General features: G+C 38.7%; 3 protein-coding genes, 1 long non-coding RNA gene and 1 pseudogene across 4 annotated transcripts; 3 read left to right on the forward strand and 2 right to left on the reverse strand.

The window, feature by feature from the left end:
* The first annotated feature begins 5,628 nt into the window (after positions 1-5,628).
* LOC149836210 (uncharacterized) lies at positions 5,629-15,537 on the forward strand. Its single transcript, XM_090009724.1, has 6 exons — positions 5,629-5,842; positions 10,430-10,511; positions 10,588-10,717; positions 10,797-10,926; positions 11,011-11,136; positions 15,469-15,537. The coding sequence occupies exons 2-6, from the start codon at positions 10,433-10,435 to the stop codon at positions 15,535-15,537; spliced, it is 534 nt and encodes a 177-aa protein (XP_089865850.1). The 5' UTR covers positions 5,629-5,842; positions 10,430-10,432.
* Positions 15,538-21,517: 5,980 nt separating this feature from the next.
* On the reverse strand, positions 21,518-38,138 carry LOC149836211 (3-oxo-5-alpha-steroid 4-dehydrogenase (DUF1295)). Its single transcript, XM_090009064.1, has 3 exons — positions 37,879-38,138; positions 37,513-37,776; positions 21,518-22,212 (listed from the first exon to the last, which is right to left on the reverse strand). Exons 1-3 carry the CDS (start codon positions 38,089-38,091, stop codon positions 21,736-21,738), a joined length of 954 nt encoding a protein of 317 aa, XP_089865190.1. The 5' UTR covers positions 38,092-38,138; the 3' UTR covers positions 21,518-21,735.
* Positions 32,178-33,259, forward strand: LOC149836212 (uncharacterized). The gene is made up of 2 exons (XR_016432407.1): positions 32,178-32,745; positions 32,832-33,259. It is a non-coding gene; the product is annotated as an uncharacterized LOC149836212 (long non-coding RNA).
* A 17,707-nt stretch (positions 38,139-55,845) lies between the features above and the next one.
* LOC149836213 (translocase of chloroplast 34, chloroplastic-like) lies at positions 55,846-68,195 on the forward strand. Its single transcript, XM_090009066.1, has 8 exons — positions 55,846-55,949; positions 56,172-56,309; positions 56,446-56,553; positions 56,676-56,794; positions 56,955-57,219; positions 67,439-67,507; positions 67,601-67,762; positions 67,846-68,195. The coding sequence occupies exons 2-8, from the start codon at positions 56,211-56,213 to the stop codon at positions 67,954-67,956; spliced, it is 933 nt and encodes a 310-aa protein (XP_089865192.1). The 5' UTR covers positions 55,846-55,949; positions 56,172-56,210; the 3' UTR covers positions 67,957-68,195.
* Positions 68,196-70,361: 2,166 nt separating this feature from the next.
* The window catches only part of LOC149836214 (UNC93-like protein 1 pseudogene), a 2,075-nt pseudogene continuing 347 nt past the window's right edge, over positions 70,362-72,089 (reverse strand).

Below are 72,089 nucleotides of genomic sequence, written 5' to 3' on the forward strand. Positions count from 1 at the left end.
TCCATTCTGTGATAACTTTCTGTGCTTGTGGGTGCAGATTTCTAATGGAAGGGTAATGTACCTTTATAACTGAGCTGTGACAGAGACTAACTGCAACTGGGCATATAGATTATGTACGAACTAGTGTTAACGTGTCTGTTGGAACTTTAGAAGATAAACTAATGATTACTGGTTGACATACCGTTGCTGACATCTATTGCAACTGCTGTCATCAACTCTTGGGGTGGAAATACGTAAAGTCTTTTACCGTTTCAAGTGGTATAGTTTAGTTTCATTAGTTGGTGCATGCATGACAATGGTTCTTGTTTCAGGAGAAAGCGTACTCGAAGGGACAAATGCACAAGGAAAGTTTATACTTGAACGGTGAGTCTTTTGAGATTTAACAGTTTTTATTAAGGACCAGACAGTTTATTTTGTTGACGTGCTTTGTCCCAATGTGATTTTTATAGTTGCAAGATTGTACATGGAGATGGATCAGAGTCCCCAGAGCACTCAGATGAAGCATAATTAATTCCAATTAGTAAGACTGGATCAAATCACAATGTAAATTCACTGTCTGTCATTAAACTGAAAGTTGATTTAACATGATCAGACCGCAAATTATAACTGGGAATGGAAACCCACTCTTTCTAGCAAGAATCTGGCCAGCTTCTAAAAAAACTTTCCTACCGGTTTGGTTCTTCATGTTATCTTTTCTGACATGTTTTGCTTCTAAAGAACACAAAAAAATGCAGCAAATGTAATACTTTTCCACATGGCCTGAGATTCCGTGTGTCATCCTGCTTAATGTCCGTGTGTCACCATTGCCAGGATTGCATATCAAGAGCAATAATAAAGTAGTTGGAAGGTCATTCCCCAGGGCTGGGGCTGGATCCACTATGATAGTTTTACTAGCACGGGAAGCCATTTTTCTTTTCCTAGATTAAAATTATTTCTTTGGGATATTTATGAGATCAATGTGAATATGCAGCCTTCTAATATTGGGAACATGTTTATCATGTTAGAGGAATTGCTTTTCTTCTTAAATTTATTTCTCTAAAACCTGTCTAGTGGGTATCTTGTGGCCTTAATGTCCACTTTATTGCTAGTATATGTGTCATTTAGCCATGTTAGTGCAAGAAGCTTTGATTCAACAAGTCAATGCTCTTGGATAATTTTTCTTCATCCTTACTTTCCCATCTATAAGTCAATATATCAATTAGATAGCAAATGCATATTGAAGATTGAAATGCTTATGTGCATTGCATATAGTTTATTTCAATATATTTTGTTTATCAATACTAGCATTTCGGTTCTCTCGTAGGATGATCAGCCTAGAGGAGTTGATGAAGGCATAGATGGAGGGGCAGATCGAGACTATGAGGAGGAGGATGCTCCTAATCTTGGCGAGGAGTAGCTTGATCATGTGTTAAATTTGTTTCACATGTTTGAAACGAAACCTTTTGCATATATTCTTTGTTAAAATTGTTTCACTTATAACTTGTTTGGTTAAATTTGTTTTGCTTATTTTGTATACATTTTTTTATGTGTTCTTTGTCTATACACAAATTATAAAATTTTTACAACGAGAAATTTTTTTCTCGATTTTATATTTCAAACAATTTTTTTTTTAATTTTGCGACAGATTAGCGACAAATATATATCCGTCGCTAAAATTCAATAAAAATTCAGGCACAAAATAGTGACGCAATTTAGTGATGAATATTATCCGTCGATAAATTTTAGCGACGGATTTATATTTGTCGCAAAAAAATCAAACGTTATTTAACAATGAATTGTGGCATTCGCTAATCCCTCACAATTCAGCGACAGAAATAGCGACGGATCTTTTCTGTCGCTAATTAACGATCAGAGAATTGTGACGGACGCTATCCATCGCTAACAATTTTAGCGGCGGACTAACGATGGATAACGTCCGTCGCTAATCAACATAATTCTTGTAGTGTCATAAACTTTATTTAAAATAAGCTAAGTAGAATATATTTATATATAGATTTACGTATGGCAAAAGGGTAAAATACACATAGTTCCCCACCCTAGAGAGGACTAGGGAGACATCCTACTAGAGGCTGGGAGAGTCCTAGTTGATCAAACCTAAAGTAGAAAAATGTCTGTAACAATCCACCCCTATCAAACTCATCTCTTTCTTAAGGCGTGAACTTTAGAAACTAAGCTACGAATTATCATCTTCCTTATATCCAAGATCAAACACCAAAATAAGATATTCATCCTTCACTATGAATCAACCATCTAAGCGGCAACTCAGATGGTGCTTAAGTAATTGTCTGTCAATTGTGTCAAAGACTGCCTTGAACATATAGCGTGCATAAGATTCTTGTAGCTTCACCAGCGACTTGCTTCAGTGATGACCCGCAACTACAATAAGTTGAGAATTGGTGACAAGGGACGCATGAGTACAGAGCATAGTGGCAATGCAAGGATGTGCATGCCACTACGCATTGCTACAATGCAGAAGTGCATGAGCGCAAGATGCTATGACAATGCAGGGGCATGTTGGCTGTGTAGTTGCTCTATGAAGACACTGAAACACGATCGCCTCCACCTGCTTGCAAGTGGTGGTGCATGAGAACAATAATAGGGTAGGGTTGTGCAAGTCGAATGTCGAATGGGTAATGCCCTTCATTAACTGATCTTGATGCTTGATAGATGCAACAATCAACAAGGTCAAATCAACACTCATTTTTTCCACAACTAAATCAAGTGCTTGTTGTGTTTCAGTGCATCAGCACCAAGCATTGGGGGTTGTGCTTTAGTTGTGCCTTCTTCCATACCATTGTTACACAAATCTCCATCGGACGTGACTGTCCTCGCCATGACTGACTTTTTAAGGCGGCTTAGGCATAGAATCACTTGTAGCAACTTTTTAAAGCGGCTTAGGCATTTCGTCGAACATTGGGCAAGTGACATTTTTTAGACCGTGCATAAAATCTTCACCCAATTTTAGGTGTGCACAATACTCCACTTGATTTTTAAGGTCGTAAAACTTCAAAATCCGCTCTGGTGCACTCGGCGGGCATTTCTCGCACACGTCATTGAACACCTTGTGGGCAGTCAATTTCAGTTCAATCCCTACAATATTCAACAGAGATTTGGAATTCACAAGCTTGCATTCAATAATGTCTATCTTCATGTGCCTTGGTGTCATCTCAACAAACTCTTTCTTGAATAGTTTTTTACACTCTTTTATGTAATCAATGAGTTCGAGTAATTTGGCATCGATGCTCAGAGGTCTAGTTTGAATATTTTTTATTTTGTTGGCTTCGTATGACCATCCTTTGTGGGATTTTGGGTCCTAACAATGGTATCAAAGCATCATTCTCGAAAGCCATGCCATCCAGTCGATTGTCTTGGAAAATGCAGTAAGATCCCATGGCCTTTATGATTTTTGTTTAGGTTTGATTCAACACTCATATTCATTTTTTGAAACATATTCTACTCAATTGCATCAGATTTTTATTGTAAGTGGAGTTAGATTAGACTCAATGTTGATCTACCCTGAATTCAAAGCATTCATATTGATTCACGTCCTCCTAGACATTTTTTTTGTCACCAAGAGCTAGAGGATAGTTATGGTGGCTTGGTAGTCATGTGACTGATTTTTTTTCTTAGGTCTGCATTCTAGTTTTATTTTCTAAAACCTCATTTTGGCCCTTTTATGGTTCCAAAAAATCTCAAAAAATTACCGTAGTTAGCTCTGTCTGTCCTAAACCAAACTCAATTTACAGATCAAAAAAATCAAATCATGATATGTAGATACACTACAAGAAAATTGTTAATTAGCGACGGAAATTAGCGACGGATTTTTCCCGTCGCTACTTAGCGACAGATTAGCTAGAGATAGAATCTGACGCTAATTCGCGACGGATTAGCGAGGAAACGACTTTTATCGCTAATCTGTCGCTACTTAGCGACGGATTAGCGACTGCATGTTTTTGTCGCTACTTTTTATTACAAGAACACCATTTTAGCGACGGATTTAGAGAGGGAACTCTGTCGTCGCTAATTCGTCGCTAATTAGCGACGGAGTAGCGACAGAATATATTCCGTCGCTTTTTTGGTATTTTGGTTTCGCGACGGCTTAGCGACGGAATTTTTCCGTCGCTAAGCCGTCGCTAAATGTCGCGTAAATCCCTAATCCCATCCCTCTTTCTCTTTTCCCTGTTTCGCTGTATTGCTCCCTCCCGCCGCCCGTCGGCTCTCGCCACCGTCCGGCCGCCGCCGCTCGCCAGCCGCCGCTCCCCGCCCACCGCTCGCCAGCCGGCGCTCGCCACCTGCCGCTCCCCGTCAACCTTCCGCCACCGTCCGGCGACGCGCAGGTAATATTCTTCTTCTTCTTCTTATTCTTCTTATTCTTCTTCTTCTTCTTCTTCTTCTTCTTCTTCTTCTTCTAAACGCAGGGGGTACGCCCCTTCCCTGCCGGAAACGCAGGGGGTTTAACCCCCTGCCGTGCTTTCTGGCAGGGGGGGTCGACCCCCTGCGTTTCCGACAGGGGGGGTCGACCCCCTGCCGGAAAGGCATGGGGGGTCGACCCCCTGCCGGAAACGCAGGGGGTCGACCCCCCTGCCGTAAAGGCACGGCAGGGGGTCAACCCCCCATGCCGGAACTGCCTTTCCGGCAGGGGGTTTAACCCCCTTCCCTGCCGGAAAGGCAGGGGGTTTAACCCCCTGCCGTGCTTTCCGGCAGGGGGGGGTCGACCCCCTGCGTTATGCTGCCTAAGTGACTTGTCAAAAAAAAAATCTGTTTTTGAATGCCTATGCTGCCTATATGAATCGTTTGAAAAATAAAATCTGTAGTAGGAATAACATGCTGCCGATGTGTATTGCTTTTGAAAAAAACAATCTGTTATGAGATATATTATGTTGTCTATGTGAATTGGTTTAAAAAAAATCTGTTTTTTAATGCATATGCTGCCTATGTAAATCAGTTTGAAAAAAAAAATCTTTAGTAGGAATACTATGTTCCCTATGTGTTTGTTTGAAGAAAAAAAAATTGTTATGAGATACCTACGTTGCCTATGTGATCTGTTTTGAAAAGAATTTTTGTTATGGATACCTATGCTGCCCATGTGATCTCTTTTTAAAAAAAAAAAAAGTTATTATGTGATCCCTATGTTGTCCATGTGATTAGCTTGAAAAAAATTTGTAATATGTGTATATAAGATGTCCATATGGTTTTAGGTGTAGTTTGCATATATGTTGTCCATATGGATTTTAAGTTGAAATTTTTTTTGTAATGTATATATACAAGTTGTCCATGTTGTTCAATTTGTTAGTTTGTTAATGTCTACTGGTAGTTAGTTTTACTTCAATTTGTTTTCTTGAAATCTGGTTAGTTAGAGTATTTCAATCTATTAGTCTTTTATAATTATATTTTTCTTAGATAGATTGGTATTTAATGTTCTCACAATCAGTTAGTTAGATTAGAGCTATTTGAATTCTTTATGATAGTGGTGGTTAAACGGAGTTCACATCTTTTCTAGTAAACTAATTGATTGATTTACTATTCCTTTGCTAAGTAGTTCAGATTAGAAATTGTCTATGACTTTATGTTAGTCGACTGGTTCAACATATTATAGCTGGTTTGTTAAATTAGCATCTTCTAGTTAGATTTGGCTTAACATATATACTATTTTTCTTTTCTCTTCTTTCAATTAGTTAGAGTTGTTTTAATTTGTTTTAATTTTTTTAGTTAGTGTTTCATCTTGTTTCATGATTAGTTAGTTTGTTACTTAATTTGTTTTGTTTTTGTGCAGATTTTTCAACGGAACCAACTCGTGCTCGGCCACCTGTGGTAAGTAAATGACAAAAACAATGCAAATCGGGTAAATACCCGTGGTGAGTAAGTGATGCAAACGTATCACATGTTATTTAATTTATTGAATGCAGCACTTTATTGTTCACACACTCACTTAGTTGTTGATATCTAGGACTGCTTTGTTGGAGTTCGGAGATCATGCTGAGCATGATTTTAATGTAGAAATATGGAAGTGTTCTTATTTTTGGAGTACGGAGTCCATGCTAAGCATAGTAGTAGTTAGTGAGATATTGAAGTGTGTTTGCTGCAGGTACATGTTTGCCATTTATTTGATATGAATGATTATGATGTATTGCAATGTTTGATGTAATTGTATCCATGCTTGCATGTAGTTACTTTCAATTTGATTTTGACTTCCATGTGAAATTTTATAATAAAAGCATGCTTCAAATGATTGTATCATGTCATTAATAGTTTGCACATGAAAATATTAAGTTATCAATGCATGCATCAAAATTCTTGTTATTGTTTGACATAGTATATTGCATGATAAATTTGATATTTTCTTCATCGTAGCATTCTGATTGTTTTTTTCTTAATTCGTTAGGATACTATTCGTAACATCATACGACAGAATGACTGCAAACCGTGAATGGATGTACCGTAGGATAGTGGATAATGAGTTATCGCATGAATATATGGATGGTGTCGATAGTTTTATTGAATTTGCAACGGCGAGTGTCAGTACGGTAGATCCCACAGGTCGGATTAGGTGTCCCTGCAAGATTTGTAAGAATAATCGATTTGTAGAACCTCATGGCGTTAGACATCACCTATACAGGAAGGGTTTTGTGAGTGATTATCAGAACTGGATGTTTTATGAAGAAGAATTTAGAAACGATTTTGATGCACGGGTGAATGTGGTGCACGATAATCCATATACGAATTTGATATTTGATGCTGCAGGAACAGAACTGGGTTCTGCTATGAGTTCTAGTGATGTAAGAACTGCCGTAGATGAAGAATCACCAAACGATGCAGCTAGTAGATTTTATGATTTACTTAAAGATGCTGATGAGCCACTTTGGAACGGTTGTGAGAGTCACACTATCTTGTCTGCAGTTCTTCAACTAATGAATTTGAAGTCCGAGTATAATTTGAGTCAATCATGTTTTGACCGTTTGTGCATGATTGTGAAGAGTATGTTGCCTAAAGATGAGAAATTGCCACAAAATTTCTATCGTGCGAAAGTTATGGTCAACGCTCTAGGTATGGGTTACAAAAAGATTGATGCTTGTCCAAATCACTGCATGTTGTATTTCAAGGAGCAGGAAAATGACATATCATGCCCGTCATGTGGGCATCCTCGGTTCAAGCCAAAGAGAAGAGGCAATGGTAGCACGAGATCAAAGGAAGTTTCATACAAGTCGCTCCGCTACTTTCCTATCACTCCTAGATTGCAGCGATTGTATATGTCTTCAAAGACAGCTAAACACATGAGATGGCATGCAAATAAAGTTCGACACGATGAAAACAAGATCACGCATCCTGTTGACGCTGAAGCTTGGAAGCACTTTGATCGTACTCATCAGAACTTTGCAATGGAAGTACGAAATGTTAGACTCGGTCTATGTACAGATGGATTTAATCCATTTGGGGGTAGATCAACTCCATACTCATGCTGGCCAGTATTTGTAACTCCATACAACCTTCCACCAAGCTTGTGTATGAAACGTCCGAATCTTTTCTTGTCTCTGTTGATCCCTGGTCCAACCTCACCTGGCCAAAATCTTGATGTATATCTAAGGCCATTGATTGATGAATTAAAAGTACTGTGGGATGACGGTGTTACCACGTATGATGCCCACAAAAAATAAATTTCAACATGAAGGCCGTTGTTCTATGGACAATCAGCGACTTCCCTGCATATGGTATGTTATCTGGTTAGAGCACACATGGGAGGTTGGTTTGTCCGTACTGCATGGAGGATTCCAAAGCTTTTAGATTGAGGCATGGAAGGAAGCATTGCTGGTTTGATTGCCATCGTCGATTTCTACCCAGCGATCATCCGTTCCGACGTCAAAAGAATGCATTTACAGCAGGCACAACTGAAATGGAAGGTCCATCCTCAAGATTGTCTGGCATAGAGATTTTAAGAAGATTGCGATACTTTCCAGATGTATTAACAGATGCCCGCAGTCCTACACCCTTCCGTGGATTTGGGAAGGAACACAATTGGACGAAAAAATCTATTTTTTGGGAACTACCGTATTGGCCGACCCTATTGATACGACATAATTTGGATGTGATGCATGTAGAGAAAAATGTGTTTGATAATGTGTTCAATACAGTAATGAATATTAAAGGAAAAACGAAGGATAATCCGAAGGCCCGTATGGATTTAAAATTAATATGTAAAAGACCAGAATTGGAACTCAAAGAGTATAATGGCAAAGTACTGAAACCAAAGGCGAAGTACGTGCTCGGACCTGATCAAATAAAACATGTATGTCAATGGTTGAGACAACTGAGATTTCCAGATGGATATGTCTCTAACATTGCTCGGGCTGTGAAGATTGACGATGGACAGTTATATGGGTTGAAGAGCCATGATTGTCATATCTTTATGCAACGATTGATACCCCTAGCATTCCATGATATGTTAGACAAACCTATATGGGGGGTATTGTCTGAGTTGAGCGGATTTTTCAGAACATTGTGCGCATCGGAAGTCATTGTATCAGATGTAAAGAATCTCGAGGACTTTGTCATCACCACTGTTTGTCTGTTAGAAAAGATATTTACGCCAGCATTTTTCGATGTTATGGAACATTTGATTATACATTTGCCATATGAACTAAGGGTTGGTGGCCCTGTGCAATATCGATGGATGTACCCATTTGAAAGGTATATGTTTTTTTATATGTCTCTTTAATGACAGATATTTAAAATTTGAAATGTATATTCTTGTCAGATGCATGTTCGACCTAAAAAAAAAGGTTCGTAATAAAGCAAGAGTAGAAGGCTCTATTTGTGAGGCGTACACTTTAGAAGAGATTTCAAATTTCTCATCTATGTACTTCGAACCTCATATTTCAACACGTTACACATGCCCGCCCCGTAACGATGATGGAGAACAAGTAACTGTAGCTGACAAGCTGTCGATATTTCAACCACTTGGGCATGCATTTGGTAGTTGTCGATCAAGGCTATTGACAGATCGAGAGCAAGATGCAGCACACATCTATATTCTTTTTAATTGCTCAGCGATCGACCCATACATCGAGTAAGTATATGTATATGCAACTCAATTATAAATCCTTTTATGTTCTATATGTGGATACATGACTCGGTAATATAAGTATTTGTGGTTTGCAGACGATTTGATCTAGAGTTGCGAAACGAAGTTTCATATCTCACTGATGCAGAAGTACAAAAAGAACGTGAAACTAAGTTTGTGGAGTGGTTGAAACAGTTGGTAAAGAAGCTAACATAAATTTTGTACTTATAAACAACACTAAGTTACTTAATTGATCGTGATCACAATCATTGTTTATGTTTGTGCGTAGGTTCGCAATGGTGATGTTAAAGATCAAGGAATATGTGACTTAGAAAATGGTCCGACCAAAGTTGTGCAATGCTACAACAAGTATATCGTAAATGGTTATCGATTCCATACAAAAGACTACGGTATAAACAAATCAATGATAAATAGTGGCGTGTGTGTCAAGGGTAGCAGATACGGTGAAAATGAACATGATTACTACGGTGTTATAGAGGAAATAATGGAGTTGACTTACTTAGGCATGAATAACAGGGTTACGGTATTCAAGTGTCATTGGTTTGATCCAACTGCAACAAGACTCGACAAAGCTTCGGGCATTGTGGAGGTGAATCATAAATCCAGGTTTGGAACATATGAACCATTCATATTAGCCTCGCAAGCTCAACAAGTTTATTATACTTCATATCCGAGTATAAAAAAGTCAGATAGAAATGAATGGTGGGCAGTTTGCAAGGTGAAATCCAAACTATACCCCGAGTATGATCAGTTACAGGAAGATGAGTTAGCTGAAGACAGTGATTACTATCAATCAGATGATGTCTGTGACTTCGCTTATGGTCACGATGTTGCGCATGATATGCATGTCATATCTCCATTGGCTGATGAAACATTCATAGAGGAATGTGATCCAAATGATGTACCAAGTGGATGGGCAAACAATGAAGAAGAAGAAGAAGAAGAAGAAAGTCAAACTAGTGACGAGGAAGAATTCTCAAGCTAGTGAGCAAAATCTTATACTACAAACCTCTATTTAAATGCATTGTAATACTTGATGTGAGTTGTATTGCAATACTTGGTGTGAATGATTAAAAATTTTATTTCAATGTATTGTAATACTTGATACGAATGATTCGAATGCATTGTAATACTTGATGTGAATGATTTCAATTATATGAATGTATTATAATTTATGCAATTAACGAATGATTTGAATTAGTGCAATACTTGATGTCAATGATTTGAATTATTTGAATGCATTGCAATGCTTGATGTGAATGCATTGCAATGCTTGATGTGAATGACTTGAATGCATTGTAATACTTGATGTGAATTATTTGAATGTATTGTATGACATATGTTATTTGTTAGAATATGGTTCGTGGAGGTTATAGTGGTCGCTCATCCAGTAGTAGCCAGGCTCAACCTTCATCTTCACAGGCTCCTGTGATAGGTATATCATATAACTAATTAGATGCTTGATTAGTTCAAATGCACATTCTGAGAATTTCTAATGTATTTTTTTACAGATGATGTTGCGCCTGTACACGACCCACCTACACCAGTTGATCGCACAAGTCAACAGCCAACACAGGAAACAGGGTCTTCTCAGGCTGGCACAAGAAGACTCATTCGAATAGTGTATATCGATAATCGACCGTAAGTATTTTGTTTTCAATTATTGCATATCTTTTAAATATTTTATATTGATATTTACTGTGTAACAATTCATGTGCAGCACGAGGTTTGAGCCACAAGAAGTAGTACGGGAGATTAGGAATTCACTTCTTCAACATCTACCAGGACCAGTTGCTCAATGGAAAGAGTACCCAAAGGAGGTGTTAGACAGATTGTGGTCCTCATTCATGGTATACAGTTGTTTCTCATAGTTAATGTGTTTCATATTTAATTTATTTAAGCAATGTCTACTAACTTTCTGAAAATATTTATAGGCTTCGAATCGCTTTGCAACTACGGTGGAAGAAAATGATGCAAGGAAGGTGTGGCAGAAGGTGGCTGCCAATCGATTTGCAGACATGCTGCACACTATGAAGACTGCAGCAAAAAAAGCATTTGGCGTAGTAGATGATCCATTATTGTGGAAGGGCCATGGTCCTATTACTATCAGGAGAGATTACTGGGATGAAATGTGCGATATGTGTGCGGGAGATGCATTTAAAAATCGCTCTGCGAAGGCTTCACAAAATCGATCGAAGATGCCCGAAGCCCATCTACACACAGGTGGATCTAAGACATTTGGGAGCCACCTAAAGAAAATGGTAACTCATCAATATATAATATTAATTTTATAAGTATTGTTGCAAATTTGTGTACTAAATCTTTTGTCATTTAACTTCGCAGGAAGCAGAAAAAGGAGGCAGTGTACCATATAAGGATGTGTTTGTAGAAACACATAAACGGAAGACCACGGGAGTCTTCGTATCAGAGAAGGCGAGAACGACAACGGTATGTATTAATTCTATTAATAATCATTGCAATATATATGTAAGTTATCATAATGTTATCATTAATTATTAATGAATACTTTAAACATTATTTTGTAGGAGGCATATGAGCAACAGATGGTAGAGCGATATGGCGAAGACGCTACTCAGCATCCATCATTTGATCCTACAGCATAGGGGACTGCAGCAGGTGAACCCAAAAAAGGTCGCGTGTTCGGGTTTGGGAGTAATATGAACACTTCACCAGTTATTGGTTCTTACAGTTACGGCTCACCGACTTCTTGCGCCGACATAAGCTCCAAGTAGCCGACTATTCTTTCCGGTGATGATGTACGCGAGATCATTAATGAATCACTGAATAACTACTTCCAATACACTGTCGCCCCCTTTCTCCGAAATGAGATCAAGGCCGCTGTTCAGGATACGGGATCTTCGATTCCAGGTCCCTCTCAGGTATAATCACATATATAGTTTTTTTGACTGTCTTAAAGCACATCTGAGCATGGTAGAATCACATATAGAGTTTTTCTAGATGCCTTAGAACACATATGAACATGCTATAATCACATATTCAATTTTTTTACTGCCTTAGCACACATATGAGCATGATAGAATCACATATAAAGTTGTTTTGCCTGCCTTAGAGCACATATGAGCATGCTATATTCACATATTCAATTTTTTTACTGCCTTAGCACACATACGAGCATGATCGAATCACATATATAGTTTTTTGCATGCCTTAAAGCACATCTGAGCATGGTAGAATCACATATAGAGTTTTTTTATATGCCTTAGAACACATATGAACATGCTATAATCACATATTCAATTTTTTGACTGCCTTAGCACACATATGAGCATGATAGAATCACATATATATATATATATATTTAACTTTTTGTCTGTCTTAGAGCACATATGAGCATGATAGAATCACATATAAAGTTTTTTTGATTGCATTAGAACACATAAGCATGCTATAATCACATATTTAGTTTTTTTACTGCCTAAGAACACATATGAGCATATTATAATCACATATTCTGTTTTTTGACTGCCTTAGCACACATATGAGCATGCTATAATAACATATAGAGTTTTTTAACTGCCTTAGAACACATATGAACATGTTATATATCATTTATGATAGAATCACATATAAAAATTTTGGCTTTGCCTGCCTTAGAGCACATATGAGCATGCTATATTCACATATTCAATTTTTTTACTGCCTTAGCACACATACGAGCATGATCGAATCACATATATAGTTTTTTGCCTGCCTTAAAGCACATCTGAGCATGGTAGAATCACATATAGAGTTTTTTTATATGCCTTAGAACACATATGAACATGCTATAATCACATATTCAATTTTTTGACTGCCTTAGCACACATATGAGCATGATAGAATCACATATAGAGTTTTTTTATTGCCTTAGATCACACATGAGCACATGATAGAATCACATATAGTGTGTAATTTATTTCATTATATTTTGTTTATCAATACTGACTGTTCTTTTTTTGTGTAGGCTGCTAGCGATAATCAGGGTAGTGGAGCTGAAGGGACAGATAAAGACAATGAACAAGAAGACGCACAAAATCTTGGCGATGATTAGAGGACTGTGTTGAAGAAGTTCTATTTTTTTTATTTTTCGTAATTGTAATTGTTGAATTGTAAATAATTAAACTTCTTAGTTTTAAGGTGGAACGATTAATTATTATAGATACTTGTTATATGAATTTTTTTGTGTGGTTTGTTTTTTATTTACAGGAAATATAAATTGTACAGTTCTCGGTAATTAATTTTTAAATAAAATTTTTTTGATTTTTTTTCATTTTTGCGACGGATTAGCGACGGATGATTCCGTCGCTATTCATATTAATCTAGCGACGGCTTAGCGACGGAATTAAATTCGTCGCTATTCATATTAATCTAGCGACGGCTTAGCGACGGAATTAAATTCGTCGCCAAGCCGTGGTCGCCGTTTAGTACCGACGGATTGGCGACGGAATATAGCGCTCGTTATTCTGTCGCAATTAGCGACGGACTTGGCGACGGAATTATTCCGTTGCCAGTTAGCGTCGAAATATTCGCGACGTAAGCATACTGTCGCCGCGTTGTCGCTAATCCGTCGCTAACATGGTTAGCAACGGATTAGCGACGGAATGTGGTCGTCGCTAATCTACTGCTTTGTTGTAGTGATATTGTCATTTTACTGAAACATGCCAAATCTAGAGACTAGATCCTGATGACCTAACATTTTTAAACTTCAAAAAAATCTCTAGGCCTGATCGTAGATTTATAAATCCTAAAATTTTGATACTAGGAATGTACAGCTATTAGTTTTCAAACTCAATTTACATATCCCAAAAAATCGTCTGAATTGCTGAGATCTGGTCCGATATTTGGAACATGTCAGACCCAAGAAAACCGAACTGAACCTATAACGCCTTAACCTATCCCAGAAATAAATTAGTTTTGACCTTTTAAAAACCTTCACAAAATCTCCTAAAAACATTTTTATATACCTAATAGCCCAAACCAGACGACCAAACCTAGATTCAACCTTAAACCTTACCCTACCCCTTTGCACCATCCGAACCTCCCGCACTGTTGTAGCATGGCATTGTAGTGACAACCAATTTATGAGCAATTTTGCAGCACAGTTTATTGCATTGGATTCAAAATTTGACCCTCAACGTCAAATTTAACACGTTACGAAATGAGGTATGACTCTGAGGAGAAGTGCACACTACGAGCAAGAGGGGCATGGAATATTGAGAGAGAGTCATCTCTCCTAGTCGACTACGTAGAGAAGTGTCAGATAGATGGGGTTGACGGCAAGGGAGGGAGAAAAAACTTCCCCTCAGAGTCGATGATGATCGTGGAAAGGCGAGAAAGAAATACATTTCCTTAGAGAACAATTAAGAACAAGAACTAAAATGAAGAATTAAAAAAAAAATTATAAACTTTATTAAAAATAAGCTAAGCAAGATATAGGTTTGCATAGGGTAAAAAAGTAAACATATATACCGTTCCTACCCTACAGAAGACTCTAGAGGGCATTTTGGGAGTCTTCGGAGAAATGAGAACTTCCTCTGCACAGTCCCATGCACATGGGCATGACTTGTTGGGTGCGTTCTGACTGTGGCGGATCTGAAACAGGAAAGAGTGTATCAATCTATTTCCAATACATATTATTACATCAATTAAATCTAAGATGAGAAATGTTTACATTTATTTTTTTCTAATTATTTGGGGATCTAAAGTCTTATATTAATTAGGAGTTTGATTTAACAAGAGAAGGAAGGAATGTAAGCAACTAATGAGGTTGTTGTGAGGGAGTTAGGTAAAGGATCCTCTCAAACCCTGTTGAATTATAGTTGTGTACGCAGCTTTCAGAGGTGGCCCACGTAAGGCAAGGTGGTTGTGAGGCCTCACCCGTGGTTTTCTTAGCTTCACGTCGTCATAAAAAGCAGAGAGAAGGAAAGAAAAAAAAATACAAATGAAATTAAGGAAAAAGATTTTCCTCTTTTGAACAGATATCTAGGGTAGTATTGTAAAATAAATTAGTTCTACAGTGACAACGTGAATAATTTCTGGGGAATAAAATGATGCCGTAGACGGGTTAGCGGCTTCTTCAGGTTGGGTATTTATACATTTATTATATATATTTTATATATTATCAACCTTAAAAATACTTAAAATTATTTTAAAAAAAAAACTAACCAGCTCGAGATCAGCTCACCAAGCTTGACTCGTAATGAGCTTGGCTCGGCTCAGCTAGTGACGAGCTGACCAGCCGGGCTTGATCTGGGGTATACCCTTAACGAGTCGTGCCCATACAGCCCATGCTCCGCTTGTTCGTCACGTATGCGCATGCACAAGTGCATGACACAATGATATAATCATTCACTATTTTGACTTGTAAACAGTATGATTATATCACGTTTCATTGTCATCTGTTAACTAGGGATGACATAGAACTAGGGGCAGAGGCATGAGGGTAAGGTACCCCATCCCTTCTCAAAATTCTGTTCTCCATCATCGCTTTCATCCTCGCACGGGTTTTAATTTTTACCTATATCCCTGCCTTCATCCCTGTTTCATGTCCTCCATCTCCGGTTCAAACGAGGCGAGGTGGAGCGGGGCTCCATTTCTGCCTGATCCACTATCACCCCTAAAGGTATTTTAGTTATTTTACTAACGGGGATCAGAGACGGGGCAGGATAAAGTGTAAGTCCATCCCCGCATGGGTTTTGATTTTAACCTTCATCCCTGCCTCCATCCTCGGTCCAAATCAGATGAGGTGGGGTGGGGGCCCATTTTCCCCGGTCCACTGCCTATCCCTACTGTCAACACCTTAATTAAATAATTCTCAAAAATTTATAATGTATATTATTGTCATTCATTTTCACCAAATTGTTTTTCGTTTTTAGTAAATTAAATCCACAACGGGTCTGACTTTGAGGTGCTGGTACTAGGGGTGTCAACCGGTCGGGTTTGGTTCAGACCCAGGTGAAATCAGACTTGCATCAGATTTTTGGGTACGGTATCAGGTTTGCACGCGGGTCTAATCAGGTCCACTAATAGAATACATGAACCAAACCTGGTAAACCATATTTTTTATCATTTTTACATCAAAAATTTACAGGTCAGAATCGAAACTCAGGTCGGGTCTGGTATAAAATTTCACAAACTATACCCGGGTCCATGTATTAATCGGACCTTCAAGTTCAGACCCGGGTCTTAATCGGGTCTTCATATTTATCACCATACCTGGACCCTATATGGTTTAGTTCGGGTGAGGTCCGGGTAACCAGGCCCATTGACACGCCTAGCTGGTACATGATCTAGACTCCAATCGAATCGGATTTACTTTAAAACAAAAATATCGTACCTGGGTCCTATAAAGATTACATGAATCAGACCCGGTCAATGCTTGGTAAAATATATTTTTTTTATTGTTTTTACAAAGATTACATCAGAACGCAAGACGGATCACCTGGGCCTCCAATGAAATTTCACAAACCATACCCGACTCTATATATTAATCAGATCTATTAGGTCCGACCTGGATTCTAACAAGGCTTCCTTCTTCATCACCAAACCTTGACCCTATAGGGTTGGGTCTAGGTCAAGCCCGACCTGTTGACATCCCTAGTTTTCACTTTCAAGAAAAAAAAATAGTGGTTATGTTAATCTGACGGAAAACCGCAGATGTGGTTTCCATGGTTAAAAACCTATGAACCTCCTTTTGCATCAAAATTTTCTTTACGTGAAGATAGGATTTCGTAAGGATATAAAAATTGATCGCCTATCCATGATTAATATAGAAAATAAGAGAGACTATGTCCTATATACCCTATTGAAATATTGTTCTTTTATTATGGCATTGCAGTTTGCACATAAGTAAATTAACAGCTAGAAGCGAGATCCTGAAACACTCTTAAATTCCAGATATTGTAAGCAAATAATGACTTCTATTCTAAATTTGAAAGCCTTGCAATTGGGATGGAAACACAGTTTTCATGTGTCACCAACATATGGCCTTGGCAAAATGTAGTGTTATCAAAACATGTTGCCAACGGGGATTCAAACCCCAATGGTATAGTTGTATAAAGGGTAGGGGTCTGCCTAACCCCAGAATGCAGCAATTAAATTTCACGAAAATTGCTACACGAGAATCATCGCAAGGGAAGAGAAAAATTGATGATGGTTTAAAAAAAAGGTTAGGATTATTCAAAAATAAAATAAAATGAACAAAAATGACTTTATACATGATTCGATAAATACACAAATATAAGAAAATTTGTGTGCCAAAAATCTGAGTAGATCGCCTTTTATTTGTTGATCTACTTGAGTTGCTTAATTCAATTCTGCAGGCTTTTTTGCAAACTTTATATATATATATATATATATATATATATATATATATATATATATATATATATATATATATATACAAAATTAGTTTGTGATGTAAAACAGTTCACAGATATGGGTATGCAAACTTCATTCTATGTATATCAATTTAGTGAAATAGTTACAAAATTATGATATATTAACATAAAATTCACACTATATCTTGCGAATTTTATATTATATATGTGAATTTAGTATGATATTTACAATGTTTTGAGGTTTCAAGGTTCACAAATTTGGTTATGTAAGCTTCGTGAGGTTTGTAAAAATAAAACATATGAATCTATATTTAAGTGAGTGTTTGTGATAGCCAAAGAATAGACCGATATATCGTGCCAGGGTTAAAATGATTATTTTAAAGTCGGACATTTGCATTTTTTAACATAGTTTTAAAAAATTATAAGTTTTTTAAAGAAACACATCATTTTTGCCATACAATAGATCATTTTTTTTGCAATAAATAACCAAATCCGACCCAAAATATGCTTTAAAAAACATGGGTTTTGTTGTTTGCCGTTATAATAAATAGCATTCCACAACTTATCATAAGTGCAAAAGTGCTTGGGTGGTTAGCACTGAAGTCGTTGATATGCAGTGAGGTTTTTTGTTCGAGTTTCGTGGGTGACTTGAAAAGCCGATCAGATCTCAGTAAAAAGCTTATTCAAATTCGATTGTACAAAACTGAATCCGATCCGATTTCGTAATCAGATTAAGCTTCTTGTACCAAACCTGTCTAATCAGGTTCGGTCGGTTGGACATCCAATCCAAACATGATCCGTCCACATCCCTAATCAAGGGTCTTCCAGATTTACTAACCAAACAAAGAATCAGTCTGGAAAAACATCTACAAGGGAATCTGTTAATGAAAAGAATGTGAAGGATTGAGAGAGAGAGAATTAACCTGTTCTGTTTCCCTATGACATGTCTAACATCTTAACGACAGTTCAACAAAATTCACAGCAAAACAGTAGCCGACACATGATCGCAAGAGGGTTCAGATGCTTTAAAATAAATCATCTTTTTGCATAAGAGGAAAGTGGAATGCAGGAGTTTCTGGGATCTGGTAGTAGCAGCAGCAGAAGGAAAAGGAGAAGAAGAAGATGATGGTCTACAACCGTAACTTTCTAATTGTTCCAAAGTAAAGCAAATCAAATTTCAATAAATCCAAGAAAATACAACTGGGGTACCTGGGGGCAGGTGTCAACTCAAAATCAAAGTGACAAAAAAAGAGGAAACAAAATAAAAACATAAAGAGAACAAATAAATATGCTAAAAACAGTTGCATACTCAATTTGAGGCAGAATAGCACTGCATGGCACCAGAGCCAACTGAAGTTTCTTACACTCGGAAGATTCCACATTCTTGTTTGTAGTGACTATCAGAGTGCCATTACAATCTCAACCAATATAGGTCAGGATGGAAAAAGTAAAATATAAGTATCAGCTCACAGAGGTATTCGCTAAAGCGATGATGTGAAGCCAGCATTGGCTCTCAGTGTAGGCCATGGGTGTTCATAACATCCATTGACTACAACTCCCTAGTATTATGTAATATTACTATATTAGGTATTTACCCTACAAAAGAATGGCCCTAGGATAATTTAAGGCATGAAAAGATGGCATTAAGACATCACAAGCTGCAAAAGCCCACAAGACCAGACAGCTCATTCTTTCTGGATGCACCCTGCTCTAGATTGGTTCTCGCTTTAGCCTCATTTTAAACCCAATGGTAGCGCTTTCTGCCTTGTAATAGCTCACTCTGGTCTAGCTTGCCTTGTGTCCAAGAAACATTGAGATGGTGGTGCTGTTCTTGAACCAAAATTTAGGCACCTAAACAATACATCAAAAGCCCTGGGGTGATCATTATGTTGGGACCTTAAAACATCAGGGACTGTAAGAGGTTTTGCCTTTTGCCATGGCACACACATAATGTGCACATGCACACACACACAAATCACATCTTATATTCACATTTATAATATAATGGAAACGAGCTTCTATCAAATGTTCGAGAGATGCCAGTCATAGCATCTCCTTTGCAGCCAAAACTTAAGTTTCATCACTCTTCACCCGTTTACTTAGAGAATTGGCCCCAAAAGTTTTGAACTACATGATGTCATTCCATAAACCAAGGATAAGCAAGAAATTGTGAAGAAAAGGTAGCATTAATCCTCAGAACAGGCTTATGGACTGAAAGGTAAGTTGAAAAATGCAACCTTGTTGTGCATAATAAGGGTGACAGAGAACTGGGAAAAGCTCTCTCCAGCATCCCCCAATATCCAGTGGAAACACCAATTTTCTACCTTGTTCTCCTGTGCTCTAATATTCGGTGGGCCTTCCATTCATCAGCAGCGGGGGGAAATACTTAAATGAGAAATTCTCAACTTGAAATGCTATCTTGTACTGGAAAAATAGTCATGCTAAAAACTATCCTGAGCAACCTAGAAGCCTACCACATGATCTCTCCAATAACAGATGAAAATGTCTTGATGGCTTAGATTCATATGCGGGTCTTTAGCATTGAAACCTAATACCATCCATTGCTGAGGGTTAAAACCATAGAGATTTTAAAGCCCTAATTCTCAGATAGTTTTAGTGCCTGCTTACAAATGCTCTACATCCATCATAAACAGATATACATGTGACAACAAAATAGGGCTTTGTAGGTCATGCTACTGTTAAACTGTATCTCTCTCTTCTTGTAAAACCCACAAGGGTATTATAGTCATTTCCCCTCTTTTGCACATATTCATAATTATGAATATGTTGTAATGTTTTTTTTTGCATTTTTGTATTTTTATTTTACCTTTTCTTTTTCTTTTCATTTTTCTTTTTTTTCTTTTCTTGTTTGTTGACTAAAGTCAACTTGGAGGGGGCTCAACACTAGCTGTTGGGCCTTTTGGAGGAGCTCCATCAGCTAGTAGAGCCCCTCCAAGGCTTCTTGCTAGCTTATAAATAGGGGAGTTCCCCCTTTGTAAAAGTTACTTCTTGGAGCTTTTGTTCTCCATTCTTCTCAATAAAGATTCTTTATATTTTATATGCCTTTGTGCATTTGCGTTTCTCTATTGTACCTTTGTGTACATTTGTTCTAAGTGTTCTTGTGCCTTTGTGCCCGTACCTCTTGGTGGTGGTGTGCTTATAGCACACTTTATCTCTTTTTTGGGATATTTTCACAGCTACCTGATGGTGGGCTTTAACTGATACAAGCGCATCCAAGATCTTCACAATATATCTTAAATAAAGGAGGCAATGATAAAATTATGATATTCTAACTATATTAAAAAAGACAAGAGATGGAACTTTAACACAAACATTTCCCAACCTAACATTTCAGTGTGACCAACAGTTATTAGTCAGTAAAGCAAGCATGTGATTAGAGACTGAAACAAAGTCTACAGTCTTCTCGGACAGAGAGATATGGTTGGATAAGGATTATGCTTACTTCCATCTGGTCCCAAACCCACATATTGTGAACCAGAGTTTCTATGTTGGGATCCAACTCAGGCTAAATTGTGGGGGTATATTTTGGATAGAAACTAATGAACAGATAGAACTTGCAAAGCAAGAGAAATGCAGATGATACAAGGCAAGATGATGATAATGTACTTATATACATTCATTGGGAACTAGGTGCATTCCTAGAGGCAGAGACAAAGTCTTTGCATGGCTGCAGCTTTGTGGTACATATCTGTAATTTTTAAGTCTCCAATTGTCAGAAAGATTGTCATAATGTGTGCTAATTCAGAAATAAGTAACTACATGTGCATTGCTGGTCAACTGTAATCTTCAAGCTACTTCCTATATTTGTCTTGAGAAACCAAGGTCAGATTTACCACTCAAAGGGGACGTCAAAAAATAACAAAGCTATTTGAAGGTCAATTTGACCACTCAAAAGGGATGTAAAAAGTAACAAAGCTACTTGCAAACAGAGATACTGCGTTTGCAAACATATATATTTGTGTGTGCATGAGTGTGTGCAACCGTGCTTATGGGGGAAAGAAAAACTTGTATTGTTTTCCTTTCTGTTTTGCATTAACTGAACAAAATACTAAAGCCAAACTAATGTGCTAAATTTGTTGTATTGCACATAGACTAAATTCATGAGGTCTGAAAGTGACTTACCAACAAAGATCAACTCTAGCCAAACTACAGATATAAACAAGCATGGAACAGGCGGTTTTCAGCTTGCCTTGCAAATATTTCTGTCACTAGAAAATAATTGATCTGAAAAATGGGAGAGAATAGACCTAGTCTTGGCATTCAAAGAAATGGCAATGTTTAGGTGCTTTTATCCTTTGTCCTTGGGACAGATTTAAACCAAGGAATCCAAACTGATGTTGTTTCCTTGTATAGTCTGTATTGTTTCGCTCTATATTCCTGAGATAACATCCTCTGTTCCACAAGCATTGTTGAATAGGCCAAGCAGCAGGTATTAATAAAAGACCCAATAAATGCCCATCCTTTCCCGGTATTCCATCCAAATATAACCAGTCCCCACCACCACATCTGTTCCCCGAAGTAGTTTGGATGCCTAGAGTAGCGCCACAAGCCACTTTCAAGATTAGGTACCACAGGCACCCCAAGATCCCTTAGTATACTATTTTGCTTCACAAAGGCATGAAGCTGGGTGTCTGCAAAATAAGCAATAATTATACCAAGCAAGCACACAAAAGTACCAAGGGAATCCCATGTGTTCCATTGGACATCGATGGTGTGCACAGCATACATGGGGAGACAAATGCCAATTAGAAATGCCTGAAAGCAACAAGTGAAAATAATTAGTTATAAAGAAAATGTGCTCAACGAAACAAATGCATGTAACTAAAATGAAATTGGCACAGTTGTCACAAATACCTGAGAAACAGAAAAGATATATAGAATGTTACAACTGTCCTTCAGAGAAGGGTAACCACAGTAATGTTATAATCTAGAAATTACTAAAAACAATATCATAACCAACTTGTTCTTGGGCTATAGAAAACAAGGGATCTGCACTAACCTATCAGTGATAGCATCCAAAATAGAAAGCAAAACTTCATTTACTTCCAATTACAAGAACAATATCACAGATATCAAGACGTTACAATACAAAGGCATGTGAAATCCAACAATCATATCAACAACAGCCAAAAACTACATTAAACCATATAAGCTGAGATTCTCCAGAAGTAACTGTCAACCACTAAGTTCACAACAAATACCAAAAAGCAATTACCCAAGCAGGAAATTCGAGGAAATTCATATTTAAAATGAAAACAAATGTTTTTTTTTTGTCATAAAAAGGAAGCCAAAGCCATTTTTCCCAATCAAGAACACAAAAAGACCAACCTTTGGCCAGTCAACATTCACAGAAGTATTATCATGACGACAACCATCAACCTCTGATTCTAAAATGAATAAAAAGGGGTATGTTTCAACATTTACATGACAAACGCTCAAAAGGGTACCAAGTAAAGAAAAGAGAGAGAGAGAGAGAGACGAACTATAACCATAACATTACGAGACAGGTTCAACCAACATTGAACATGCCGGAAAGACAAAAAGGCCCAAGACATGCCAAGAAGCCCAGAAAAGAAAAACAAGATATAAAATACAGCTAATCGACGAGCATCACCCTGGATCCAGAGGGGGCCATGGTGGAAGATTGCGCTGAAGATCAAGAAGGCTGATGCGCAGAATGGCGTACACGTACGCCAAAATAAGGTTCACTAGTTTATTGAAAACAGCAACCATATGCCAAAAAATTGTGTTGTTGCGGGTCATCCAAACGGCCCACCAGGATGAGAGAAGCCAAGTTCGCCAAATAATCCGCCATTTGTTACAATGGCGAACTGGCTGAGGACCCCACAACAAGTCGATGGCGAACGATTCCTGGCGCACGCTGACTACAGGATTATTCCAGGTGACCTTAAAGATGTTTTGAAAAACAGGGCATTCCCAAAAAAGGTGAAACGCAGATTCTTCAGCCGCCTCGCATAGATGGATTTGAGGAAGTTGTCAGTCTGCACCCGATCATGTAAGATAAGTCATGCAAGGAAGCGTGATTGAGGAGTCGGTCCCTTGCCCCAGATAAGACTCGCCGGGAACCGGTCCACCCCCGAAAAAAGGAGAGCGATGTAGCATTCTTTTGAGCGGAAAGATCCGTTTGAAGCAAAGGCGCGTTTGAAGAATTGGGATTGCGAGTCAACATTGCCATTATTTGAAAGAACTACAGACCAAGCTTGGATCCATGATCGTCGAAGCTTTGACATAGTTTGCTGACTCACGCACGTGGCCCCAACCAACGATTCCCCCCCCCCCCCCCCCCCGTATTTAGCTAGAAGAACGCTTGCACACGGGGACCCAGGTTGGTGCGCAAGCCAACTCTGCTTCACGACGAGCATCATACTCCTCGTTCTGGGATCCTTGATTCCCAACCCCCCCCCTCCTATATAGAGGAAGCCTAAGGGTATCCCACCCTATCAGGTGGCGCTTGTTGGAACCTCGCCCAGACCAAAGGAAGTTTGTCATTATCCGAGAGAGCTTCGTACTAATCCTCATGGGCATCAGGAACATAGACATAACAAATTCTAGCATAGCATTTACAACGTGCTTGATGAGACTCAGTCTACCAGCGATTGAAAGACAGAAAGCTTGCCATGCTGATATTTTATTCTGAACCCTTTGAAGAGTTGCGCTTCAGGCTACCGTTGTGACACGGCTGATCTGAAGAGCCAGACCCAGATAAGAAAAGGAGTTTTCCGATACCGTGCAACCGAATATCCGTTGGCCCATTGCCAGCATCGACGTAGGGACATTTACCATAGACAGACAACACTTATCGTAGTTCATAGATAAACCTGGCATCGATAGGAAAAAAAGGACCAGCTTGAATCTAACATTTGTTGGACTGAAGCCCTTTCGAAGATAATCATGTCATCGGCGTAGGTCAGGATATGACTCGTGCATTCCTGTATACCGAGTGGCTCAAGTAGACCACACTCCACTGCCCTCTTAACCAAAACCACAAGGCCTTCAGAGACGACGTTAAAGAGTAAAGGAGACAGAGGACATCCTTGCCGAAGACCCCGCTCAACTTTGAACTGCTTACCCCTATCCCCATTGATCTGAATTTGTGACTGGGCATTGGTTACCAACTCATACACCCAGCTAGAGAAACGCCTACCAAAGCCCAAATTCGCCAACAACAACAACAACTACGCCTTCATCACAAAACAATTGGGGTCGGCGATATGAACCAAAAAAGAAAATCATTCTGGGTCTTCCACATGAATCCTTCTCCTCCAATCATTTCTATCCAATGCTATGTCCTCGGTGAGGTTCAAAGCATTTATATCATTTCCTATCATCTCCATCCATGTCTTCCTAGGCCTACCCCGACCTCTTTTAACTAATATATTTTCCCATTTCTCCATCCTTCTAACTGGAGCATCATTAGGCCTTCGCCGAATATGTCCAAACCACCGTAAACGATTCTTTCTCATCTTATTTTCAATGGGTGCAACGCCTACCTTCTTACGTATCTCCTCGTTTCGAATCTTATCTTTTATTGTATTTCCACACATCCATCTAAGCATACGCATCTCAACTACACTCATTTTTTGAATATGATGTCACTTGGCATTCTGTACCATATAGTAAAGCGGGCCTAATAGTCATCCTATAAAACTTTCACTTCAACCGCAATGGCATTCTACGATCGCACAACACTCCAATTGCACTTTTCCATTTCATTCACCCAACCTTTATCCTATGATTTACATCTCCATCAATTTCTCCATACTTTTGAATGATAGATCCCAAATATTTGAAACAATCATACACCGGTATTTCTTGCTCACCAAGCTTCACTACACTCCCGTCACTACTTCGTTGCTTACTAAACCGACATTCCATATATTCTGTCTTACTCTTACTCAACTTAAAACCTCTTGCTTCCAATGTCTATGTCCATAATTCTAACTTAGCATTAACCCCAACTCTAGACTCATCAATCAAAACAATATCATCAACAAACAACATACACCATGGCACATTTTCTTGAATTAATCTCGTAAGCTCATCCATCACTATAGCAAATAAGAAAGGGCTTAAAGTAAATCCTTGATGTAACCCAACCGTTATAGGAAAATTAGTTGTTACCCCTCTGCAAGTGCGGACATTGGTTACTACTCCTTCGTACATATCTTTAATTATACTAATGTACTTGAGAGAAACACCTTTCTTCATCATTGTCCACCAGAGAACGTCCCTAGGCACTCTATCGTATGTCTTCTCCAAATCAATAAAAACCATATTCAAATCTTGGTTCCTCTCTCTATTTCTCTCAATAAGTTGTCTAAGAAGATGTATAGCTTCCATAGTTGATCTTCCAGGCATAAAACCAAATTGATTCTCCGATATCATGACAACCTTCCTCAACCTAGACTCAATCACCCTCTTACAAAGTTTCATATTATGACTCATGAGTTTTATACCACGATAGTTTGTGCAATCTTGTATATCACCCTTATTCTTATATAGAGGCACCAAAGTACTCTTCCTCCACTCATTAAGCATCTTATTTGTCCGCCAAATCTTGTTAAAAAGATTTGTCAACCATTCTAAACCTTTCCCTCCCAAGCATTTTCAAGCCTCGATAGGTATACCATCAAGGCTAGCTGTCCTTCTTGATTTCATTTTCTTCAAAGCCTCTACAATTTCTTTCTTTTGAATCTTGCGCATGAAGTCACGATTCATCTCATAAAAAGGAACGGAGAAGTCTCCAAGATCCTGAGCATGACTTCCATTAAAAAGCCTATCAAAATAATCTTTCCATCTCTCCTTAATCTCCTCGTCTCTGACTAAAACCATTTGTGTTTCATCTTTGATACATCTAACCATACCCAGATCCCTCAATTTCCTATCTCTCATCTTTGCAAACCTATAAATATCCTTCTCGCCCTCTTTGGTATCCAACTTGTCATAAACCTCCTTATATACCTTATCTCTCGCGTTTCGAACTACTTTTTTTAGCTTCCTTCTTTGCTATCATATACTTCTCCAAATTCTCATTATCACGACTCTTAGATTTCTATAACACTCTCTTTTAACCTTAATAGTTAATTTGACATCCTCGTTCCACCATGATATATCCTTACCTAGCGGTGCACCGCCTTTAGATTCACCCAATACCTCCTTAGCCACCTTTCTAATGCCACCCGCTATCTTATTCCACATTGATTTTGAATCCTCTTCAAGACACCAATCAGTTTCCTTAATTACCTGTTCTACAAACATTCCTTGTTTAGCTCCTTTCAGTGCCCACCACTTAATTCTAGGATCTATCCTATGTCTATACCTTTTGGGGCATTGTCTAATTCTAAGATCTAAAATTAAGACTCTATGTTGTGTAGCTACACTTTCTTCCGGTATAACCTTACAATCGATGCAACAACCCCTATCTCTCTTTCTAAGTAGGAAAAAATCTACCTGACTCGTATTAACCCCACTTTTAAATGTTACTAGGTGAGACTCCATCTTCCTAAACCAAGTGTTTGCTAAGATCATATCATAGGACAAACCAAAATCTAAAATCCTTTCTCCACTTTCGTTTCTTTCTCCTATACCATAGCCTCCATGGATACTCTCAAATCCATCCCTACTAATGCCTACATGTCCATTAAGGTCACCGCCGATGAAAAGCTTTTCTCTATAAGATATCCCTTGTACTACTCCATCTAAATCTTCCCAAAATTGATGCTTAATGAAATCATCTAAACCTACTTGAGGTGCATAAACACTAATAATATTAATAATATCCGTACCTAATACTAATTTAATAAGTAAAATCCTATCACCCTTCCTACGGATCTCAACTACATTATCTATAAACTCACGACTCATAACAATCTCTACTTCATTCCTATTTCTATTCCTATTCCTATTTATTCTTGTATACCAAATCTTATATCCCCAAGGTTCTATCACTTTTGCTTTCTCACCTACCCATCTGGTCTCTTGGAGACATAAAATATCAATCTTTCTCCTACACATAACCTCTACTAACTCTACCAACTTACCTTCCAAGTGGCTAACCTAATTTTATGGTCTTGGACTAACTTTTTTACCCCCACCCGTCCAACAAAGTGAGGGAACCCTTGCCTATTTGACACCACACCCGGGCGCCGGTGTGACGCGTCGCTTCTGGGCGACAACCTAGCAACCCTTGCCCATTTATCACTGCCTCCGAGCCTATAGAGTACAGCGCGTCGCTCAGTAGGGAACGCCCCAACGAAATTCTCATATTGGTTCATATTCATAGGGTATGACTAAGTTATGTTGGTTGTCACTGGCCTACCGCAACCCTCCGCCTTTGTCCGGGCTTGGGACCGGCAATGTATAACTAAACAGTTATACACAGGCGGAGTTAAAGCCCAAATTCGCCATGTTGAAAAGGAACGGCCAAAGAACCGAGTCGTAGGCTTTATGGAAGTCAAGCTTAAGAGTGAAGAAAGACTCCCCGCTGATCTTGAGAGAGTGAAACACTTCTATGGCCAAAATGAAAGAATGTTGAAACCTTCTATTAGGGATGAAGGCGAACTGAGCCTCCGAAAAAATCTTAGGAGCGACTGACCACATCCTATTTGCCAAGACCTTGGCGATAATGCGATATAAACCCCCTAACACCGATATAGGGCAGAACCACGAGATGCCTGATGCGGCTTCCTCCTTAGGAATAAGTGACACAATGGCTAGGTGAGAATGAACCGGCAATCATCCGTTGCGATGAAACTCAACGAAGACACTAAGAATGTCACTCTTGACGCATTATCAGAATATGCAAAAGAAATCCACTGGATACCCATCAAATCCTGGAGCTTTCCACCCATACGAATCCCGCACAACCGAGAAGATTTTGTCTTCAGTGAACACCTGTATCGGCTTGGATAGCGGCCAATCCATGGACAAAAATACTGCAGTTCCCATAGAGTCACCTACAGTTTGGCTGCAGGAATACAGATTAGAGAAATAGTTGGTGACAGTATGCAGTACCTGATCGCCCGAGTAGGAGACACCGTCGATAGACATAGAATGAATCGCATGTCTTCTATGCCTATGAGAGGCGAAAAAAATGAAAGAACCTTGTGTTCCCGTCACCTGCTTTAAGCCAAGTCACCCTTGACTGCTGCTTCCAGCGAATCTCATCCTTTAGACGCCAAGATTGCAATAGTAGAGTCAGCTCGCCAATCTAGCATTGAAGCATTCAATATCGGATGCAATCATATAGGTCATAGCCCAGTGTTGTTAAAAACGCGCCTCAATGCGCAAAAAACGCGCCTCGCCTCGAGGCGAGGCCCTTTTCGCCTTGAGGCGCACTTAAAAAGCGCAACAGCCTCAAGGCGTACGCCTCATGCGCCTTGAGGCGTACGCCTTGAGGCGAGGCGCGCCTCAAACTGAGGCGCGCATTAAGAAATCGGATGGCCCGGACCCGAGATCGACCCGGATCCGGGCCCGTATTCTCGAAAGATCGAGAACCTGTCTTTAAAAAAGACAGACGCTTCGGGGCGAGGGAAAGCCCTCGCCCCTTCTCTCTCCACTCTATCCCCTCTCGTCCCCCGCCATTGCTCGCCGCCGGCCACCACTCTTCCACCTTCTTCTTTCCTTTGCTGAGAAGCCATCGGCGACCCGCCGGCCACCACTCGCCGCCGGCCACCACTCGCCGCCGGCCACCACTCTTCCACCTTCTTCTTTCCTCTGCTGAGAAGCCATCGGCCCCGCCGGCCACCACTCGCCATCGGCCAGCGACTCACCGCCGTCCATTCCGGCGACCTCTGCGCATTCCGGTGACAGGTAAGATCTGTACGTTTTTCCCCAGCTTCTTCTTTTGTCATTTGTTCTTTGTGAAACCGTGTAACCTACGTTTATGGGGAACCCGGCTCCACTCATCCCTATATCATCCTCTGTGGTCATAACTCCCTCTGGGATCTCATTGGTACTAAGTTATTTTAATCAATCTGGCCCTATCGATGGGTTCAGCACGGTTGATTTAATAGAAATCAATCTTTTGATAGTGTTCTTTAACACAAAAAAACATGATTTTCAATTTATTTTGACAGTGTTCTTTAACAAAAAAAACCATGTTTTTATTAATGGTTATTGATTTTTGAATCAGCAAAAAAGTCTTGCACATAAGTCGGATTATGTTTATTCAAATGCCGATCTTCACTAAATGGATGATGTAGATCACATACACAGGGTCCAATTTGATGAAAACAACTTGCATCAGTGAGGTCCTAATGACAGGAATGGCGATATGGATGACTGGAACCTAAATGTGGTTATGGGTGCCATGCAAAACACTATGCTTGCTTCACTAAATGGAGGAAAAGAGGGATTGAAAGTGTGTTGTTATAGCCTAGCCACGAGCAGGCTGATGCCATGAAGGCCCTCAGAATGATGAAACCACGAGCAGGCCGATGCCATCGGCTTTTTGGATGTTAATTAGTATAAGTCTGAATTCTCTCTTCATGATATGAATTTTCAGTTTGTAGCTAAAAATTTAGAAGTTTGTTTTTTTTATTATTGTATGACAAGCAATATACTTCTGCCATACTTCTTGTTATGAATTGGATGTCTCTGAACTTCCAGGTGACAGATAATATTAGGGCCTTAGGGGATTTGAAGTTAAGTCGATTTTTCATCTGCTTAGCTTTTTGCTTTGTTTTACTGTTCCCATCTTCTTCTTCTTTCTTTTTTTCTTGAGAGATTATTTTACTCTTCCCATCACTCTTTGGTTCTCTACTATGAAAGGTTATCATGTCAACTATTTAGACCACTATTTTGCCATGCTGTCACTCGTGTTTTTCTTGTCACCTTTTAGCCTTGTTTGTATTTATGTATTAGTTTAGTAACTACGGATTCAAAATATTTTGGATGTTATTCCTTGCCTCTTCAAATATAGAAATACTCTAGTCTTTGGACATGCACAAGTAGCCATCTTTTCGCTTTCTTTCAACTAAAGAGATCACAATCATGGGTTTGGTTTACAAAACCTGCAACGGACCAAACCTGGTTAAGATGGACAAAATACTTAAAGAACCTTTCAACTCACATTATATTTTGATAGATTTGCAACTTCCTGACTACTATGCCTTCAGTTAGCATGTTGTATATTAGTCTGTTACATTACAGAAGAGTTATGTATGTCGTCATTGTTTTGTTTCTATTACTTTGGCACACATGAGCAACGTAGCTCTTGTTGCTCAATTATGTTTTTTTCTAGGATTCGTATATAGCTTATACACCAAGATTGTCTATTTTGCATTTGTTTTCATGTAATGTGGTCAGCAGAATGCATGATGTTAATATATATTTTGTGTTATGTATTTTTGTAGTTGAACAATGGCAAAAGATGTAGGATGGGATCATGGAGTTAAAGTTCCAAATCCTACTAAAGATCCCAAACTCGTAGGACATGTAATTTGCAATTACTGTCATAAACAGACTACAGGAGGCATCTATAGGCTAAAACATCACTTAGCTGGCACAAAGCATGGTGTAAGCATGTGCGAAGCGGTTCCACCTGACGTGAAAAGATTTTTTCAGAATCATCTAAAGGATCAGAGGCTAAAAAAAGAAGAGTTAGAACAAACCAAGTTGGATATCGGGAGAAGTGTTTATTTTGGATCATCAACCGGCGATAATGTGAATAAAGAAGTTAGTGGATCAAGTAGTGATGCAAAAACAAGTGCAGCTGGTCCTATGGACCTTTTTGTGAACAAAGAAGCACGACAAACCACAATAAACATTGTTTTCAAAAGGGATGAAAGAAAAAATGCATGTCGTGCCATTGGTAGATTTTTTTATGCAAATGCCTTATCATTTAATCTTTGCAACAATCCATATTTTGATGCAATGGTAGAAGCTATTGCAAATTATGGGCGAGGGTTCAAACCACCTTCTTATCATGAGATCAGAACGTGGATTTTGAAGGACGAGGTAGATTGTACTCATGAAATTTTGAAAGAGTTCAAAAAAGAGTGGCCAAAGGTTGGTTGCAGTATTATGGCAGATGGTTGGACAGATGGGAAAGGAAGAAACTTAATTAATTTTCTTGTAAACAGCTCATCTGGGACAGTATTTTTGAAGTCCGTTGACATCAGCGACATGGAAAAAACTGGTGCAAATTTGTGTCAGTTGTTTGAAGTTGTTAAAGAAGTTGGTGAAAGTAATGTGGTGTAATTCATTACAGATAATGCACCAAATTATGAGGCAGCTGGAAATATGTTAACAGCAGGAAAAACATGTTTTTAGACACTATGTGCAGCCCACTGCTTGGATCTTATGTTAGAAGATATTGGAAAGATATCAATTTTTAAATATACAGTGGAAAAAGCAAAAAAAATTACAAGATACATTTATAGTCATGCATGGGTATTAAATTTAATGAGAAAATTCACAAAGAAGAAAGAACTTCTGCGTCCAGCCGTAACTCGTTTTGCCACAACATATCTTACACTTCATAGTATTGGATGTTATAAGAAAGAGTTAAAGTCGATGTTCTTATCTTCAAATTTTAGAACATTTAATTACTATAAGAAATCTGATGCTAAGAACATTTCTTGTATTGTTCTTAATGATCATAAGTTTTGGGCTGTCATATCATATGCAATTAAAGCTACACTACCTCTCGTCAAAGTGTTGTGACTCGTTGATGCAGACGAACTTGCTATGGATTTTTGTATGAGGCAATGGATAGAGCGAAGGAGGAAATTGCTTCAAACCTTGACAATGTCCAAAGAAAATATAAACCTATTTGGGATATCATTGATAGACGATGGGACTTGCAACTTCATAAGCCTTTGCATGCAGCTGCCTATTATTTAAATCCACATTTTCATTATGCTGACAACTTCAACCCTGATGGAGAAGTTATGGGTGGCTTTTATGATTGTGTTCAAAAATTAGTTTCTGATGCAAATATTCGGTTGAAAATTACAACACAAATCGATGCATTTAAAAAGGCAAAGGGCTTGTTTGGCAGAGAGGCAGCTGTTACAATAAGAAAATTAAAAAGTCCTGGTAAGTTTGCAATTATGTTGTTATTTGTCAATATTTTTTTATGTTTTTGTTAATTATGACATTCTTAATGTTTTTATCAATTTTTTATTATTTTATTTGAATGCAGTTGATTGGTGGAGTTCATTTGGGCACGAAAATCCTGAGTTGATGAATTTTGCAATTCGAATTTTAAGTTTGACATGCAGTGCATCGGGCTGTGAGAGGAATTGGAGTACTTTCTCATTGGTTTGTGACTTTGTATTTTATTTTTGAAATACATTTTTATATGTTTAATTATCTTATATTTGATTATCAATGATTTGAAATTATAGGTGCATACAAAACGAAGGAATAGACTTGAACAAGAGAAGATGAATGCATTGGTTTTTGTAATGTACAATATGAAATTAAGAGAGAGAAATATGAAGAGGAGGGCTACCAAAGACCCTATATGTCTAGATCATATAGACTCAGACAATGAGTGGATTGTGGAGAAGGAAGATCCAGTGTTGCCAAGTGATCCCAATTGGTTGGAGGATTCATGGTTGGATCCGAACTTCGACATAAATGTCATTGAGCATGTGCCTATTGAAAAAGTCACTTCACCTCATATTTCACAAAGTGGTTCTAGGCAAGACATGTCTTCAAGAGATCGAGGTAAAGTTATATTCCTTTTACCTAGCTATGAATATAAATGTATTTTTTTAATTACATAACATAAATATTTAATACATGATTTTTTATTGAAGGAAAAAGAAAAGCAAAAGAAGTAATTGAGGACATGGATGAAGAAAGTGTAGATGATGAAGAGTCAGAGAATGAAGATGAAGAAGAACCTATTTATATGGATTCTTCAGATGATGATATTGAAGACTTAAATATTGATGATGACGAGACACAACAAGAGCCTAGGCCCTAATTCATATCATAGAGCTATTGGCCATTTATATGTTTTTTAGGACTTTCAGTTGTAATTGTGAATGTTAACACTCTCATTTTGAAGAATTCTGGACAAATACATTAACATTTGGTTGTTAATGTTAACATGCATTTTTTAATTATGACATGATGTTGTTAGTGCTAATATGCATTTTGTTGTTAATGTTAGTTTTTTATTGAATGAATGCTCATATTTATGCAATTAGATACTTATATAGATCAAGTTGTTGCATTAATGCTACTTTTACATGTTAATCTCATATTTTTTTCGTATTTATTTGAGATTTTTTATTTCGTGTTGGTTGGCGCTTCATCAATAAAGCATTTCTTATTTATTTATAATTTTAGATCATTTTTATAGTTTTTTTTAAGTTAAAAAAAATTTTTTTTGAGGCTTACGCCTCGCCTCGGATTTTGGTGGAGCGCCTCGCTACGCCTTAACGCTTTTAACACTATCATAGCCAAAAGAGACTGATTGATAGAAGACAGCTCGCGCTCCCAATCTCCCATATTTTGGAATTTGCTTATGTTATTCGAGATAAGCCAAGATTTGATGTCGCAAGATAAGCGGAAAAGTTTAACCAGGCACCGTGTAGTCGCCCGGTCCACATAGCAAGGTCTACTCTAAGATTGTTGGACTAAAGACTCGAAACCCGCCTCCTTAAGCTACCATTGCTCAAATCTGAAGGTTTTGTCGCCGGTTAAGCCTTGGCCCCGTCGGATAACAATCTGACTATGGTCCGAGATGGATGGTGGAAGTAGGCAACATGATATATCATTAAGAGAGCTCAGCAGATCCGGCAACATGAGCACCCAGTCTAGCAGATGGAAGCACGGTCGAGATCGTCGATTAGTCCAAGAGAAAGCTTTACCTACATGGGGGACAGGGTACAGTCGGTTCATCTGAATAAAGTTTTGGAAGCTCCTCATTGAAGTCGAGTAGGAAATCGGCATGCTTGAGTCGATTGGTGACAGAAGGCAGTTGTAATCTCCCATGATAATATATTGGTCCCCGAATGATGCAATGACCCTATTCAAGTCCGACCACAACTCCTCCTGGCGGCTTTGGAGGTGGGGACCATATACCATTGTGACCACAGCTGGCGCCGGCTTTGGCGGGAGGGGAAGAGCGATGGATATGGAAAATGATCCTTCGTCCACCCGTTGTAAGTCTAGAGAATACTTCCCGAGGATGAGACCTCCCGCATAGTGAATCGCGGGCTTGAAGAAGAAGTCTTCACCACGCCAAATTTCGGAGACGACTGAGCGCGAGATATCCGCCATCTTTGTTTTACAAAGGGCAATTAGATAGGGCTTTTCTTGACGGATCCAACTCACCAGGAAAAGACGCTTAGAGGGGCAATTCAGACCCCAAATGTTCCAACACAAAGATCTTCATAACTGAACATCTGGAAATCCCCGAGGAGTGCGGATCCTCACAGACCGCCTAGGAGAAACCCCTAACTTGCAGGATGGAGATTGCGAAGGCTGACGACGTCTCCTTATTGAGAGACCACCCCGCCCAGTTGGGGAAAACCCCCCAACCGAAAGAGGTGGTGGGATGACGTCTGGGATACGTCAATCATCCGCGACCAAGGTCGGTAAATCATTTGCGATAGCAGCGAAGGACTCAAGCATAACAAAATCGATGTTGCGTAACTGGGGTTGGGGTAGCGATAGGTCTAGACGCTGAGCGGCTTCGTCCACGGACAGACCCATATAGGATGATAGAGGACTACCCGAAGAGGGTGAAGCAGCAAGCGAAGGAGAGTTCGAGTTGTGGGAGCTCCCCTAGCCATCGAAGTCGCGCTCTCAGATGAAAGAGGAATTGTCCAATGTAGACGGTGCCCTGCAATTCACGGATAACGAAGGTGGGCTGACGATACTGTTGTAGACCAGGCGAAACGGATAGACGATGTCATTGTCTGTGAGAGACGATACCAAGGCTGAAAGGCCATCCACTAGCCTGCAAAACAAACATTGCTAGACCGAGACTCCAATAATAGGCAACATATCGTCCCACGCAAAAAAACGAAGCCTCCGATAGTTGTGACATCTGCCGTGGGAAAGGCCCAATCTCATACCCCCCATTGATCAGCGCATACGAATTTGAAGATGTGGCATCTACAGAGAGGCTGAGATGATCCTGTGTCACCAGGGAGGCCCCTGACAGCCCCCGATGGCCATCAACCTCGGTGTAGGGACAAACCGAATGGATCGGCAGCATCGGAACCCGTTTCTCAAACCACCAAGATTCCCACGGCGGCATGCATGTACGTGACCGAGGCAAAGATGCCTCGTCACACCCGCCAGTCCACCTGATAGTCATCCAGACTTCTCGGGTTGAGGAGAAACGGAGAAAGAGATTACCCAAAAACGAGCTTCCAAAGCCTCCACGCGCACCGATCCCGATAACCACAGAGGAAAAAGGCGATCCCCCAGAAAGAAAAGTACCTTCGAGTGTCGAGCCCAGAAAGGAGGAGACGGCAGATGATGGTGACGGCGCTCTCTCATCCCGAGGTTGAAAAATGCTGCACGCCGACTCATGGGCACAGCCACCGCCTAGGAGCAAAACATGCCCGTACGCCAACGCCTCCATAGGAGAGCAAAAAATCGACTGCAAACAAAGAAAAACCCTGCTCGCCCACGAGGACCCCGTGTCATCAGACAAGTACACCACCCTAGCCACAGGATGTCGGATGGCTCGAAAACCGAGTGGCCAACGCGGCCACCAAAGCAAAGAAAGGCGAGGAGGGACCACCTGCCTTACCTTTTGCTTTAACAACACCTCGAAAATCGAAAAAGGCGAAAGATGAGAAATAGTACCTCTGCTGAATAGAAAAAGATGACTTTTCGCAGCCACCCCAGAGCACGCTGCCTACAACCCCGAGCTGCAATTATCATCGACAGAAGAGCCCTCAGAGACGGCGGCAGCACAATATTGAGGCGAACCCAACAAAGCGGAGCATGACCCGACCCGGCCCATGAGGGCGATCGTACCATCGGGACGGTTGCAACAGAGATGGTTGAGGCCGAAATACTTCCCTGAGAACGACATCGGTGCGGCCGGCGACGAGAGCGTCGGCACCCAAAAAAGAGCCGATCTTGATACCCAAAAACGACGACGAAGGATCTTGCAATTTGCTGATCTGGACCCAAGGCGAGAATGAGGTTTTGCGAGGGAGGTGCATAACTCGCGACGAGGCTCGGCCGAAGGATGAAGGAGAGAAAACCGCCCTAGAGCGCCTAGATACCAGGTGCCGCCTTGACCTGAACGAGGCGCAATGGAGGCAAGCACGACCCCGCGAAATTTGAGAGATAGGCAACCCGCGCACCACCAGTCACCCAGCATAGCCCGGGGAAGATGAGAACGAGAAAGAGTTTTGTAGAAATACCGCTGCCAGGATGCCTTCACCTCCTGCCAGCCCTGGCAGGCGACCGAACTGGTAGACTACGGTAGAAAAAAAAAGGAGCCCGGAGCGTGGCGCCGACAGAGCAAGCATGAAGGGATTCAACCCTGACGGCCCGTAAGAATCGCCCGACGTCACGAGGGAGCAGCGATCCGGAGGCGAGACAGGACGCGAAGACCTCCGATAGGGAGAATAACACCCTGAAAGAAAGGCCAAAAGGGAGGGCAACAGAGGCACCCTTGCGACGTAGAGCAAAAGCGAGCCCCCAGTCGTTCAAAGCCTCTTGGATAGAAGATAGAGCAAGCTGGTTGGCACGCAGGGGGTGGGTGGCGCATAAGCCCCAAAAGAAGAGGGAAGAGGGAGGCATGGGTCACAGCCAAAGAGAGAGAGAGAGACGGATCAATCCATTAGCAAGCAACGGGACCCAGAGAGAGAGAGAGACTGATTAGGAACCCGCTACCCTGACCGACAACCACCGTGGTTGCCAGCGTCTCTTCTCAACAAGACAGAGAGAAAGAGGGGCGGGACAGAGAGTAGCCGTCGACCACCACCATGGTTGTCGACGGTGCCACCATGAACTGTGACAGGGTGGAACACCCTCTTTCTCGACCCTTTCGGTCGAGCCAGTAAGAAGAGGGGAAATCGAGAGAGAGAGAGAGAAAACCTGCTGCGAGACATAGACTGCAAAGAAAGAAACCCACCACCAATTTCTCCCAAGCTTCTTCCTGAGATCAGCAAACCTCCAGTCCTCCCTAGCCCCCCACGCCCACCTCTCCCTTCTGAAGTAACTATGGGTGAGCCTGATGCTCCACACCCAAGTCAGCCACACCACCGTCCTCGATCTCCTCAACTCTGATCTTTGATAAGGAAACGATGCATAATAGTGGACAAGCATCACCGGTATGACAGTCCAATACAAATCTATAAGCTGCAACCTCAGAACAAGCAGAAAAGAACACCACAGAAACAGAAACTCAATAGATCTTCTGTTAATACATGAAATTGGTGGATTTTGAGAAATAGTAAGTACCCAAGTGCTCTTCTGCAACATGCTGATGACCCAGAAGATTATGTCCACATTAATGAAGAACAAAAGGTTTGCTAGCAAGATGGGGTGATCGACACACCATTTCCAGATGGGGAGAGGCTCTGGAGACGAGAAATTGTGGAGAAAGGTGAGGTAAAACGCCAGGGAGGGAAGAGGGACCAAGAAGGCGATCACCACGTTTCTGAGGGTGCCCATTTTGTGTTGTTGAGATCCACTGAGCTTCACCAATCTCGTTTCTTTATCCCCCATTGGGAGTTTCGAAGTCTTGCGAGTTTGATTGGTGAGTGGGTGCCTCTCTTTAGTGAGACATATGATGTCGTACGATACTATGTCGATCTTAGCCGTCAAAATCGTGCATCTTGCTGGCTACGGAAGTCACATTCTATGTGGATTAATTGTAGCCATTAGTTGGACGGTTAGGATCGAATAGGATGAATACCGTTATATGCCGTATGATGGGAACCGTACTCAACAACTAGCCATCGAGACTGTGGTAATTAGATTCAGGCTTGGATCAACACAAACGACGCTCTAGTTTTGCTGGTGGTTTGAATATAGATGATTTTCAAAGAGAAATTAGTAATCATCTTTTAAACAAGGCATTGCTGGCTAAATTGTTGTGGATGATTTGCAATAAGGAGGATAAGATCGCAGTTATCTTTATGAAAAAATATGATCTGGTTGGATGGCCTTCTCGGCAGAAAATTAGAAATAAAAGAAGGGTTTAGGAATTTGGAAAAAATGGGTAACGGCGCTTGTTGAATTTTCTCAATTTGTTTAACTAAGAGGGCATTTCTTAAAGGTTAGGGGCATCTTGTTATATAGGGACACTGTTTTGCGAAGAATCCCTTGGGATTTGGCTTTCCAAGAGTAATTGGATCTAATGTGTAAATTATCACTTGTCTCACTTGTGCAGTGGGAGGACCATCCAAGATGGTCGTTTCGTTATCAAGCGATGGTAATTTCTCAACCTCCACCTTTTATATGGCTTTGGGTGCCCCGTCAGCTCAATGGCTCTCCAAAAAAACATTATTGGGAGAGCCTTCCTACTTAGGGGCCCACTCTTGGCATGGCAGATTTTACTCGGCAAGATTAACACAAAAATCAGACTTAAGAAACATGGTTTCTCCCTCGAGTTTGACTCTTTTATTTTTTTAAATGAGTTCAAGCGAGTCCGAGATAGCTCTACTCGTTGTGCAGCCCTATACAAGAACCTGTATATCTCATAATGGGATTTGGGGGCATTTGTTTCATGTTGTTTCGTATGAAATGTGTCAGCTTTCATAGAAAAGAGGACATGAGTGAAATAAATATTCTCTTGAAAATCTGTGGTGGGACCCATATAATAAATGCAAAAAAAATTAATTTTTCTATCAAAATAGGTTCACAGTGTTGGATCTTGCTACTGGATCTAGTGTGGTTATACGAATAGAACCCCAAAAGCCACAAAGGATGGTGAACTCACTAAAAATATTTATGTAATTTAATTATACAAATTAATAACATGCTAATGATTGCATGTATAACCTATGTAATGGTTAGGTAAGAGTTATAGAGTTTAATGGGCATTATCTCCATAGGCATAGATAAGAGTTAGAAGTTAGCCCTAATAGAGGATTGAGGAAATCCCACCACACGGATAGGGCTAAAAAGGCTCAATGGTAGAGGGTGTCATTACAAGGTTAGAGGTTCAACCCTTCTTTCTGATTCTGATTCGATAACTCGATACTAAATTTTTGAACCATAAGGTTCCAACCATAGAGCTTTTGGTTTTTTATCAAGAGTCACTCGACACCCAAGCCGAATCGTAGTTTTGCCAAGTCTTAGGTGTCTTCACTGCTCAAAGATGACAGCATCAACCTCTTGGGGATAGTTGGTTGGAGTCAGCTCTAACTCATTGGACATAGATGTGGTTGATGGATACACCAGCTCAAAAAACATGACTCTCTCTCTCTCTCTCTCTCTCTCTCTCTCTCTCTCTCTCTCTCTCTCTCTCTCTTTAAATGCCCCTATGTCGATGCTGGCCATGGGCCAGCGAAAATTCGGTTGCACGGTATCGAAAAACTTATTTTCTTATTTGGGTTTGCCTCTTCAGATCAGTGGTGTCACAACGACAGCCTGGAGTGCAACTCTTCAAAGGGTTCAGAATAAAATATCGACATCGCAAGCTTCCTACCTTTCAATCGCTGGTAGACTGACTCTCATCAAGCACGTTCTAAATGCTATGCCAGAATTTGCTATGTCTATGTTCCTGATGCCCATGGGGGTTAGTAGGAAGCTCTCTCGGATAATGGTGAACTTCCTGTAGACTGGACGAGGTTCCAACAACAAGCGCCACCTAATAGGGTGGGACACCCTTAGGCTTCCTCTATATAGGGGGGGAAGGGGTTGGGAATCAAGGATCCCAGACTGAGGAGTATGATGCTCGTCGTGAAGCAGAGCTGGCTTGCGCACCAACCTGGGTCCCCGTGTGCAAGCATTCTTCTAGCTAAATATGGGGAGGGGGTGGAATTGTTGGTTGGAGCCACGTGCGTGAGTCAGCAAACTATGTCAAAGCTTCGACGATCATGGATCCAAGCTTGGTCTGCGGTTCTTTTAAATAATGGCAATGTGGACTTGCAGTCCCAATTCTTCGGATGTGCCTTTGCTTCGAACGGATCTTTCCGCTCAAAAGAATGTTACCTCGCTCTCCTTCCTTTGAGGGTGGATCGGTTCCCGACGAGCCTTATCTGGGGCAAGGGACCGACTCCTCGATCATGCTTCCTGGCATGGCTCATCTTACACGATCGGGTGCAGACTGACAACTTTCTCAAGTCCATCAGATTCCATCTTCTGAGTAAATGTGTGTTGTGCGAGGCGACCGAAGAATCTGTGTTTCACCTTTTGGGGGAGTGCCCTGATTTTCAAAACATCTTTAAGGTCACCTGGAATAAGCAGAGCATGCACCAGGAATTGTTCGCCATCGACTTATTGTGGGGTCCTCAGCCAGTTCACTATTACAACAAATGGTGGATTATTTGGCGAACTTGGCTTCTCTCATCCTAGTGGGTCGTTTGGATGACCCGCAACAATGCCATTTTTTGGCATATTCTGGTTGTTTTCAATAAACTAGTGAACCTTATTTTGGCGGATGTGTACACCATTCTGCGCATCAGCCTTCCTGATCTTCAGCACAATCTTCCACCATGCCTCCCTCCAGATCCAGAGTGATGCTCGTCGATTAGCTGTATTTTGTATCTTGTTTTTCTTTTCTAGGCTTCTTGGCATGTCTTGGGCCTTTTTGTCTTTCTGGTAGGTTCAATGTTGGTTGAACTTGTCTCGTAATGTTGATGGTTATAGTTTCTCTCTCTCTCTCTCTCTCTCTCTCTCTCTCTCTCTCTCTCTCTCTCTCTCTCTCTCTCTCTCTCTCTCTCTCTCTCTCTCTCTCTTCGTTATTTGTTGAACCACCAACAAATGATGATGGCTGGTATGTTTCAATGAGAGGTGACCGGAATTGTAGAGTGCTCAAAGGCTCTCTCACTGGAAAACATGGCCATCACACATGTTGACTTCACGCCAAGTCGACAGAGCATCGACCTCATGGTGATCTCAATCCTCTGCGGCCTTTTCGCCTTCATTTTCTGCCTCGACATTGAATCCATGAGAACCGTGGGTTCTCTGTTCTTCGAGTTAAACTAGAGCGAGGATGCTGTCGGTCGGACTCGGGAAGTGGCAGTCGAAGCTCAGACTCGTCAACAACACTGTGGAAGTCATTCTGGAGTGTGCGGCTGAGTAGGGCCTCGAGGTAAAAGACGATGTCCTGCGATCACTTAGGCAAGACCCTCACATCATTTGGTTCAAGCAGAGTAGTGAGCCGCTCAAATCCCTTCCTCCTCATCTGCCTGAGATGTCCAGCGAGCGATTTCCCCAAGTGGCACATACACTCCCGTGAGTCAAAAATTGCCTAGAAAAATGCATTCTTCGCCCTCATCGTAAGGCTCGAAGAGGGGGAGGGGTTTGTCTCATGCTTCTTATGTCGACGACCATTTACGATGGTGGATTCTAGAACGATGACGATACTGGTGGCGACCCCTTTAGTGATCCAAGCATCAACATGGTGACCTCCGCCAGCGCATCGTCCCTCTAACGGTTCGTCGCCTCAAGTTTTTAAGCGAGCTTAGCGATTGCGATGCTCTTTTGGTTGTCTCTGGGCCTCAACACCGGAGAAGAGGAGGGAGAATGGCCACAACCAACTCTCCACTTGAGGCTCTTCCGCGTGATCGAGAAAAGAAGCGATTTGAAGATGTCATTCTCACCAACAAAGTGTGGAGCTTCTATGCAAGCTGCAGGAACTAGCAAGTTGGGATTACCAACTCAGACCCAAAAGAGAGGATCAGAAGGGAAGAAGTGAGACCAATATCGAAGCACAATGACCACGAGGATGTTACAATGACCCTCCCTCAAGCGGGTGTTACAAGAACCACAAACTGCAACTTCCCATTATTGTGTGCTAATGAAGAAACAGAAGGGAGAGAAACATATGAAAAAAAATGGAAAGAGACTCAAAATCAGCACCCACCATCTTTTCTTTCTTTTTTAAAGAGAGGTAACGACCTTCCCCTTTCTCACGAATGAGTATTAACTTTATATTATGAAGAAAACCAAAGAATGATGGGTGGCTCTCTTGGTGGGTGACCCACATGGATTCACACCCACTTAGTAGTTTTGGTTTTACTCGATTCAAATCTAACAAAACAGGATGGGGTTACAACCAAATTGGGCTATATATAGAGAATTAGATTGAATTGTTCATGTATGTCTGATCTCATTTGTAAATTATAATTCACGAACCACATCCTATTCAGGTTTTTGGACAGGTGCTCCAGAAATATTCAAGTTTCAGAACCATCTTCTGTGATCTTTAATTCACAAACCATAGTGAATCTGTGTACCCAATTTTTATTGAAGTTTTTCAATATGTAATATAATACATATAATTTTTTAGCTATAACTATGGAATAGATTAAGAGAAATAAAATTTATTAAATAGTACAATCATATACAGAATTTCTATTAGGACAAAAATTTTCTTCTAAATTTTGGAGGCCATATTTTCTCATCTGGACCTCGAACAAAGCTAAAATTTCTTTTGGGACTTCCTCTATGAGTCTAGAACGTCCCTCCAAAATTTATGAATTTTTGGCCAAACTATTTGGGTATACAATAAAATTCTTGAAAAGTGTCTATGAAAATTTTGATAAGAGAACCACATTTCAACAATGTGAATAGGGGAGGAAATGGTCTATGTATAGACCCCCTCACATGTCCTCTTTCCCATCTTACATAGAACTCTTTTATCTATCTCTCTAAACGACTCTCTCTCTCTCATATTTTCTCTCTTTCTCTTCTTCTTCTTCCTCACTTATGACCCTAGGAGAGAAATCCATATACGTGAAGGAGTAACAAACATTAGAGCTGCAACAAAAAGGTGGTTAAGTTACTACATCCGATGATTTTTTTGTTTTTATCGATCTTTAGGTAGGAAACCTTCAACTTATGTGTATGTACGTAGCACCATGGGTGCATCCACATGCTAGAATAAAGTTTCAGATGTGTATTTGATGAGATATCAGTCCTAGCTACGTACTTCAACCAATATTTGGGGTTGTTGGACGTTTATGAAACCCTTAAATGGGTTTTTACCAAAAATGATTTCTGGGAAAACCTAAATCTTGTTTGTAATTTGTATAAAACATGTTTAATACTTTCAAATTATGTTGGATGTGTATTTGATACCATAAGCATGTTTAAATCATATTGAAATTCATATTTATGGTATTTAGTTAAAATAAAATTTGAAAAAGAAAATAAAACCCTCAACAATGAAAATCGATTTTGGGGATTTAGGTTTTTTTTTAAATCAGGTTTAAAGGTTAATTGCTATTATGTTTCATGTTGAGATTCATATATTGTATGAATTGAACCATATTTATATTTGATTTGTGGTTTTAAGTATGGCTAAATTTATTTTCATAAATAAATTCATATAGATCTTACCGATTAGAGTTTATGAGTCTTTTTTGGAAAAATACAAGTTATATAATTTTATTTGTGATTTATGTTTGATTAATTCGTGATCAGCTTATGATTTGTTCATTGTTTTAGATCTGATATACATGTGCATGATTCATATTCGATTCTGAATTTAATTTTTTCAATACGTATTTCAGTGTAAGTGATTATTTTTTAAATAAATTGTTTATTGTGTGTTTTATATTCGATTATATGCATTGAATTATTTTGTATATAGCATGAAATTATGTTGATGCACGGTTAAACTAATATTGATCATATTATGATGAATTGAATCATAAAAATAAGGTTTATGTGGTTTATTTTATGAAAATATGAATTATTCATGGCTTTCATCAAACAATGGATTGGGTAAAAAATGACTCAGACCTATAATGATTGGGTTGCCCAAGTTGGACAAGATTGTAAATATAATGCAGTCGAAGTTTATCCAAGATATGGTCTGCATCAAGCTCTACTGGATCTAGTTGGATCCACTAAAATAGGATTGGATCTAATTGAACATGATTAGATCTTAAAAGATCCAATCTGGATCTACCCAAGCCATATTGGATGCAGATGGCAATGATTAAGCCAATGGACCTGAATGATCCAATTGAACTAGTTTGGGTCGAGTCAACATGAATGGACTCACTTGGATAAAGTATACCATTGGACCAAAGTGAAAATTACTTGAAGGGTCTCTTTTCACAACATCAAGGTAAGTTCTCAAACTTTATTTGTTATTTTATTTTGATCTATGATCAATATATTTGATTAAATGGGTCATCTTATAAATTTTTTGAGTTTATTTAAGTATTAAGTTAAATAACTCAATATTGGATCATAATATTGAGATCTAGTTTTGAAATTGATTTTGACTCAAAACTCATGTTATAGTTTAGATCCAGTTATGATCCTAGTTGAGGCTCTACCTAATATAGGTAGATGAGTTTAGATCCAAATTAGCATATGGGACCTAGAATCATTTATATTTGTATAATTGATTTCTATGCATGTGTGTTTTTATATGGTCCCTCTTTGGATCCTTTGATTATATGGATTCAGATTTGATCTTAAGTTTATGATGGACGTGAGATATAGATTCATTTGTTAATATAGATCATGTTGGACTTGATAGATAATATTTCAAGTCAAATTTGAATATGGACTCATACATATTCAATGAATTCAGATATATCTTTTTTGAGTGGATTTGGTAATGAATCTAAACTTATATATACACATGTTTATTGTTTAATTGCCTTTATTGTATAATTAAAACCTTAGAATGGGTTTATCATGTTTGGCATATCTAAGTAGTAATGGGATAACTCTCATTAGATATGGATCTGATGCATATCCAAATCAGATTAAGATATAGGAATTTATGCTTTATTTTATGATGAAAAATCAATCTAGTCTATGAATATCCTTATGATAGAGATATAACATGAAGGAAAAGTTCAGCTAGTGTACGTAAAATGTCATGATGTCATAGCTTAATGCGTGTATTGCTTAAATGCAATGCATTGAAAAAGTGTTAGTTGTATTATAATTTTACACATGTATGTAAATATATTTATTTGATGATAAATAATCATCATAAGTCATGTTTCGATATGGTTTGTGAACACATAAAAGGATATTTTTCATACTTTAGAATCTTATGCATAAAATGCAACATGGTGTTAGTCAGTCACATTTATGATTATTTAGATCTGGATATACTGAGTCAAGATGATCAGGTGGTAGATAACCTGATGTGAATTTAAGCATGTTATATGTAATAATACACATGGATAATTGAAGTATGAACTATGATGAAATTTTAAAAAGTAAAAGTATTTGTTATATTTGATAAATCATGGATCTATGAGTTGATAAAATCCATAGTACTCCACTAGTGTGCATGTCGACATGATGATGTCCTATAGTATGGTCATGGAAGAGCCATAAAAACCCCATAACTAACTAAGTGAAACCCACAATATGATTATTTATTTGAATGTGGTATTGAACATTACGAGTTATTATAAAAATTTTGACAAGATAAGAAACTCATATAGTTATGTGAAATGAGTGTATGAAGTAATCGTTTATGACTAAACTTATACTATATGTGAAAAGTATCATGGTTCATATAATGATGAAAAAATCACATGACTGTATGGAAAATAACTCATAACATGTGTGAAAAACATCATACTTGAAAATGAAAAAAATGTCCATATGAGTATATGAAAAATAACCCATAGCATATGTAGAAAACCCCATACTTGATAATGATAAAAAAAAGTATATAATTATGTGAAAAATAACTCATAACATGTAAGAAAAATATCATTGATATAACCTAAAGAATCACGCAAGTTTATTTGGCATGCATATTTTATCATGAAGTAATATATGTTAATATGGGTGTTCGCCCCATATGGCTAAGTGGGAGATGTTGGATTTTGGTATTGGATCCAGTGTAGCTATAGAGTCTCACAAATGATGGTAAGATCATAAAGAATGTTTATGTAATTTAATTATATTAATTAATAACATGTTAATAGTTGCATTTATAACCTATCTTTGATAGAGTTAATATGAACCCCCACCATGAATGCCTATATATAGGTCTATGTCCATGTCCACGTCCACAAAGTAGGCATAGACAAGAGCTAGAAATGAGCTCTAATGAAGGATTGAGGCCCACCATGTGGAGAGGGATGAAATAACTCAATGGTAGTGCATGTGTTGTTACAAGGTTGGATGTTCAACCCCTCCCTAGCACATGCTCAATTCGGATCCGATAACTCCGTCCATACAGAATTTTGGAACCATAAAGTTCCAACACACACCTCCCGCAATGAGAAAGCACTTTGCCTCTTAGGGATCCTTTCAAGGGAAAGTAGCTTCTCATGAGTGTAACAAACGCCCCCAAAAAGATAAGGAAACCATTATGGAATCCTCGGAAAGGTAGCATCATGGTGGTGGATTGTCATGCATGTGCAGATGCTCCATGATGGCAAGTCTATGTGATGGTGGGTTACCATGTAAAGACAACTCATAGCTGTAGATATGACCAAAGTTGTTAAAGATTATAACAAGATATACATGTTGCCAACAAGATAGGACTTGCTTTCCGAGATAGGATACGCAGCATCAAGTGATAACAAACAATTGATTCTATTGCTCTCAAAGCCTTTCAATGTAGCAAAAAACTCGTTCTAACGAATATGGAAATAAGAGTCTTGGGATGTATGGACACGTATTTTTTTTCCTGAGAAGTGTGGAAACGTAACTAACTTTAAATTGCACGTAGCCTACCATTCTATATTTGTCGGACTAATGAGGAGGCTTGGTAAATAATTTCAAGGATGGGTTCCATTCACAAACTTGTGGTTGCTCTATTTGTTCTTTCCATCGTTGAGCATGGTCTCTCTCTCTCTCTCTCTCTCTCTCTCTCTCTCTATATATATATATATATATATATATATATATATATATATATATATATAGAGAGAGAGAGAGAGAGAGAGAGAGAGAGACTATTTTGAGATGCTTTACATGAAGCCATGAAGGTTTAGGAGTTTCATCGTAGACTATTTTTAGATGCTTTACAGTCAAGGACTAGGTGATCTTCATACCCCTTCTTGGGATTTCATCCATGAGAGTTGTTTTGATCAAATTGGACTCCATACATTCATGTGATCTGCATTATTCGTTTAGTGCATATCGACTTTTAAATTATTGAAATCCAACCCGTGTGAAGGTGTTTTGGCTGTTTAAAAATCAACGGATGACAAAACATTTTTTTGTGATTTAAAAAAATCATTATTTTTTTTGTCGTAAAATATGACCCAAAGGTTGATTCTTTTTAAATTGACCATGTTGAATCCATTCATAGGGTCAGGTTTGATAAAAACAGCTTGCATCATAAGATATAAGAGGGGGATTGTAACTCTCTCCGACAATTTCGCCGGAGGGGATAAACATTAACAAAAAAAACAATGGTTTCCTTTTTGGGGAAACCACATTTATGTGAGAGGGGGTGAGGATAAACCTCACCCCCCACAATTCGTAGGAGGGTGGGGTGAGGGTTATCCTCACTCTGCGTGAGGGCTATACGCAGCCCCTTCTATCGCACCTCATGCAAGGAGCAGAGAAAGAGAACGATAGAGAGAGTGAGAGAGAGGGCACTTATCGGATTTTGACACCGACAACGATGTAAGCCCCTAGCCTTCCCTTTTTCTTCATCTTCTCTTTCATTTTTTCTTTTTGCTCTCGGCAAAGGGGGAGGGTCAGCAACCATGGCTGTCGGCCAGTTTTTTGAAAAAAAAATCAGAGAAGATACGCGCGAGAGAAAGAGAGGGTCGATCGGCTGGCCGACGCTGGTGGTCGATCCCTCTGTCACATCGGAGGGTTGGCTGGCACCGGTTGTTGACTCATACCCTGTTGAGTACAGAGGAGAGGGCGGCCGATGGCCACCCCCTCTCTGTAAACGAAAAGGGGCTTTGCCCCTTTCAGCTTTTTAGGGCAGACTGAGGGTCGATCTAGGTCGTGCCTAGACCAAACCCGAGGTCGGGTCAGTATAAAAAAAAATTTGTTGGTTGAACCGGTTCAGACCAAACCGGGTCAAGCCAAATCGGTTTATGTAGGTCGGTTTAGACCAAACTGGTCCACGGGAAACCGGTTTGGACCGAATCGGGTCTAAGCCAAACCAGTTTGGATCAACTCAAGTCATACCAAACCGGTACGGTCCAACTGGATCTGAATTTTTAGTTTGGATCCAATTTGATCTGAACATGTTCTAGATCCAGACTGACTGGTCTGGATCTGATTAGATCAATCTTGGATCCATAACAGAACTGGGTCTAGATCCCGTTAGACTGTCTAGATCTAGTCAGACTGTTCTGTATCCAGTCAGACAGTTCTGGACCCAGATGAGTAATGGATCTGGATCAAGTTAAACTGTATCATATCCAAATCATAGATGGATCTGGATCAGGTAATTCTAGAATTGTACCAAAATCCAAAATAACCAGAATACCCTTTTGAGTACTCGAGATTTATTTTTGGTAAAATGGACATAACTTTGTATCCCGAACTCGAAATTGAGTGAGATTTGGTGCATTGGACTCGTATCGTAGAGAAAAATCTATTGGTTCATGGACTTCAGTCAAATTAGTGATACAAAAATTGAGGTTTCATAACTAAATTCAAGAATAGTATTTTGGTAATTTTGTAAGATGTTTTGTGCTTTAAGGCAAATATGTTTGTGTCGTGACCAGATCATACTGTTAGAGCTTCTTAAGACTTGATTGCAGTGAGAGAATAACGTTCACACTCAAGATAAGGGATATTATAAGTAATTTTAGATGTGAATAAGCATTTTTACGTTGCATGTTATTGTAGTGTTATGAATGAATATGAGTAGCATGATAGTCTTCGAGTGAAATCATGACATGTATAAAATTTCTATGCTTGACATTATGAGTTGAATTCATATACATGTTTATCGTGATATACATGCTAGTTATGGTTTATCATGCATGTTAGAAAGAGATTAGATTTATAAACGCATGTCTATATGGTTATTAATATCATGCATTGTGATGAGATTGTATTTAGATTAGGGTTTCATTTATTCTGTTCATATTATATGAATGGATATTTTGAAATCAGCATGTATGACCCCTTAAATCTCGAAAGTGGCAACCTGTGGCAAGGGCTACCCGGTTGGCGATCAGAGTGTAACCACCATGGAGAGTGGGTCATTGGTAATTTAATGATGTAGAGACACTACATCATTGCGTGCTTAGTGAGATATGTGTGTGAGTCTTAAGGTCATCATGAGATTTAAAAATGAGATTCATTGTGATTAGTTTATGACATCATTCGTGAGAGAACGAATGAATTTAGAGTTAGAGAATGTGGTTCAATGTGTTAAACTTAGTCATGACTTAGAGTTACACTCACACTGAGTTTGGGACTCTCGAGGACCATGGATGGTTGATAATCATCATGGTTAGGATGTAACATGAATCATACCAAGATTGAGAGCTTGACCTTCCGGCTAGCTATCGGTGGGGTCCTCGTGGTGGTTAACTGCGGTGCCTGGTGGTTCGGGGACCACTAGGAGTGTATGGTTCATTGTCTGACCAACATTGTAGAATTTGAGTATTCTACGGAGTTGTTACGCCTATAAACGGCTTTGACCGATATAGTCGACTTAATGATAGTTGTTATGAGAGAGTGTTTGAGAGAGTTAATGAAGTGTAATTAAAATATACAAACATGTATGGTGCGTCGAAAACTAAATTAAGACTAGGGGCTTAGAGCTCACTACAGTTGTAAGTTTAAGTATTTTTTTGCTTATAATTATTCATTACTGGGTTGTAGACTCACCCCCTTGTTTAATTACAATTGTAGATTTCAGGCACACTAGCACAAATATGACTTGATCGACTTCTTTTTTGATACAGCATTGATAGTATTTATCTTTTATGTCATTGAACAATAATGTAATTATTATTTTCTTTTGTTATAAATGATGAACATTGTGAAGAAAGTGAGTTATTGAAATAAAAATAAAGAAAAAAAATTTAACCATGTTTCTCTATGTAAACTTTGTACTCTTTTTCTCTGGAAAGTAATACCAACCGAACTCGTACTCTCGAAGTCCCAAATTGGAGTGTTACAAGGATGAAATAAGGGATGAGTGAATCTGAACTCTTTAGGTTTAGGGCGTTAATTGGTGGCTATAGTCGATTGTACCTACAATCTAGTTGAATCTCATTATGCAGTCCTTTCTACTCAATCTAACCTTTTAGATTAGTTAGCATGGTTGATTTAGTAGGAAACAAACCTTGGATCGTGTTTTTTCAACAAAAAATCATGTTTTTTGAGTCCAAAAGAAACCGATGCATTTACCAACGAGGATGGTATCCCATGTGGTAAGCGGGGTCCTGTGTCAAGCTGAAGGCCCATGATCGAATCTCTCTGTCACATGGGGTGGCTGTTGTTTTGGTAAGGGTAGGCCTAACCTTACCCCTAAAAAAAATGGTTGCATTTACATCCTTCTATTTTTAAACTGCCATAAAAACTTGTACACAGGTTGATCGGATTCTGGTGTAAATCACGTGCAAAAGTGAAATTTATCAACAAAAATAAAAGAATAAAAGGATGGGCTTTGCTAGGTCGATTGGAGTTACAATCAATTATAGCAAACTTTAACCAGATAATTGGTAAGGATAGCTAAGTTTGTAATTTCTCAAAATAGGGCTTAGTTTACTTATAACATCTAAATCTCTTGCCATGAGGCTGAAGCTGGAGTATACTCTCACGCGACATAAAGGAAAAAACCCCTCAATCACCGACCACACTTTGGCTGGTCTCTGGTCTGTGAAGCCCTTTGTGGTGGTGCCCCCTGCCCATCGGGGAGTACACCCAATTTCGAGAATTTTATGCCAATGAACTCGACAAGTGAGGCACTCTCTCCAGTTATACATAGGGTAAATATTGGCTACTAATGAAGGTAAAGAACTAATGAGTAGAAATCACTTTTTTTTTTTATTTTTAATTGTTTATAGATCAAATGCTACTGATGTGTTCTACTGGTTTGTTTAGTAGAAATCTTGCTTTCAATCATATGATTATAATAAATAATTAGGTTTTTAAAGGGTCTAAAAATCAACAGCCCACAGTGTGCCAAAAGTTTATAACTCAAAAGATCACACTCGATCTAAAGCTTGATCCTTAACAAACAACTGAGCACATCTATTTGGTTAGATTGGATCAATACAACTTGCACCTATGATTTGTAGCAAATATTTTCTCATATATATATACAAAGGCGTAGCGGGGGGGGGTGCAGGACTGGGGTGTAGCCCAGTCCTGCCTCCCGAAACAGTTAATTTTTTTTTTTTAAAGCCCAGTCGTAGCCCAGCCCTGATTCCATATGAAATAGATTTTTATCCATTTTTGTAGCCCAGCCCAGTCTTAGCCCAACCCTGACTGCAGCAAATAGTTTGCCCAGCCCTAATTCCATATGAAATAGATTTTTATCCATTTTTGTAGCCCATCCCAGTCCTAGCCCAGCCCTGACTGCAGCAAATAGTTTGATTCGTCCATATGAAATAGATTTTTATTAATAATTGTAGCCATTTTTTATTTTATCTCAAAAAAAAATTTGGGGGGGCGCTGGCCCCGAACCCCCAACTATCACACAATTTTTTTTTTGCTACACCCCTATTGCCCCCCCCCCCACACACACACATGAATCCTAGCTACGCCACTATATATATATATATATATATATATATATATATATATATATATATATAGAGAGAGAGAGAGAGAGAGAGAGAGAGAGAAGTGCGTAGGTGCATGATACTTTGGAACATGACCAAAATAAACTTGTGCTGAGAGTAACAACACTGTTTCTGTGCTGATTCTTTTAGTAGTGATTGTTGTAGCCACTAAAAGTTTCAGCGGGCAACTTTTTGTCGCTGTTAAATGTGTTATTTGACGAAGAAGCGCAAGTTGGTTCTGGTATCATACACCTATACATTTTCGTGTATATATATATATATATAAGAGATTAAAGCTAAGGTACTCATGTTCTTTTTTCTTCTTTCAGTTTCAGGTCTGTGTAGTCGGATGACATCAAGATTAGCCAAACACAAACTGGGCAAGTGATCCAAGGTAAGCCACAGTGGCGTGTTTTCATCAATGTTCAGTGCCCGTGTCCTGTTGACTGGTTGTATATGTGGATTGATGGATTCCAAACTGTTGAGAAGATCGATCCAGCCATCCTTCAGATTGACCCTGCCAAACCTGAATTCTTTGGACTTATTAATGATCACCGTGTCATGCTACACAACTTCAACTTTACTTATGCTTGGGACACCTCTTTCCCATTCTGGCCAACCGTGTTCCGCAGTCCATGTTAACTAGGGAAAGTGAATGTTGGCTTATTCTTCGTAATTTTCTTTTCCTTGAAAAAGAAAAAAAAAAGTTGGCTATGAGGTCTCCTTCTCACTCTGCACGTATAGAATTGTCAAACGACGAGTGATTGAAGCTTGGTCGGTTGAGAATGCGAGAACGAAGAAAGTTTTTTGGATTTATAACCCGAAGAAGCCTCACCCCCACACAAAAGACCTGGTCGCCGTTTCTCAGCCTGCCATACACAGCGTAAAACTCCGAGACTAGGACCCCTGCCCCTGGGGTTTATGCTGCGCATTGGCTTGTGCAAGGAGCGACTTTCATGAGAATCGAACCTTAACTGCCTGTCTAGCCTCAGGACTGGGCTTCCCGAAACAGTTAATTTTTTTTTTTTTTAAAACCCAGTCCTAGCCCAGCCCTGATTCCATATGAAATAGATTTTTATCTATTTTTTTTAGCCCAGTCCAGTCCTAACCCAGCCCTGACTGCAGCAAATAGTTTGATTTGTCCATATGAAATAGGTTTTTATTAATAATTGATTTTCTTTTGTAAAGCAATATTGTTGACTATTAGGAGAAATCCAAAGCCTTTTCACCTTGCTTTGATCTATTAAAAAAAAGGTATTTTTGGAATCAACGCACTCAAATAAATATGTAGATATTTTTTTTAATCAATATGTGAATAGTTATCTTGTATAATTTCATATGTCCCTATGAACATAAAATTGAATGATTTTGGCAGAGTGGATAACAACACTTTACAAAATTACCATGATTGTCAAGATCACTGATATAAATATGTTACACTTGATCACAGCCAAAAGGCTGAAAAAGGTTTACTATAAATATAGCACAAGTAACCTTAGAAAAAAGATGTTAAACTCTGATCGAATATCTGACCATATCCGATCCGTTTGTAACCCTAGCTAATATGATCCTTTTGTCGCATGAACCTCCACCTTCTCTCTATGTCTCTTTCTCTGTTCGGGGCGCTCATGCAAACTGTGATCAGAGAGAAAAGAATAAGAGAAATTTTCATTTAGATAAACATCTTTGGATTGACATTTCAGTAATAGTTATATTTTCCTAAAAACAAATATTCATGACCTAACTTTTTAGTGGAACTATCAAATAGAGACCTAAAGTTAAGGCTAATATAAAAACGTGATTTTTAATCTTTTTGTTCGAAAATATGTGTTTTAACTTATTTTATTTTGCAAGGGAGATGGTTTTTGATGTAAATCGGGAGGATTTGATTTATGAGAAAACTATGTTACACTATTCCTATGCACGAAACCAAGAAAAAAAGAAAATACTGAATGAAATTACATAAATTCAACAAAAATAAGAATTTTTCCTTCATACTGTCTCCTCTACATTGAATATTTATAATAAAACAAAGGAAACCCTAATCAGAATATGGATATAAGTTAGATCCAATCCAAACACAACTCAAGAATCAATATGGATCTGAGATAGATCTGATATAAAATAAAATTCAAAACAAGATCCAAATTAAATAAATAAAAGAAATCCAAATAACCAAAATGGATCCAGTTGAACCCTTTTTTTTAGACCCGAATCTTATGCTCTTGCATCAGTTTTGCAAGTTTTATTTTTTTAGATAATTCAAGAGAAGAACCTTCCCATCACTTATCATACATTAGCTGGCTTTTGATTGGTAAAACCCTTTAGGTCTTTCCCACCAACTGAGAACTTGTTAAGTCCTATCAACTTGGTGACATTTACAAGTCGTTCCCACTAGATGACACGAGCTCTTGTGGACAGATGGTTTAGTAAGTTAATCATACGTAATGTTGCTTATGATTTGATTTATCTACTTCATTTGGTCCCATTTTGTCAGTTTCAATAAGGCCCTGTTTGGAATAAGTAGCTGGGATGGGAGATTATGAATCTGAAGAAGTGACAGTGTAAATACAAAGGAGAAAGGATCTCACTTCCCATCTCAAATATACAAACGTCCATCCAGCTACCAGATTCCGAACAGGGCCTAAAAAGATATGAGAGGCGTACGCCTCAGAGGCGAGGCGCACTCTCAAGGTACTGAGGCGTGCTGTGATGCGCAAATTGCCCCTCATCAACCTCCAGAACCCCCTCCTTCATCCCCAAGTCTTCCTCCTCCGCCCGATTCGTCGGCTGTGCTAACCCCAAGTGCCGGTGGATCCACCGCCACGTGCCGGCCAACTGCTCCTCCGCCGCTCCCTGCCTCCCCTCCCACCGCTTCACTTCCATACCAGTTGTGAGAGGCGTACGCTGCGTACGCCTAAGAGGCGAAGCGCGTACGCTGCGTACGCCTAAGAGGCGAAGCGCAGGCTCAACGCCTCGCTTCGCCTCATCGCATTTAACAACCTTGCTCTTGAGTCTTGAGGGAAAGGTGGAAGCTGGGGTTTTACAGCAAGGAAGGATCAGGTGCAATGTGATTGCACACCTTCAGTTGTCCTCCGTCCCAATGTTGTCAGTATCGGTATTGGCCCTGAATAGTTGGGCTGCTGATTCAGCTGTATCGGACGATATCGATACTCAGCTGAATCGTTGTGTGTTGGCTCAAAAATAATAAAAAAACTATTACGTGTCAATCATAACTTCATGTGTTAAAATCATTAAAATAATATTAAAAAATATTTTTTGTTTTTTTATATTTATTAAAAAATAGCTGAATCGACCATGAATCGTATTGAAATCACACCAAAAGTGTGCAATTACATTGCACCTGATTTTTTCAGCCAATCAATCGGCCAACTGATAGCAAATCAGCAATTTTTCCGAGATTATTTTAAAACATTAGGACTGAAATGTTTTTAAGAAAATATAAACTGTTTCTGAAATATCCGGCAGAAAGTAGGATTTTAAATGAAAAAAATCCTGAAAAGAGAGAGAGAGAGAGAGAGAGAGAAACTCGTGATGGAACCCGGATAAGGCCTTCTTCGGACCCTTCTTACTTCTGATAACTGAGGGCAACAATTTCTCCCTTTCTCCCCGGAGCCCTCTCTCTCTCTCTCTCTCTCTCTCTCTCTCTGAGTCGTCCCGAAGCTCGACGGATATCTGGTATGAACTAAGAAAGACGAGAACCCTAAGTTTCATTCCTCTTGTCACTTCTGTGTGTGTGTGTGTGTGGTTCACAGTAAAGAGTCGTTGGACTGGATTTTTTTGTGACTATCTGTAGGGGACGATAGTTTGTCATCAGATTTAATTAGGTGCCTTTGTCACGTCCGAATTGATTAAGCTTGTTTCTGTAAAGCTCATGGCCGTTTATATGATTGGTTGTAGGTACCTTCTTTTAGTTTGCCCTCTTCCTTCTTGTATTCAATGGCCTCTCAATTGATTCGCGAGTGGACGGGAATTCAGCAGTTCCCAACTGCAACTCAGGACAAATTGCTTGGTTTGCTGGGAAAATTGAAGCAAGAGGTGAGGTTTTCCTACAAGCTTGATGCCACCCATGTGAAATTTAGCTTTATGGTATCTCTGTTTTGTTTTTGTTATAACAACCATCGTGTAGCTCCTGCAATTTGGTTCATTTTGTGCTTTTGGAATTTGCTTACAGAATGTGAGTACATTGACCATTCTTGTGATGGGAAAAGGTGGGGTGGGAAAATCTTCTACAGTTAACTCTATATTAGGCGAGCGGGTTGCTTCAGTCAGTGCTTTCCAGGTTGGGGATTGCAATGTTGAGACTAGCTTTGTTTTGGTGTTATCAAGCTTCTCATGTCATACATTGAGAGCAGCCCCGTTTGTGTTTTCTTCTTATGTTTCAATTTTCTTCTGTGGAGAGAGGCATTGCGGCCGATCATGTGTTCTCGTACGAGGGCGGGGTTTACATTAAACATCATCGACACTCCCGGGCTTATCGAAGGGGGATACGTTAATGAACACGCTCTCGAGATCATAAAACGGTTAAAATTTAGGATATTGATACGAATATTTTCTGAAATATGTCAACTGAATGATGTTCATTTTACCAAAGCCATAATTTCTGAATTTTGTTTCTTTTCAAGGTTTATTTTTTGGATGTTTTGGATGTTACAATTGATAGCGAGTTTATTGGAATGACAGGTTTCTTTTGAACAAAACTATCGATGTTCTACTGTATGTGGATCGGTTAGATAGCTACAGGGTAGATAACCTGGACAGACAGGTTGTGAAAGCTATCACAGAAACCTTCGGGATTGGTTTATGGCGGAGGGGTTTAGTTGTTCTCACGCATGCACAGCTTTCACCTCCAGATGGATTGGGTTATGATGAGTTTTTGTCGAAGAGATCAGAGGCAGTTCTAAAGATTGTCCGGTTGGGAGCTCGAATAAGAAAGCAGGAATTTCAGGTGATCCTGAACTTTAATTTAGCTAGGCTCTCAGCATTCTTTAATTGGAAAGTGTTGCCTATGTTTCAATAGTGGCATGTCCATGAGTGTGATACGTCCAGGCTCTGTTAAATTAATGGTTTGATAAATAATTTTGACACAAATTTTTTGTTAAGGTCAAAAATAAAAATGATAAAAGCGACAGATATGTTAATACATCCTAAATAAGTTATATTTTTAGCTTTCTTTGCTCACATAGATAACATGCTGCTGGCTGAAAAAGATTAAAAAAAAAGAAATACCTTTTGTACATATGAGTTTGAATAAAGCTATAGAAAAGATCAACCAAACGCATCATCTTGTCTAATTGTCACCTACCTAGTTACTATAGTTAAAAGTATCAAGTTAAGGATTATCGTATCCTTTGGAAAGGGTTAAGTGTCTTTTTGTCAAGAAACAGGAAAGAAGGTTTATATATGAGAAATTTGTGCATTGCGTTTTGTTGTATAATATTATCTATGAAATTAACATAGTTTAATAAGTAAAAAGTATTTGATAAAAGGATAGGGATATTTACCTTTTAGATGTGACGTTTTGTAGTTCTAAGTTTCTAATTATCATGGTTAAAAAACAAAAAAGTCTTCACTGGAAAACACAGTGGTTGAGTTATAGTCTTATAGAATGTTTTGTAAGCCAAGTTGACCTTAGTTCAACATCTTAACAAGGGGCACTCATGGATCAAATTGGTGTTTTTAAAAGTCAGGTTAGTGATCATTTTGCCCACTAACTATTTTGATCCGGAACTAGTATTCTTGTCCCAACCACATTCATAGGATGACTACTTTATATATCTTCTCTGGTTAATTCCACTTGGGGCTTTACATATCTCGAGCCAGATAACTTTAGGATGTTTTACCGCTGCTTTAAGCTTGTCAAGTTCATCTATGTAAGTTCCTTTTCTTGAGGCAGTGAAAATGTTGAAGAATTAAAACAGTTAATTGTTTGGTGAACCTTCATGGGGTTTATAGGCGGGGAGTGGAGCTTCAGAAAACTGGAGGAGTGTGAGATGCCATTTTAGATGATGCTCTTATATTGAGAGTGAGTTTGGCGGATTGCCATAGGCATCATAAAGTGGTTCATTGAATGCATAAGTTTGAGGAGGTCAATTACATGGTTATGATTTTTTTCATCATGGTAAGATGATGAGCTGTATGTAGTGGGTCTTAATTATATTATGTAGGAGCAGGTAGTAAGTATGTCATGCATGAGTGTCAAAGTTGAAAAGTTAGCAACTCTGATAAAGGGATTGACCTGTGGAATTCGTTCACAGAAATTTTTGAAGTTTCTTGTGTAGTTTTGTATAAATGGACTGTTAGTTGGAGAAATACATTGTTGAAATGGAATGGCTGGATAAGATAAAGCCAATTAAGCAGTCTCATACACTTTGGATTTATAAAGCATGTGAGGAGACCAATTCCTTGTTTCCTTTTCTTTTTCTTTCTTAGATTCATTGATAAAGCTGTCATATTGGTTAACCATCTATTTAAGCTCTTCATCACTGCAGTACCCACTTGAAAAATTAAAAGGAAGGGGATATATCCTTTCCGCATATTCTATATGCTAAAAAGTTGTTAGAACTAGTCACTTCACTACTTTGATATGGGCATGGTACCATATTTGGTACCATCTGTTATTGGCATTTGGTACTGCTGTGTACTTTCAATACATACCTGTACACCTTTCTTTGAAAATTTACATGTTTTATCATTTATGCCTGTCCTATAACCTATTGCACCCCTATATCTGTATCCATGTGAAGTTCAATGTATTATTTGGATAGTGATTTTGCTTATATCTTCATGCATGAGATTAGTCAGCAGCACAAGATCCTTTTCCATCATGGACAGTTTAGTGACAATAAGAGGCAATGGTGATGGCCATGTCATAACAGGTGGAGATGGATAACTTTCTGAGGAGATCGATAGTAGAAATATCATTTTTTATAAACAGGGTATTGTTTGGGGAGAAGACAAAGAACAAGCTTCTATATGTAGTGCACAAAAAGATGGGAGGCAGGTTATTTGGATGCATTTTGCAAGAGTTTGTGAAAGAATTCCTAAGTAATTGACATAACATCCAAAGATTAAAATGGTGATATCACTGATGTTTTAGAACATGATATTGTTAAATATTAGCAAAATCATTTAACGAGACAAATATTACAATATTAGTAGTATATTATGAAGTTAGAAATATCCTAATCTTATTGCCATATTATTATCACTGTAATGTCAGGACTCAGAACCTTTGTTGTTTTTTTGTTATTTGTTAAGTTTGAATCTGTTTTTTCTCCTATCCTTTGTTTTTTCACATTTAAAACTTTTTCCACTTTCTATTTGCATATTTAGGCAGTTTGGAAAATTCCTTTAGGTGTCTTGCAGGGGAAAAGACAACTCAATGGGATTAAAAAGATAAAACCTGAAACCTTTTCTTGTCCTATGTTTTATTATCATCAATATCTTTTCATTTTATATTTCTTGAGATTTGTTAAAAAACCTTTAATATCCCAAGAAATTTTCCTTTCAATGTCCTAGGTGACACACACACGGGAAAAAAATGGCTTTTGTTGGCTTCTTACTACCTAGTGAAAGAATATTAGCTGTTGCAAAGTTCATCAGGTTTCATTAACTCATGTATTAGGAATCACACCTTGCACTGAGTTGTGTTTCTACATAAAAGATGAATTTTGAGAACATGTAATTCTGCTACATCATAGATTATTGATTTTTTATGCTCTCGATAAAACCTGCTTGTATATCACAATTGGATGATCCAAAACATAAAAATTCAAACATTTGCTTACAAGAAGTTCAAAAGCAAAGAAATGGGCAATTGACTCCTTCACAGAGTGGTGAAAGTTGAAAGTGACAATATGACAAAAACAATGTAGGGGTCATCAGATTCATACTTTTGTCTTAACTGGTGTACATACAAGTATCTAAGAAATCTTAAAGTACAAAATTAATTGGAAAATGGAAGAGGTCAAAATATGAATTTACAAATTAGTTTTTTCAACAATTTGTATCTTTTGAAGAAACTAATATTTGGTGAACTACCGTGTTAAAGGCAAGATTTTTTTGTAAAATATAGTTTTAGGTCATATGGTTATAGTAAACCTTTTCTACCTTCATGTGTGCATTAATCAATGGCTCAATGCTGTTGCTCTTTAGGGCACATATTGATCCAGCTGCTGCTTTGTGCGGGAGGTACCAATTTTACACTTAAGATCGGGGGGGGGGGGGGGGGGAGGGGGCTCTTCTTTGGTTTTGGAGGTACACTCCTTTCAAAGGGCTACAAGATTTGGTCCATCTTATTTTATGATCAGTCAAATGCTCATTTGACTGATCAATCGTCACAGATACCTTTAACATAATAATAAGTGGTCCTTTGGCACCTTTCTTTGATATTGTTTCCTTCAGATTATTCAGCCCGAGTTTCTTTGTTTTCTGATTGACATAGTTTGTAATCCTCAGCATTGATTGCTGGCCAACCATTGATGTTTCTTAGGTGTTTCCTCCAGTCAACAATCTGTATATTCAGGGTTTACAATTGTGTCAGATAGATGTAACAGTGTAAAATGCTGTCTGCATCGTCCTCTTTGTCACTTAAGGATGGGTGGTACTGGAAGTTACAGATTTGACCATTCCAAAGAGATATCCATAATGTTAAATATATATATATATATATATATATATATATATACATATATAAATAAATATATAATATATATACAAGTATGTATATCATCCATTTTGGCTTGTAATAGGTAATTCCCTCTAGGGGCATTTTGGTCATTTTGTAATAGATTCTTCCCATTAGGGGCAGATTTAATATCTTTATTTCTTTTTTATTTTTCTATTTTTTCTTTTATTTTTTTGCCATGGGTTTTTAGGTCTTCATGAAAATCCACTATCATGTTTCATTTAGTAGTTTTGTACTTTGTAGGTTTCCATTTTCCTATATTTATATCATCCTTTTGGCTTGTAATAGGTAATGATGCCCTTTAGGGACATTTTGGTTATTTTATATTAGGTTCTGCCCATTATTCCTTTTTCATTTTTCTGTTTTTTCTTTTATTTTTTTGCCATGGGATTTTAGGTCTTTTGACCTTATAGCCATTGGGAGTTCCTTAACGGCTATATTTCTAGCCGTTGGGAGCTCCCAAGAGCTAGATTGGGGCTCTCTTGGCCCTTGTGGTTTGCCTATAAACGGGACTTCTTGTCCCCTTCTCATGTATGCTTTTCTTAAGCATTCTCACAAGCTAATAAAGATTTTTTTTTATGTTTTGTGGACTTGAGTGATACTTATGAGGTGTGCCCATTAGTGTCTTTGTGCTTGTGCTTGTATTGTGGTTTCATTATATGGTATAAGAGCCTTGGTGATTACACCTTTAGGCCTTATTGATCATGGTCCTCATGTAATCAAGTGCTTATGGTGATCATGTTCATCAACATTCATTCACAGCCCTTCTTCTCTTATCTCCTCTTCGTTATGGTCGAAAAGGACTCAAAGATTGAACTATCATTCAAAATGAATGGTTTAAACTATATGATGTGGGTGGCTGCCATGGAGAACCACCTCAAAGGACTATGATGTGGGTGGCTTCAAACTATATGATGTTCTCGAGCCACAACTCAAACCCACCAAGAAGTAGGGAGATCATGAGAAGGCTCTTAGTGGAGAATAAAGAGAAAAATCCATTCAAGAGTTTCAAATAAAGATGGAAGATTGGAAATGTTAGCATAACAAGATATTGGCATGGTTTATGAACAATATTAAGCTAAAAATATATTGGCATGGTTTATGAGCAATGTTAAGCTAAAAATTTGTGTCAACTTTACCAAATTCAAGAAAGTCAATAAGGCTTGGATTTTTATGAAAGGCATGTATACTCAAAAGGACCTTTCTAGGCAATATTTTTTGCAAGAAAAAGTTAGATCTACTAAGCAAGGGGACTTGAGAGTACGTGATTACTATAGTACTTTATCTCCCTTGTGGGATGAGCTTGCACTCCCTGAACCACAATGAGAAGGAGCGGCCATTGAGTTGAGGCAATGTCAAATCAAGAAACAACATTTCTTTTAATTCATTCACGGTCTTCGCCTGAAATTTCAGCACTTTTGGGTTTCTCTACTCCATAGAACCTCTCCTTCTCTAAATGAAGCATTAGCCAAGTTATGTCAAGAAGAAACTCGTCTCTCAATGACAAAGGAGGTTGATGAGGTGCATGTCGCCTTAAGACTAGGGAATAAACTAAGGACATACAAATCTCCTTACTTTGGAAGGCCGAACAATAGTGGGGCAAGGAAAATCATTTGTCACTTTTGTAATAGATCGGGGACATATCAAACTTGATTGTCATAAGCTTAAAAGAAAGGTGGTCATCGTTGGAGAAAAATCAACCAAATCAAGTGAAGATTCAAAGAAAGGTGGAAATCTTAAAGGCTTATCCATTGCTCAATTGGCGGAAGCTCTTTAGCATTTTTTGAAATTTAACTCCTCTACCCCATCCACGTCTTGTGACGTGGTCTCATCATCAACTCCTCTAAGTTGATTTGGGTGTTTCTTTTCACATGACACCTAATGCATCCCTTCTATCCGATCATTGCGCCAACTCTCATAACGGTTTTATTTCAACACCGATGGAACATCTTTGGAAGTCGAGGGAATTGAAAATATAAAAAAGGTTTTGAACAATTCTAAAGAATTTTTTGTTCCCAAAATTAAACTTAAATTTATTTTATGTTTATCAAATTTTTGACCATGGTTGTAAATTTATTTTCTGTTTCTCAAATTTTCAACCATGGTTGTAGAGTTTTCTTTTCACCTACAGATTGCTTTGTGCTGGAACTCCGGTCCGCATAGCTGATTGAGCATGGCCATAGTAGAGGCGACTTCTGCTACATGGATTTTTTGTCTCCCAAACAAATATTTTTGTAATAATGTTCAGAACAATGATATAGTTACTTGACACAAAAGACTTGGTCATCCTAGTTCCTCAAAATTGTATCTTTTCCCTTTTTTGTAAACTTTTTGTAATGATTGCATTCTTGGAAAGATACATTCTTCTCTATTTCCAAATAGTAGCTTTGTTTCTAAAAGGCTTTTCGAGTTGGTGCATTCGGATGTATGGGGACTGACACCGATTGTGTCCAGAGTTGTTAGTCAGGGAAGCAGAGCGGGAAGTGATTCGGGAAGCGGAAGCAGAAAGCGAGGCACTTTCAAAATTTTAAGAAGCGAGAAGTATAGGACAACTTCGAAGCGAACCAAGAATCGTCTCGGAAGCGAGAAGAGAAGCGAACTGGAAGCGACCTAAGAAGTGAGGGGAAAACGAAAAAGAGAAAAAAGAAAAATAAATAAAAATGAAAACACAAAAAAATGAAAAAAGAAGGGGAATTGAGGGGGAAGCGAGCTTCCCCTAAATGGAAAGTTGCTTCCCAATTTTTTTTGGCACTTCCCAGCACGTTTCGGAAGTGCCACATTTTGCGCTTTTGAAATGCGCTTTAGGAAAGCACGCTTCCCCATGCCCTATGGCGCTTTCGATAACCCTGGTCTTGTCAAAAGGGAGATATTCCTATTTTGTTATTTTCGTTGATGACTATACTAGATATGCATGGATCTACTTAGGTTTAAATCAGATATTTTCTCATTGTTTAAAGATGTTCACATACTTGTCAAAAATCAATTTCAAACTAATATTTGCATTCTTTGATCAGATTTGGGTGGAGAGTATATGTCAAATGAATTTCAAAGTTATTTAAAATAAAATGGGATTTTATATCAAATGTTTTTCCTAAAAACTCTACAACAAAATGATTTTGCGAAAGGAAGCATAGATATATAATTGAAACAACCAGAACCTTACTAATTTTAAGGGATGTTCAAAAAAAAATTGGGGTTGAAGCCGCGCTAGCCACTTTGTATCTAATTAATAGAATGCCTTCCTCTTCCCTTAAAAATGCTTCTCCTTTTGAAAAAATGTTCAAAATAACTCTGGATTTTAAAAGATTATGAGTTTTTTTATGCAAATGTTTTGCTCTTTTAAGGAAATGACAAGCTTTCACCAAAAGCTATTGAGTATGCTTTTATTAGATATGGTGAAAACCAAAAGTGATATAGGTATTATGATTTCAAAAATGATACATTATATATTTCAAGAAATGTAACATTTTTTGAAGATCAAAATGGATCTGATAAAAACAAACCTAAGGGGGAAGTAGACTACTTTTCCTATTTGATTTATAGTACAAATGATTATAATAATCTTGAATTGTTTGATGAGGAAATTTCTATTGATGTGAATAGGGATAATTCTCTTAATGAAATATGTATTTATACCCGGCGTGAAGGTGAGGGTCAACCATGTGTGTTTGAAAAATATTCCTAAGTTCAATCTTTAGAAGAACTTATAATAGAACCCTTGATTGGAAAGTCTCAAAGGACCTCTCAGCCTCTGAATAAATTTATGTCCTACGAATCTTTTTCCCGAAGGTATAGGGCTTGCCTAATGATTCATTCTTATCATGAACCTCAAATTACAATGAAGCTAAACAAACCCCCGATTGGATAGATGTTGTGAGGTTGGAATTAGAAGCTCTTCATTTACCCATAGGAAAAAGGGTTATAGGTTGTTGATGGGTTTTTAAAGTCAAGACCAAGAGTGATAGATCCTTAGAAAGGTATAAGCTAGATTGGTTGCCAAGGGATATTCACAAGAATATGAAATTGACTATGAAGAAACTTTTGCTCATGTCGCTAGGATGAATAGTGTTAGGACCTTAATTGCCTTAGCATGTATCAAACAATGGCCCATTTATCAGTTAAATGTCAAGAATATATTTCTTAATGATAACCTTTGAAAAGGTTTATATGGATCCTCCGCCTGGGTTTAACATTGAAAAAAGTAAAGTTCTCAAACTTAAAAAAAACTTTTCATGGTCTTAAACAGGTCTCGAAGGTTTGGTATGATCGATTTAGTAAAGTTGTTTTTTATAGTGATTTTATCTCATGTTATATTGACACTACTCTTTTTGTTAGAAATATATGAAACAGTATAATTATCTTATTATTGTATGTTGATGGTATGATTATCACTAGAAGTGATAAAAAGAGTATTGAAGAGATTAAAAATATTCTTAAAAGAAATTTTGATATGTTTGACCTTGGTTTTTTAAGGTATTTTTAGGTATCGATGTTGCTTATTCCCTGAGAAGATATGTACTTTCTTAGATGAAACTTGCATCAGAAATAATTGTTAGATCAAACTTGACTAATGAAACAGAAGTAGATACTCCAAAAGTGATCAACGCAAAGACGAGGGCTAATAATGGCACTCCATTGGAAGATCATATTCCCTACCATCAGTTGATTGGATTTCTTACATATTTATCTATTACTAGACTTGATATAGCAGATGTAGTTCGAGGTGCAAGTTAATTTTAGCATGCGCCTACATCAGTCCATATGACAGCAGTCATGCATATTATCAAATACTTGAAAGGTATAATAACAAAAATGTTTTTTTATCCTATTATTCTTTCTTTAATCTAATTGCTTATATTGACTCAGATTGGGGAGGCAATCCCAACGATCGTATTTCTACTACAGGTTATTGTGTGTTTCTTGGTGACGCGCTTATATCATGGAGGTGTAAGAAGCAACAGAAAGTGTCGCTTTCCTTTACTGAAGCCGAATACGGGGTGATGACAACTACCACAGTCTGCTCAAAGATATGGGTGTCATCATTTTCACTCCACCGAAGATGTGTTGCAATAACAAGAACACTAGCTACATTGCAAGCAACCACACCTTCCATGAACGAACAAAGCACATAGAGATGGGCAATCATTATATTCAAGAGGAGTTTCTTAAAGGAACTATTGAACTTCCTTATGTCACATTGAAGTATCAACTTGCGGATTTCTTCACCAAAGCCTTGTCATCACCTCGATTTTTCTTTCTTCTTAACGAACTTTTGGTTATCTCACCGTCATATTGAGGAGGATGTTATATATATATATATATATATAGGGAAATGGAAACCTGCTGAATAAAACATGACAGTGGATTTTCGGTTTCTTTTCGAAATTTTGACCCCATAGATGTGTTCAACACAATTGATTTACTAGAAATCAACACTTTGATTATGCATTTTGGATGGAAAAATTGGCATGTGGAGTCTCAAAATTTTATGAAAATTGTAGGCTATTGATTTTTGAAACCTTATAAAAAACTATCTATGCATAATGAAATGTTCCAAGAAGTGATTCCCATAAAAACAAGCATATAGATCACATTTGTACAGTCAAAAATTCAAAAAAACACCAGAAATTCATGAAAATCCACTTTCATGTTTCATTTAGTAGGTTTTGTATTTTGTAGGATTCCATTTCCCTATATATATATATATATATCATCCTTTTTGGCTTGTAATAGGTAATGCCCTTTAGGGGCATTTTGTAATAGGTTCTGCCCATTATTCTTTTTTATTTTTCTGTTTTTCTTTTAGTTTTTTGCCATGGGCTTTTAGATCTTTTGACCTTATAGCCATTGGGAGTTCCCCAACGGTTAGAGGACTATATTTCTAATTTTCTAGCCATTGGGAGCTCCCAATGGCTAGATTGGGGCCCTCTTGGTCCTTGTGGTTTGCCTATAAATGGGACCTCTTGTCCCCTTCTCATGTATGTTTTTTTAAGCATTCTCACAAGCTAATAAAGATTGTTTTTTTATGTTATTGTGCTCTTGAGTGATACTTGTGAGGTGTGCCCATTAGTGGCTTGTATTTTGCCCTTAGTGGTTTTGTGCTTGTTCTTGTATTGTGGTTTCATTACACATGATAGGCCCGAGGAATTGGTCATACTAGGTGAGATTCCAGGCTTGACTTGCTGAAGCTTCCAAGATCCACCATGTTGCAGATAAGAAATGCGGAGAGGAAGCTAAATAAATAGCACGCAGAATGTCACTTCCATAGGAGCAGCTGAGAAATAAACTACAATTTTTTTTTCGCTAAATTGTTTGCTTCAAAGTATATTTCAGCTAGTTAATATCTTCTCAGTCATTGTAATTGACAGTTCCTTGAAGCAAATAGTTAAAGCTTGTCACGATTCATATTTTTACTAGTCATTTTCTGGTAAATGCTTTGCAAAGTCGTCAAAATTTCTAACTCTACCTGCTTGTGTAGAACCACCCGATTCCAGTTGTTTTGGTTGAGAACAGTGGGAGATGTGAGACAAATGATCTTGGTGAAAAGGTATTTTATTTTGTGGCTCTTAATTTCTTTTCTCCTTTCTTTTTCTTTATCTGCACCCTGCTCTCTTTTAGTTAAGCAGCTGCATATGTACAGGTTCTTCCCAACGGTACTGTCTGGCTTCCAACCTTGGTTGAAGAAATTGTTCATGTCATTTCAAATGGAAGCAAATCAATTCTGGTTGATAAGAAACTAATTGAAGGCCCCAACCCAAATGAGAGAGGAAAGCTTTGGATACCTCTTATCCTGGCACTTCAGGTATTCTTTTGTTATTATGCAAATGTGTTACAATTTGATGAATCTGTGGACAACTGATTCACTGCTTGTTTTGGAATCTTCAGTATTTCTTTGTGATTAAACCAATCCAGCGTTCAATCAGAGACGATATCAATCAGGAGAGCCGGCCTCTCTGGGAGCTTCGAGATTTGGGGTTAGCTGATCGTCGCTTTTGATGCTTCATCTCTTGAATGTATTTTTGTGAAGAAATCTTTTAGAATGCATCCAGGCTTTAGCCTCTTCTATCCTCGTCTAATGATTCTGTGTGTGTGGGATCATTTAGCATGGTTTGCACTTTGCACATAAGCAGGCGAATTTTTTATTATTCAATGATCAAGTGGATTGTCTTTTAGTTTATCTGAATGTGCTGAACTGTTGGAAAAAAAAATGAAAATTGTGTTCTGTTTTATGCCAATGAGAGAACATGCTTCATTCTTAATCGATATCATGCTAAGGATGGTATTTTTGTTTGGAGTCTTGGAATTGGATGTAATTGGGCCATTTCCCATCAAAATTTATTTCTTTTCCCCTGTTTTGATGGCCAAATTTTGATGGAAATTGGATTCCAACTGCACCTAATTCCACCAGTTCAGACCTCATTTTTTGAGTGTACTGTTGTGGATATACAACTATCCCAAGATGCTCCTGGCACGTTGATCACGCCTTTCCGAAGATTCCTTTTTAAGAAGGCAGAGAATATTGTGGCATCTTTTTCATTTGATAACAAACCCCTGTTATGCTTTTCATTGGCATCACTCTGAAGACACTTTTATTTAGCTCATCAATTGGGCTTTATTACTTGACCAGCGAGCAAACTTTAACAACGAGGACTTCACAAGTATTTTAAGTCTCTTATCTAGTCTTATTGATTTGCAGGATAGCATTTGGTAATGGCACTATCACATTATGTTGACTCTAGAAATCATAAACGGAAAATGACCGTATTTTATGGGTAATTTTACCCGATTCCTAAAAACCATATAATTTTTTATGTTCTGATATTCAAAATCACATATATCCGACATCGTTGGGACCTTTTTACCCTTCACAACTGCCAATTTAGGCATATTTGCAATAAAATTGTACCCCCCCATCAGCTATGTCCAATACCAACTTAAATCCAAAATCGTAGATTTTTTATGCTAAAACTCTAGAAATCACATAAATTTATTTATGAAATTTCAGTGAAACTCAAACTACTAAAATTGCAAATGTCCTTTTCTCGCGAGTTTATGAAAAACAATATTTTACCATTTTTAACTTTTGTCATGTAGTAGGTACGCAGGACAGAAAAAAGAAAAAAATTGAGGCATAAAACCTATTTTATACATAAATAGGTTTTTAATACCTTTGCTGAAAAAAACTCCAATACATTAAAGAATTGTGCCTTGCCATAGATTGATTAAATTCCACTTGAGTTCAAAACCCGTGGGAGGCACCCCTGCGCTACGTTGAAGCTGAGTGTATTCTCGAGCGGGCAGGTGGAACCTCAAGGGTTTCACCCAATGTTGTCAGTTTCCGAATCGGACCTGTATCTTTTGGCGAACGATTCAGGTGTATCATTCTAAATCGGCCAAAAAATAATTAAAAAATATTACGTGTCATTTAGAATGTGACATGTGTTAAAACTATTAAAATAATATTAAATTTTAATTTTTAACAAGTTTTTACATTTATTAGAAAATAACCGATTCAGGTCAGTATCGTATAGATTTTCTGGCAATGAGATAAGTATCGGCTGATACGCACCCTGACAACATTGGTTTCACCAATCACAAGTTTGCCAGTGTGCAGTTGGTGATTGGACACTTTTCCTTAAAAGAAGTTAATAATAATGGGATCCTTAAAAGAAGTTAATAATAATGGGCAAGTTGACCTCTTGGCATTTTTTTTTAGCAGATTGGCAATTTTTGAATTTAAAGAACCTCCATCCAAATGACTGAAATTTGGTGGTTTGCAACTTAATGGCCCAGCATTATAAGTAGAAATCTAAGCCAACTGGAGGAGCCAAAATTAATCTCTTCACTTCTCAGAATAAAACAATTGGCAGAATTAGGAATTTGAAAGATCCTAACAGACTTAGAAACCCCATACCCTCTCTCCTAAAATCAGGTTCCAGCCACAGATTTGAAGTGACAAGTTTGACATTGGTAGGGAAGAGGAGATCCCAAGACCACCAAGTTTTCCTTCGTTTTCAAAGCTTGACTTATTGGTCGCACAAACAAACAAAGGCCCCAAGCAAAAGAAGCCAAAGAAAATGATGTTATTATCAGCTTTTACCTCTGCAAGGCATCCGTTCGGATTTGTCATTGAACATAAAGAAATAGGCCAAGTCCATTTACCAATTGAAAATTTACATAATAGAAATTCCAAAAGGAAACAATGAATCCACAGAGAATGGACTGCTAGCTTGCAATGCTAGATAGACTAAACTTTTACAGCCTGCTATATTCACAATCCAAATCCCATGAAACTAAAAAGACCCACAAAGAGAACTTCACATGATCCACAAAAAAAGCAGCACCTGAGGTAGTTCCCGTGTTCTGTGCAGCTTCCTTAGACCATCTCAATACTTTGTGCTTTAATGTGCACTGCTGGTTGGTAGAGAAGCTCCATCCTCGCCTGTCTCATCTTTTACAGCGAATACAATTAGTACTATCAGCAATGGGAAGCTGATGGTGGTAAGTGACCAGTTCACTATCAACTGTGATAGCAATGGCGTCTTATGTGTGTCTACCTGCCAAGCCACTGCTGCTCCTGCACTCTGCACACCCTTGTAGAATCCACTATACCTGGCATTATCAAAGACCAAATAGCACCAATAAGCTCAAAATGCAGCTTGAAGAGTCCCAAAGAAATATCATCCAAAACTCAAATTCAGATGTGATTCAAGCATAGCAAATTCTACCCAATTAAACAGCTCATTTCAAATCTAATTCTGTGTTCGGACTGTGGCAATTGTAGCCAATGTGGCATATCCGCAAGACGTCAACCAAATTCAGTTCTCAGATGTGATTCAAGCATACAAAATTAAAATTCTACTCGTTTAAACAGCTCATTTCAAATCTAATTCTGTTTTCCGACAGTGGCAATTCAAGCCAATTTGGCACATATGCAAGACATCAAATAAATTCAATTCAAGCAACCTATCCTTCAAAAGACTCAAATAAGGTAGTCCTACGCTACTTGGTACAATTCCCAATCTCAAAACCAAATTCAGCTTTTCTAATTTCAAATTACGAAATACAAGCCATGAAAAAGAGACGCACACAGTTGTACTTCATGGACATTAAGTAGAAAATATCCACTAACAGAAAGAGGGAACGCTATTTCCATCCAAATAACAACAAAATGAAAGCATGAAAGTATCAAATCATGACATTACTGGTACCAATCTTTTTAGTCCCAATCAAGAACACCATCAACAAGAAAACCTTCAAACTGAACTGAAAAAAGGAAAAAATTAAAATAAAATAAAAACCAATACCTGCTAAGAGTCTGAGTATCATCAGCCAGTGCTCTAATCACCCAATAACACAAGCTCTGAAACATGGCGTCCAACAAACCATAGCAGAAGTAGAGCACAAACGGTCCAGCGAACCGCCTCCCGTCCTTAAAATCCAGCAACTCTGGCTTGTTATCCAAAGAATACTGTAACTGCTTCGCGAGACCGCCGGCCCAAATCGCCATCGCCATAGCCATGATTGCGACGATCCCGACTCCAACAAATCCCCTGGTCCTCCTGCTCCTAAAACTAAAATCCAGAACGTAGCCAATTGCAACAGACCCCCAACATCTGAGCCCCAAAGTATAACACATTGTTCAATCCCCTGGTCCTCAGAGTGAACAACAACCCATTCACATTGTTAAACTGGTAGCTGTAGAAGAAATTGCTAGCCCATGCCGCAGGGACAATCATCAACATCTTCTAATTCATGAACAATTTCATAATCTACAAGGCTTCCTTAGACAGATTCGAGTACTTAACCATCGCCGGGCGACTGCCGTCGTCGCGAATTACGCTGTTGGGAGCAAGAATACTGAGGCTGAGGAGCGCTCCCAGCGACATGAACGCCATGAAACCAATGTAATTCACAGAGGGGGCGGTTCGATGGTAGTTGAGAATGAAGGGAATCAAGCCACCAACGACACCACCCAAGTTGAATATGCTCCAGAAAATAGAGATGTAGGTGCCTTTCATGCCGGAAGGCGGGTAAGAGGTCATGATGGCGCCCTGGCCGGCCCAAAGGATCCCAGCGCCGATGCCAAGGACAGCGCCGCGACTACGGTGAAGGCCTGGTCCTTGTGG

This window comes from Nuphar pumila, chromosome 6 (genome assembly GCF_984573655.1).
Source record: "Nuphar pumila chromosome 6, dmNupPumi1.hap1.1, whole genome shotgun sequence".
NCBI lineage: Eukaryota > Viridiplantae > Streptophyta > Magnoliopsida > Nymphaeales > Nymphaeaceae > Nuphar > Nuphar pumila.

What these genes read in the sequence shown, in the direction of transcription:
- LOC149836210 (XM_090009724.1), top strand. Translation starts at nt 10,433, where the DNA reads ATGGTTCGTGGAGGTTATAGTGGTCGCTCATCCAGTAGTAGCCAGGCT. An exon ending in GTGTATATCGATAATCGACC is followed by an intron (nt 10,718 to 10,796) that starts GTAAGTATTTTG and finishes ATTCATGTGCAG; the next exon opens with CACGAGGTTTGAGCCACAAG. An exon ending in CAGCAAAAAAAGCATTTGGC is followed by an intron (nt 11,137 to 15,468) that starts GTAGTAGATGAT and finishes ACTTGTAAACAG; the next exon opens with TATGATTATATCACGTTTCA.
- LOC149836211 (XM_090009064.1), bottom strand. Translation starts at nt 38,091, where the DNA reads ATGGGCACCCTCAGAAACGTGGTGATCGCCTTCTTGGTCCCTCTTCCC. An exon ending in TGTTGCAGAAGAGCACTTGG is followed by an intron (nt 37,777 to 37,878) that starts GTACTTACTATT and finishes CTGAGGTTGCAG; the next exon opens with CTTATAGATTTGTATTGGAC. An exon ending in CAGTCTATGTCTCGCAGCAG is followed by an intron (nt 22,213 to 37,512) that starts GTTTTCTCTCTC and finishes TGTTGCTTTCAG; the next exon opens with GCATTTCTAATTGGCATTTG.
- LOC149836213 (XM_090009066.1), top strand. Translation starts at nt 56,211, where the DNA reads ATGGCCTCTCAATTGATTCGCGAGTGGACGGGAATTCAGCAGTTCCCA. An exon ending in TGGGAAAATTGAAGCAAGAG is followed by an intron (nt 56,310 to 56,445) that starts GTGAGGTTTTCC and finishes ATTTGCTTACAG; the next exon opens with AATGTGAGTACATTGACCAT. An exon ending in CAAATGATCTTGGTGAAAAG is followed by an intron (nt 67,508 to 67,600) that starts GTATTTTATTTT and finishes GCATATGTACAG; the next exon opens with GTTCTTCCCAACGGTACTGT.